The 64,216-nt window shown below is 43.6% G+C and overlaps 2 protein-coding genes across 2 annotated transcripts; one reads left to right on the forward strand and one right to left on the reverse strand.

Annotated features, from left to right (window-relative positions):
- Positions 1-7,639: 7,639 nt before the first annotated feature.
- LOC134395518 (E3 ubiquitin-protein ligase TRIM7-like) lies at positions 7,640-23,556 on the reverse strand. Its single transcript, XM_063121684.1, has 7 exons — positions 23,161-23,556; positions 19,301-19,396; positions 17,860-18,090; positions 17,161-17,183; positions 12,860-12,975; positions 9,321-9,347; positions 7,640-8,175 (listed from the first exon to the last, which is right to left on the reverse strand). Exons 1-7 carry the CDS (start codon positions 23,554-23,556, stop codon positions 7,640-7,642), a joined length of 1,425 nt encoding a protein of 474 aa, XP_062977754.1.
- A 9,621-nt stretch (positions 23,557-33,177) lies between these two features.
- LOC134395519 (zinc finger protein RFP-like) lies at positions 33,178-49,740 on the forward strand. The gene is made up of 8 exons (XM_063121685.1): positions 33,178-33,591; positions 35,948-36,043; positions 39,946-40,176; positions 40,355-40,377; positions 41,915-42,030; positions 43,623-43,676; positions 47,160-47,186; positions 49,124-49,740. The coding sequence occupies exons 1-8, from the start codon at positions 33,178-33,180 to the stop codon at positions 49,669-49,671; spliced, it is 1,509 nt and encodes a 502-aa protein (XP_062977755.1). The 3' UTR covers positions 49,672-49,740.
- The last annotated feature ends 14,476 nt before the right edge of the window (positions 49,741-64,216 follow it).

Here is a 64,216-nt window from a genome sequence, read left to right on the forward strand (position 1 = left end):
AAGAGGGAATTCCACCAGGTGCTGCATGCATACAAATGAGACCTGCTGAAATTCCCTTTTCAACACCACTGTTAATGATACAGGAGCCCAGTCCTCCTTTCCATAGGGTCACCCTACTTTCAATGTACGATGCAGTAAAAAGATGGCTGTTCCACTATAGTGCACACCCACTGTGACCGATGCCCATTTCTTTTGGCCCATCCCCTCCTTCCACCTCTCACCCAGTTCGCTGAGTGGCCCCTCAGTGTGATGAACATGGTGCTGCTGCATCTCAAGGTCTGTCTTGCCCTTGTCCCAGACGTGCTTCATAGTCATTGCCACTTTCTCCAGGCACAGGCTTTGCAGTGAGGTAACGGACCTTCTCTTGGGCATGGTGCTCCTGGAGGCTGGAGCACAATGGGAAATATATGGAAACTGTGCTGGAAAGAGATGGGGCTTTCATTGATAGTGGGCAACATTTAAGAGCTTGGCCAAGGTCTTGGGAGGTTTTATTCTAACTTTAATTGCCACATAGAGGGATTTTTGGGGAGCCACAAAACTTTCCCTCCCTAATTGCTTTTCCCATGAAATTTCCCCCTACACTCCACATTGAAATTAAGCATAAGGGGGGAAAGGCCATTCCCCCCCCCCAATTGGCATAAATGGAAAGATGATTCCTCCTAAATTTAATTCTGCCTAAATTTAATCTCAATTACGATGAGAATACAAATCCTTCCATTGCCACTTAGGTAGCGTGACCCTATGGAAAGGAGGACAGGGCTTCTGTATCTTTAGCAGTTGTATTGAAAAGGGAATTTCAGCAGGTGTCGTTTGTATGCATGCAGCACCTGGTGAAATTCCCTCTTCATCACAACAGTTAAAGCTGCAGGAGCTATACTAGAGTGACTAGATACACAAGTGGGCAGGGCCCCTGCAGCTTTAACTGTTGTGATGAAGAGGGAATTTTATGCATGCATATAAATGACACCTGCTGAAACTCCTACCTGGAGATGCCAGGGGCTGAACCTCCTGCAGGCAAACCATGTGTTCTACCATGGATCCACACCCTGTCCTCCTTTTCATATGGTCACCGTAAGTCTTGGGGTTCCTGGGAATAGATCCAGGCCCTTGAGAAATAGAGCCAGGGCTCTGGTCTAGCAATGCTCCCTTCCTTCCTCCCAAAGCCCTGATGGAGAGGCCTCAAAGGCTGTTTTCTAGATGCATGTTTGACGGACGGAGCCTTTGATGGTGGGTGGCTGATGGAAGTCTGCCTCTGGACCAAGTGGAGACGCTCTCCCTGCTTGACCTGGAAAGCTGGGGAGTGCCCTGTCTGCACCCCAGCAATTTCCTTTCAGTTTTACAATGAAATACTGCAGCTTCCCTCCTCTAAATAACCTAACGGTAAGTGTTCTTTCGATCGGAAGTGAAACTGGAGGATCCTCATCTAAAGAACCTATAAATAACAGTGAGTGGAGAATGGCAAACACGCAAAACATGCCGTGTGTAGAAAATGTCTTCGATCAGGCATTCTCAGCTGAAATAGATAGGATTTACTGCCTGAGTTATAACCATGTTAACTTGGGAAGTAAGCTTAGCCCTTAACCCACCGGTCTAGGTTTTCACATCACAGTTACAATCTCCAAATGGGCCAAGCAGTGGTTGTTTACAGAAAGTGGAAGTGGCTTGCATGCTGTGCACATCTCAGCAAATTATTGCTTAGTTAACCCACAATCTGACATGTGAACTGGTGATCTTTGCACTTGTGTGGCACCGGAAAGCATTGGAAGCAGGCCTGCACCCAAAAGTTCAGGGAGGGGCACCCAAAAAGTAGGAGGGGGCAGTTCATCTGGTTTGCAAACAAAATTGTAAAATGATTTTTTTTTAATTATTTGTTTGTAAAAATAAATAAATAGGGAGATAGAGGGCAAATTGGAGGGGGCAGCCCTCCTCAACCCACCCCTGACTACTGGACCCACAATGCTGCAATATGATTTTCTTGTTGTTGATGATCTGCTTACAAGTTCAATTGATACAAGTTCAGAAGGAACAGTATAGATAGATTGTATTAGGCTGGGCGTTTACCCAGTCCCACAAATTACCAATGCATTATGAAAACAAAAGGAGTGAGGGTTCTGTACAAACCCCCAGAGTCTTTCTGATAAACTGTTTTGGCTTTTTATTTATTTATTTATTTTATTACATTTATATACCGCCCCACAGCTGAAGCGCTCTGGGCGGTTTACAAGAATTAAAAATAGTAAACATTAAAAGTATACAAAAATTAAAAAACATAAAAACAGTATAAAAACAACAGTATCCATTTAAGAACAACAATTCTGGGATCCATTAAAAACAAACTTAATGTTGTTAAATGCTGTTAAAATGCCTGGGAGAAGAGAAAAGTCTTGACCTGGCGCCGAAAAGATAACAACGTTGGCGCCAGGCGAGCCTCATCGGGAAGATCATTCCACAGTCAGGGGGCAACCACTGAGAAGGCCCTCTCCCTTGTTGCCCTTTTGCACACTTCCTTAAATTTACTTGGCAAGAATCTGTCCCCATCATGAGACAGTTCTAGAAAAGGAAATGCCAAATCAGCACTTCAAACCAAAACCAGAAAAACAGCACCAAGACTGTTGTTATGTCTGGGGGAGGGACAGCCACGGCATCTGAAGATCCCACCAAAAAGCTCTTGTGATGAAACAACTTGCTCTGTCTGTCAGGAAAATTTCTATGATCGTGTGATTCTGGACTGTGGGTACAATTTCTGCCCAGCCTGCCTCACCCAACACTGGAGAGAGTCAAATACAAATGCTTCATGCCCTCGAAATAATAATAATAATAATAATAATAATAATAATAATAATAATAATAATAATAATAATAATAATAATTCTTACCCGCCTCTCCACTTGAATCGAGGCGGGGAAATTCTTCAGCAAACAACAACAGAGCTGGGCCAAACCATCAACTGGCAAATGCAGTACTTGCAAAGAAGTGTCAGGAGACAAATGGAGCAGGAGAGAAGTTGTGGATAAGTGAGAGGCACCAGGAGCCCTTGGAATTCTCCTGCAAGGATGAAGGATGCAGCTTTTTTGGTGACAGCTCCAAGGAGCAAACAGATCATAATGGCCCCGTTCAGAAGGCACCTTAAATCATGGCTTTAACCACAGTGGTTAAGCCAGAAAGCCGGGTTGTGTTCAGAAGACACCTTAAACCACGGCTTTAACCACAGTGAATAAGGCTTTTTGCTTTATTCACCATAGTTAAAGCCGTGGTTTAAGGTGTCTTCTGAATGGGGCCAATATGGTTCCTGTGAAAGATGGTGTTCAAGAATGAAAAGTAGGAAATCTTCACAGTAGAAAGTGGATAGGAAATTGATTTGGTTTTCTTTCTGGAGGATTCTGCGTAGATCATCCTTCCCCAAACCAATGCCCTCCAGATGTGTTGGACTATAACTCCCAGCATCCCCAAGCCACCCATGCTGGGTAGGAGATGCTGGCAGCTTAGTCCAACACATGTGGAGGGTGTAAAGATGAGGTATGCAGTGTTCCCTGACCAGCTCTCGCCGGATTTAGCACGAGCCCAGGACAAAGACGCCAGAGGCTCACCAAAGTGAGGTATAAGACTTTTATTTAGACTAAGGGTAGGGTTGATATATGGGAATATAGCTAATAAAACGTCATAAAAGCATGCATAGCATAAGAACCCAGTAACAGGCTAAAATAATAAAAAATTAACGTGCTTAACTTACGCCGGGCCAAGCGCACCTCTCTTGATCTTACATTCGTCCTGCCAGCCAGCAACAACCTGGGACAGGGGAAGGCACCCCCTCCCATACCACTCTCTGGCTCTTCCCCCCCCCACCCCACTTCTCAGCTTTGTTCTTCTCTCTAGTTTCACGCCTCCCTTGGCCTGCCCGATCGCTCAAGGCCGCTTGACAGACAACGTCCGGTGTTTAGCGCCTGCCTCCGCCAGGCTTCCCTCCCTTCGCCAGGTGCTGCCCTCAGCCCTTTGTCCCTGACATTTACGGTGCCATAAAAGTTAATTAAAAGAACTCTTTCCACACTACATCACCCATGTGCCTCTACCCAGCATAGTCTACCTACTTTCCCTTACAGAGGGCACTAACATGGGGATGCTGGTGTAGATCATTCTGAAAGGGTTTTGTGCCTTGTGTCTCACCACAGCCCTTCTGCTTCCAGCTGTTGTGCGTCATTGTCACAAAATGTTTCCCTTCTCCCCAGCTTTTAAAAAGAAGTGATTTCAGAAGCTTCATGTTACTACTCTCCAGCACCGGAGCACCCTCATCACTTTCCTATGTTTCCCCTGTAGCAACTGTTCTTAAGTGACCATCTTGGGAATACTGGCTTGCTTGCACATAGTTAGTAAAGAACATGTGATGTTTCTCCTGTCAGAAGGACCCCCTGCCATCAGCCCAGTGTATATAAGAACATAAGAAGAGCCCTGCTGGATCAGAATGAGGGTCCATCTAGTCCAGTACACACACACACCCTTAGCCTTCTTTTTCCCCAGGCTAAACTATCCCAGCTGTTGTAACCTTCCCTCATAGGGGAGATGCTCCAGCCCCTTGATCATTTCAGTTGCCCTTTTCTGCACTTTTCCCACCTCTATAAGTGTGTGTGTGTGTGTGTGTGTGTGTGCATGCGTGTGTGTGCGTGCGTGTGTGAAAAGCAGTTCAGGAAAAGAGCTAGGGTGGCCACTTCTATGTAGGGTTGTAGAGATTTTGTAAAATCTGTTCCATCTGCATTTAATGGATTGTCAGGTGCCTTTCATTCCATCGCCCACTCATTTGTGGAATCGGATTTTTTCCAATTTCCCAGATTCAGAAAATTGGGGAGGGAGCAGGAGAAATCCCCCCAAATGTGCAATTTTGGCTATATATAGAGAGCTAAATTTGTGTCAAATTATGGAAATTTTATGAAATTTTACAGAATCTGTGCAATTCGGAAAAAGTTCATAGAAATCCAAACTCATTTGATTCTGTTGAGGATTTCTCCAACTTCTCTACTTGTACGTAGGCCAAAATGGGGTCACCAAAACAAGGACACCAATTTGTATGCAATTTGCAACTGCTAATTTATATGTATTGATGCAAAGTTAGAAATAAGAACTAAAATTTATATAGAACTACAGTACATCTCACTGTAGTGGGGGTAGACTCTGACTAGGATCAGATCTACACCTTGTGTCAAATCATTACAAAAACAGGAAATAACACTATGGACCTGTTCAGACAACACTCTAAGCCTTGGTTAAGCTGCTAACCTTTTTGTTTAAACTGTGGTTATGTAGCCACCATGGTTAGTAATGGTTCACATGGCATGCTAAGTCATGGTTCACATGACACACTACTAAGCCATAATGCTTAGCTGAAAATGCTTAACCACCATGCCTTAGTGTGTTGTCTGAACAGGGTCACTGTGAATGACCTTAAGGTCGCCATTCATGAACAAGGGAATCCCAGATACCAACAGGAAATTGCATACATTGTGATACTGATATATCAGCTAGCAATGCTGCATCCCCATGGAAGTAAGGCGATAAAACAGGAGACAATATGAAAAGAAGGGCATTTCAGAACCAGATTTATTATTCCATTAGAGAATATGGTATTGTTAACAGCAAGCAAATAATATTCATGATATCCAAGCATGAACAAAAGAAACTCAACATAATCTGCAAAGACAAAGGCTTAATGTGTATATTTTCTTATTAGAGAACACTTCAAAGATAAAGCAAGAACTGTTCTGATTTTACACATGGCAATTTCTCCCCCCTTTAATGCTATGGCTCCACTTGGATGGGTTCACCTCCTGTCCTGTCTAAGCCCCACTTCACTCTAGCCTTCCTATGCACAGCCTTGGTTGTTCAGATCTCCCCACTCCCTTATTCCACTTGCCCAGGAAGCTCCAGCCTCAGTTGCAATCAAGGCCTCCTGGAGCAAAGAAATACTTGGTCTGGAACAACACTTGCCTCTAAACAGATTTTAAGACAGAGAGAGTTCCACACAGCTTTTATCCAGTAGCTAAGAGTGCCGCGTCTCCTGCAATATCGCAAAGCCTGAGATTCATGAGTGAGGGCCTAGTGATGTCCTAAGTGGATGGAACTGAACTGCCAAGATTTAAAAGACAAAAATAAAAGCATCTGGGCAGGATCCAGGGTGGAGCCCTTTGGTGAAAGGGCAGAACCCATCAGTAAAGTCTCTCTTCGTCCAAATTTTCCAGCTATATAGCACATGTACTTCTCAACTCCCCTGCCACAAAGTGATTAAGAACATGCAATTATAGAAGTACCCTGCTGGATCAGACCGAAACTCCACCATCTTGCTTCCCACATTGGCCAATCAAATGCTAATCTCGGTGTTGTGCTTAGCTAACATAGCTAATTGCTTTTGAGAAAATTAAAAGCGCAACCCAATGCATGTTTAGATAGGAAAAAGCCTTCAACTCCCAACATCCCCCAGCAAATCATGGTGGGTGGGGCATGCTGGGAGTTGTAGACCTTTTGTCTGTCTAAACGTGCATAGGGTTGCGCCTTTATCCTTTTGCTCTGAGAAAGCTGTAGAAAAATTGCTAGAAAGTCACCTCTGCCCCAAAATCTAGGAATTGTTTTTTCTTGCCACCTCCCTGCCCCCACAGGACTCCTGTGCATCTAAAAAGCCCACATCAAGGTCATCAAATGAGATAACAGTGATGGGAAAGCCTTTACCTGTTAAATGACCACCAGGGATGAAGCTTTTAAAACAGCCTTCCTCAACCTGGGGCGCTCCAGATGTGTTGGACTGCATCTCCCAGCTGGCTGGGGCATTCTGGGAGTTGTAGTCCAACACATCTGGAGCGCCCCAGGTTGAGGAAGGCTGTTTTAAAATATTAAAATGTTTGAAAAAGCACCATCTCCCTTACCAGCGTGCCTGGTTGCTGAGCTCACTGGGGGGCCTCCTGGTGGTTCCTCATGGACCTGATGTCCGTTTGGAGCTGAGAGTAGAGCTATTAGTGTCCTGGCTCCCTCTCTGTGGAACCCCCTGCCAGTGGATGTCAGTCAGGCACAAATGATGCTTTGTCCATCTTTTTAGATCTACTGCAGTTTATAAATGTCATAAAAATGCCCAAATAAATAGGCACAACAGCCTTTAAAAATGTTCACACCTGTGTACATTATTTACCCCCCGCATCTAACCTTTTTGGGATGGCAGAAGATATAACTATTTCCAAGAACTGAATTTAAAAGGAAACTTGAACCTTGCCTATTTTTAGCTTTTTACGCTGCATCATTGATTTTCCACCATCGTTTCCCACAGGTTGGAGATTCAATCAGAAATTCCTGCCTGAAGGTTATTTGGTTTGAAGCGTCCTGTTTTTCTGGGGGCTCTATTTCAGTGAGGCACTGAATCCACTCTGGGCTTCGGTCAGAACCAAGCCAGAACTCTAAAGGACCTATTCAAGGTGCTCAACCCTATCTTCAAAATAGGTGCAGCACTTTGCGTAGCTCCTTTAGAGTTCTGACTGAAACTTGGAATGGATTCATAGCCCCACAGAAATTCAGTTTGAAGCCTCTTGTTTTGCTCTGAGAAAGCTAAGAGGCAATATGTTAGTCAGTGTCGTGCCTGTTCAGGTGACACAGATTGAGTTCTCCTCAAGATTCAGCAGCTTATTCTGACACCTGACACTACCCAGAAAAAGGGCTGGATCTTCTCTCCAGAGAAAGAGGCTGAAGAAAAAGTGAAGATCATTTCATCTGTATCAGCATCAAAAAATTCCACACATCCCCCGTCATTGTCTAGTGACACCCGGATCTTCCTGGGGTTATTTCTCAAGGTCAAAGGGGTCCACTCAGGGGAAGTTAAAGCAGAGAGTCGGCAAGGGGTGTGTGAGTCATGTGGTCTCTTCCCCACAGCCCAGACCCCCTCTTGAGGAGTGAGCTTGAAAATCCCCTTCCTCCTGACAGACTCTCGTGCAACCCCCACGGCCCACATTGCTCCGTCCTCCTCGTCCACCTCCACCTCCCACCAGTGTCTTCCTGAAGTGAATCTCTCACAGCCCAACACACAGAATTCCCTGTCGAATCTCCCAGGTTTGTAGGGCAGGTCCTGGTATCTTTCTTCCCACCTCACGCGTGTCAGGTCCTCACCCAGGATGAGGAAAGGATGGGCCGTGTCAGGATCCAGAATCACATTCACTGCAGGACACAAAAAGGAAAAGTAGGGTTTGGATGATGTCAGGGAAAGGATCATCATCAGGTTCTTGAGAGGGTCTCACAAAGCCACCTCCTTTCTCCAAGCTTCACCTGAATCTGGTCAGGAGGTCCAGCAAAGAGCTTGGAAAGTCATTTCCTCAAGCAGAGGCAGGGGAAGCATTGGATGATGGAGGCTGTTGGGGCACTGTTTGGGGGTGTCTTTAACATCCCACATCCCTAATAAAGCAGGCATGAAATTTAATCCTAGAACTGAATGTGGTGAAAGCCAACCATAGTTACATTCCTCACCTAAAGACAGGAACAGTCAGAATAAAATAAAAATCAAAGCTAGCCATTTTGGCCAAAAGAAACATTGCAAAAGGAAAATGCCAAATATTATTATTATTATTATTATTATTATTATTATTAATTTATTAATTTATTTATTTATTTATATAGCACCATCAATGTACATGGTGTTGTACAGAGTAAAACAGTAAATAGCAAGACCCTGCCGCATAGGCTTACAATCTAATAAAATCATAGTAAAACAATAAGGAGGGGAAGAGAATGCAAACAGGTAAGGGTAGGGTAAGCAGGCACAGGGTAGGGAAAAACTAACAGTAGAAAGTAACAGTAGAAGTCTGCGTTATACCTTTTATTAGACCAACTCTTAGGTCACAAAATACTGTGCAGGTTTTTAATTTCTATATAAGAACCTAAGAACTGCCCTGCTGGATCAGAGCAAGGTGCATCTAGTCCAGCATTCTGTTCGCACAGTGGCCAACCAGCTGTTGACGGGAAAACCACAGGCAGGACATGGTGCAACAGCACCCTCCCAACTGGAGCGTGTTCAGAGGAGGGGAACGAGGATGACCCATCTCCCAGCCCCTATTTATTTATTTATCTATTACATTTCTATACCGCCCAATAACCGGAGGTCTCTGAGCGGTTCACAAAAATTAAAAACATTCAAAGTATAAAATAACAGTATAAAACCATAATATAAAATACAATATAAAAGCTCAACCAGAAAAAAACAGCAAACTTCTCTGAATCTCCCAGATACAGCCTGGCTAGACACTTGAACCTCCATCACCCCCTGTTAAGGGCATTCCTATCTCTTTTAGTTTCTTTCAAATCGTTACCTTCACTCTGCTTTTCCTTCAGCGACCCTGTTCATGGGGAAGAACGTGTGAGAAATTTAGAGTCAGACCATCACAAGTACAGAAAATAAGTCATTTGATGTTAACAAAGATTACAATATTAGGTTGTTTGAGATGAGCCTTTTAAGTAGCAGTATTACTGAATGAATTAATTTTGAATTAATTAATTTTTGCTGGATGTGATCTCTGCAAGGGTTAGCAAAGAGCCCTCTTCTTGACCCTGATTCAGCTCCCACAGCACCATCTCCCATCAAAGTTTCTCTTCCCATCTGGAGACACAGAATTACCTTTCTTCAATGCTTCATCCAGTGATTCTGTTGTGGGGAGGAAAGAGTGATAAATTTACTCAGAGTATTTCTACACCAAGACAAAATCCTGCAACTTTACTGCAGTGTTCTTGCTTCAGTTTTCGTCCCACAATCATAACGTTCTTCCTTTACACACACTTCCCTCCCTCCTCCCTCCCAACCAGAAGTTCTATATGTTTCATTTATACAGCCACAAGATGGTGCTGGTCCGCCTCGTTCTTATCCTTCTTATGACAGATTTCCTCTTTACAAATCCCGGGAAAGGGGATCTGTTTGTTATCACATTTTTCTGTTATCAATTATTGCCCAGAAATCATGAGAAAGGCACAGGAGGATTGCTGCGTCATGAAACTGACTGGGAAACTTCTGTGAGTGGCCAGTCATGAACCTGCTTGAGATTGCTAGTTTAGAGGAGCTCTCAGACTGTACACTTAGCAATGTGGCCTTCAGAACACAAAGTAATTGCTAGAACACAAAGTAATTGTTAGAACACAAGATGACCTGTGCTGGATCTGACCAGCATTCTGTTCACACAATGGCCACCCAGCTGCCTCTAGGAAGCCCACAAGTAGGACAGTACCATCCTGCCCTGGTTCATGGTGGGTCTACGATGGCACCCATCTCACAGGGCCATGGCTTGATGTTTCACTCACTGTGCCATGACTTTCCATTCCTCCATTCGCTCTCGGAAGGAGTTGTTGTATTCTGTGCAGATCAAGCAGTTTCGGTTAAAAAGCTGCCCTGAATGCTTTACATCAGGGACGGGCAATTTTGGGTGCTCAAAATGGGGCGGGGGTGAGAGCAATTAAAAAAATAAAAAGGAAATGATCCTTTGGCCCTTACACAGTATGTGAGGGGCTTTGGGATACGTCAGATTCCCAGATCCGAGATCCCCCAGAGACAGCACTCTAGCTTCAGAGCTAGAAATTGAAGCTCTGACACACACACACACACACACACACACACACACACACACACACACGGTAGCTGAAGGGAAAAGAACCGTGCCGGCTGCCTCCCGGAGGTCAGGAACACAACCTCAGACAGGGGGGAAAGGGGGCATTTTAGTGGGTGGGGAGGGGAGGGGAGTGGACAGGCCAGGAAATGAACTATCCCAAGGCCTCTCCAGCCTCCTTCCCTCTCCCTCTGAGACATCCCTGCCAGGGCTGGGAATTTCTTCCACATATTTGTTCTAGCCCTGGGTGAGAGCGGGACTTAATATTTTGTCAATGCTAGGTGCAAATGACTCATAGAACTGAAAGGTCAAAACGATAAGGAAGATTTCCTCATCAACCGTTAATTGAAGAAAGTATGAGTCATCCAGTTCTGGACAACAATGTGTGTGTGTGTGTGTGTGTGTGTGTATGTCATTACAAAATGGACTTGTTGTGATACTGTATGTCTCTGGACTGCACTATTGCTGTAAATAAGGAAGATGTTATGTACCTATGAATAGACCTCAGTAAAGCGTTACTGAAGAGAACTCTGTGAGTATTAATTCTTCAAAGGAAGCTACTTTGAATGCTGGGTGATTAAACTCTGCTTCAGTTGGTACCCAACAATCCCAGCTAGATGGACAAAAAAGACCACCTAGCACAAATGCTAGCATCTTGTTGCCCTTTACTCCTCAGGCAGGTTCTAGATTTCAGAAAGGAGCCTTAATTCACTGAATATTGTCTTGGAATATTCCATTGGGATGGTTATGAGCCTCCAAATTAAGAGGCTTACAGTCAGTCTATGCAGGGTGGGAGGAGGACCGGTAGGCAAAGATCACCTGTCGCTCCTCCCACCCTGCATAGACTGACTGTAAGCCTCCTAATTTGGAGGCTCATAACCATCCCAATAGAATTATATCCTAAAACAATATTCAGTGAATTAAGGCTCCTTTCTGAAATCTAGAACCTGCCTGAGGATTATTTATTTATTTATTTATTTATTTATTTATTTATTTATTTATATAGCACCATCAATGTACATGGTGCTGTACAGAGTAAAACAGTAAAAAGCAAGACCCTGCCGCATAGGCTTACATTCTATTAAAATCATAGTAAAGCAATATGGAGGGGAAGAGAATGTAAAGGGCAACAAGATGACAGGGAGGAAGAGTTGACGAAGGACTTGGGAGCAGAAAGAGGAAGCACCTCCCAACTGGGCTGTTGCATTTCAAGTGCTGCTACTTATCAGGGATGCATTAATTGCCAAGACAATGGATATTGGCTAAAGACTGTTCCTCATTTCCACGTTCACCAAGAGAAACAATCCAGGCAAGTATACATAAAGTGGTGCATTGGATGGGGACACTCTCCTCCCTACCCCATTAAGGGAGGGAAGGAAGTGGAAGACTTTCTGACCCTGGAGCTCTATCCATAATCCTTAAAACAAAGGTAGACAACTCTGGCCCAATTTCATATCAGAAGTCTTGAACACAATCAGAAATCTGGCAAGAGCAGTGCGTTCCTCGCCTGGCAGTCGGCTGGCCAGGATGGAAGAAGGGCAGTGGGGAGAAAAGGCGGCGGCAGAAAGAGAAGGAGAAAAGCTATGATCCACCACTTTGGCTCAGGTCCTGCCCACCACTGGCTTCAGTCAAACCCAGTGCTGAAATGCGGCTAACAGATGATCCATAAGAGAATACAAGGATTGCTTAGCCCGTCCTAAAACAAAATCTAACGTCACAACATTACAAACCAGTGAAATCCATCCCCCTCCCTTCCCAAATAAAATTAAATTCCTTGGCAGCCCAAAACGTTGGAAAAATTGTGCAATGCAAACTTCTTTGAGAGGGAACTCCAACGCTTTGGGGACAAAGTGCCTGTCTCCAGCTATGACCCACCTAACCTCTGGTGGTTGTGAGTAGCATAAGGGGACACTTTTAGTCATCAAACGAAAAGTGACAGGTTAGTTGGGTACACTAGTGGCCCCTATTTGGGGGCCACAGGGGGGGTCCCCATTTTAGGGCCCTGACGAAAAAAGTGGGGACTACCGGGTCCCTGGGTTGTGGGGAGAACTCAAAGAAGGGCCCCGGGGGGTCCAAACCCCAAAAAACCATTTTGTGTTTGGAATATGGATGAAGGCCTCCATAAATGTCTGTTGCTTACAGGGAGGTTAAAATGGGAGAAGGCAATCCTGATAGCCTGGTTCCAGGGAATTTATCAAGGAACTTATTTTCCATGCAACCAACCTAGAAGTGGTTGTTCCTCTCCTACCCCACAATACCTTCAAAGTTTTCCATGGCCTTTTTAAGAACTGGGATTTTCTCAGAGTAACTTCTGAGACTCTCTTCAGGCCCTGGAGAAAGTTCCACCACCTGCCTCAATTGCCCATCCTGACACCTGGAAGGAAGATGGATCGGGTTAAAGAGTGGTTAAAGAACATTGTCCCCCTGCAAGCTTGTAGCATGAATGGGCAGTTTGGCCACTTTCTTGAGAGTAGGTTTACTCGTGGGAAGTTTCCTCAAACAACCATTTCATAACTGAAGCTCTTTCATGTAATATGGTTTGCTTTCAAGTCAAATTTTATTCATACAGGGATTAAAACAACAACAATGATAAAAACCACCCCTTGTCTATATTTTCACCCTTGGAATGGAATTAAATTAACTACGATGAGGCAGAACCCTGGCATTCTATGTCAAGCACCAGAGCAACTTTCCCACAAGAGGAGATCGCTTGTGGAAAGGAGAAATCCTATGCATGTTTAGACAGAAATAAGTCGTACAACTTATTTTGGGGAAAGGGTTCAGCATTTTGGATGCTCCTTTAGAATTCTGACTAGTTCTGACTGATACACAGGGCAGATTCACTGCCCCTTTGACAGCCTCCACTGCCATAGTGAAAACTGCAGATTAAATCCACAACATCTTTAGTTCAAGGAAACTTGGGCAACTGCACTGGGAAACCATGGAAACAAAGCCCTATGAGGAGAGACTGAAAGAATTGGGCATGTTTAGTCGGGAGAAGAGAAGATTGAAGGGAGACATGATAGCACTCTTCAAGTACTTGAAAGGTTGTCACACAGAGGAGGGCCAGGATTTCTTCTGGATCATCCCAGAGTGCAAGACATGAAATAATGGGCTCAAGTTACAGGCAGCCGGATTCCGGCTGGACATCAGGAAAAACTTCCTGACTGTTAGAGCAGTATGACAATGGAACCAATTGCCTAGGGAGGTCGTGGGCTCTCTCACACTAGAGACATCCAAGAGGCAGCTGGACAGCCATCTGTCAGGGATGCTTTAAGGTAGATTCCTGCACTGAGCAGGGGGTTGGACTCGATGGCCTTGTGGGTCCCTTCCAACTCTGCTATTCTATGCTTCTGTAGCTGTCAGCTGGAGGGAGTAGCACAAGGCTAGATAGACCAACGGTCTTACACTATGGTAGGGAGCTTCCTCTGTTCCCAGCCTTCATAAAAGCAACCATTTAACCTCTGAAGACACAACTTTGTCAAGGTTCTGGGGGTAAAAGGCCTCTAACTCTCCCCAAGAAGCTGAAGGATATCAGCGCTTAAGGAGATAGGCAATTGGAAATATGATTTCAGGCTTCATCAGGCTGTCTACAGAGTATAAAACAGTTTCTAATGGATGATGGTACTAAAATTTATGATGCCCACATGAAGGCTTCTCCTCCATCAGTTGTCACCAGCAGCAGTCATTCCAGCAGGCTGTACTGAGGGAGATGAGAAGGGCCATTTAAATGAATGGGACTGAAGCAGGTTCTGGCCCTACCGTTTGGCAGTGTGGAGCACTTGCCTCAGGCTGCAGGTGCTGGGGATGTGCAGCAATAAGGTGCTGCCTACCCTGTGTCCCCTAAAGTAGCTGCATAGGTGTGTGCAAGGGGAGTGCTGGTTGTGCCCAGGCACACCCTAGTGTCTCAAGCAATAAGCACCAGATTGAGGGGGCATTTTGTAGGGATCCAGAGGAGGATCCAGATGCAGTGGGAATGGTCCTCCAGCTGCCCTCCGGCTGCTCCACTGCTGCCGCCCCCTACAGCGCACCATTGCTCCAGGCAGCAGGAGCGAAAAGGAATCCCTCTGCTGGGAGCCTCTCTGCCATGAGCTACACTTCAAAGGGGCCAGGAGGAGGGGCCCCAAAGGCTAATATTTATTTATTTATTTATTTATTTATTTATTTATTTATTACATTTCTATACCGCCCAATAGCCGAAGCTCTCTGGGCGGTTCACAAAAATTAAAACCACAAAAAACACCCAACAGTTTAAAACACAATTTCGAAATACAGTATAAAAAGCGCAACCAGGATAAAACCACACAGCAAAGTTGATTATAAGATTAAAATACAGAGTTAAAACAGTAAAATTTAAATTTAAGTTAAAATTAAGTGTTAAAATACTGAGTAAATAAAAAGGTCTTCAGCTGGCGACGAAAGCAGTACAGTGTAGGCACCAGGCGGACCTCTCTGGGGAGCTCGTTCCACAACCGGGGTGCCACAGCGGAGAAAGCCCTCCTCCTAGTAGCCACCTCGTAAGCTCCTCCCCCAGCCATTGTCACCACAAAGGCCCACCAGTGCTGGGGCTTGTGGAGTGGTCTCCTCATTCCCCCCTTCCCCCAGCTGCAATGGCCCTTCCATGGTCAGGCAAGCCGAACGCAGAGCAGGGCAAAGGTGTCTACAGTGTTTATTATTATTATTATTATTATTATTATTTATTTATATAGCACCATCAATGTACATGGTGCTGTACAGATAACACAGTAAATAACAAGACCCTGCCGCATAGGCTTACAATCTAATAAGTTGTAGTAAACAATAAAGAGGGAAGGAGAATGCAAACAGGCACAGGGAAGTGTAAACAGGCACAGGGTAGGGCAAAACCAACAGTGTAAAGTCAGAACAAACTCAATATTTGAAGGCTATAGGGAAAAGAAAAGTTTTGAGCTGAGTCTTAAAAGCAGTGATTGAGTTTGTAGTTCTCAAGTGTTCTGGAAGAGCGTTCCAGGCGTAAGGGGCAGCAGAAGAAAAAGGACGAAGCCGAGTAAGGGAAGTGGAGGTCCTTGGGCAGGCGAGAAGCATGGCATCAGAGGAGCGGAGAGCCCGAGCGGGGCGATAGTGTGAGATGAGAGAGGAGAGATAGGCAGGAGCTAGGCAGTGAAGAGCTTTGAAGGTCAGTAGGAGAAGTTTATATTGGATTCTGAAGTGAATTGGAAGCCAATGAAGAGATTTCAGAAGTGGAGTGACATGGTCAGAGCGGCGGGCCAAGAAGATGATCTTAGCGGCAGAGTGGTGGACAGAGACCAGCGGACTGATGTGAGACGAAGGAAGGCCAGAGAGAAGAAGGTTGCAGTAGTCCAACCGAGAGATAACCAGTGCGTGAACGAGAGTCTTGGCAGAAGAGACAGACAAAAATGGTCGAATCCTGGCAATATTATACAGGAAGAAACGACAGGATTTAGCTACTGCCTCGATGTGAGGAGTAAAGGAGAGCGAGGAGTCAAATATAAAGCCAAGACTACGAGCTTCCTTGACCGGAGTAAGCGTGACATCGTTGACAGTAAGGGAGAATGAGAGGTGAGGAGAAGGTTTAGGAGGAAAAACTAGCAGTTCAGTCTTTGCCATGTTAAGTTTCAAACGACGATGAAGCAGCCAGGCTGAGATATCTGAAAGACATGCCGAGATACGATCGTGAACATCTGGAGAAAGTTCCGGAGATGAAAGATATAATTGTGTATCATCGGCATACAGGTGATATTGGAGGCCGTGAGATTGAATGAGCTTGCCCAAGGGCAGCATGTATAGAGAGAACAACAACGGGCCAAGCACCGAGCCTTGCGGAACCCCAACTGAAAGGGGAAAAGAGGAGGACGAGCTGCCGTTAGCCGACACGCTGAAAGAGCGACCCTCTAGATAGGAGGCGAACCAGTTATAGACAGAGCCACAGAGTCCAAGGTCGTGGAGGGAATCTAAGAGAAGATCGTGATCAACCGTGTCAAAGGCTGCGGTTAGATCAAGGAGAATAAGAACAGAATAATGGCCTTTAGACTTGGCAGTAAGAAGATCATTGGTGATCTTGGTAAGGGCTGTTTCAGTGGAATGCAAAGGACGGAAGCCAGATTGAAAGGGATCCAGAGCAGAGTTATTAGAGAGAAAGTCAAGACAACGAGAGTAGACCAGACGTTCCAGGATCTTTGAGACAAAGGGCAAGAGGGAGACAGGTCGGTAGTTAGACAGGGATAGTCGATCAAGAGTGGGTTTTTTGAGAATGGGAGAGACTGTAGCATGTTTAAAAGCAGAGTATTCAATAAATGATCACCTTTGGAAAAAATATCCCTGGGTGCACCCCCTAATGAAATGTGCTGGGCAGGCCTATGAGTGCTCGCTGCCTTCATATGTGCTGTCCAGTTGCCAGCTGTTGAAATAAGATTCAACTTCCAATCTGGTCAACTTTTGTACTTGGAATGGTGGGGGGGGTGACATCTTGTCATTTGCCTCAGGCAGCAAAATGTCTTGGACTGGCCTTGGACTGAAGCACTTCCATAGGAAGAGCAGAAGAACTAGACAGGAAACATACCTGCTCAGGGTACTTCTGATGTCCTGAAAGAAAGAGAGAAATTGGTTTCAGCTGACCCTGTTTAGATGACACTGTGGTTAAGCATTTTGAGCTAAACTAGGGTGACCATATGAAAAGGAGGACAGGGCTCCTGTATCTTTAACAGTTGCGTAGAAAAGGAAATTTCAGCAGGTGTCATTTGTATATATGGAGAACCTGATGAAACTCCCTCTTCATCACAACAGTTAAAGCTGCAGGAGCTATACTAGGGTGACCAGATTTAAAAGAGGGCAGGGCACCTGCAGCTTTAACTGTTGTGATGAAGATGAAATTTCACCAGGTTCCCCATATATACAAATGACACCTGCTGAAATTCCCTTTCTAATACAACTGTTAAAGATACAGGAGCCTTGTCCTCCTTTTCATATGGTCACCCTAGTTTTAAACATTATGGCTTAGTGTGTCGTGTGAATCTTTCCTAACCATGGTGACAACATAACCACGGTTTTAAACCCACTCCCTAACCATTTGCTGCAAAAGGATTAGCAGTCTAATCATGGCTTAGCATGTTGTCTGAACAGGCCCACACTGGGCTACTTCTTGTTCAAATGAGGGATTATTTCTTCCTTCATTGTCTGGGGAAACAGATTGCTGTTCCCAAGCTCATGTAATCTTTATCCCCCAGGTAGTTGGAGGTGTCCTTGTGTTAAGTCGTCTCACCTTCAGGAATTCACTTGCTGGCTGCTGGCACTTTTTCTCCATTTCTGAGATCAGCTGACTGAGACGGGAAATCTCCTCTGAGAAGCTGGTGGTGTTTTCTTTCCACCTCTTCTCCGCCTCTTTCTCCAGATCTCCCAGCTGGGCCATCCAATGGGACTCTTTTACCTGAAGAAGTGACTGCATTTTCTGAAATGCAAACTTGATCTTCTGCTTCTCCTTTCCAATCTGAATCTGTAGTGGGGGGAACATAAAAAATGTGGGGAAGGGCATTCTGCATCCATTAGTTAGAGTGTATTTGTGTGTCTTTTTAACAGTATGCTAGGGTGACCCTATGAAAATGAGGACAGGGTTCTTGTATCTTTAACAGTTGTACTGAAAAGGAAATTTCAGCAGGTGTCATTTGTATATATGGGGAACCTGGTGAAATTTCGTCTTCATCACAACAGTTAAAACTGCAGGTGCCCTGCCCTCTTTTAAATCTGGTCACTCTGGTATAGCTCCTGCAGCTTTAACTGTGGTAATGAAGAGGGAATTTCACCAGGTTCTCCATATATACAAATGACACCTGCTGAAATTCCCTTTTCTATGCAACAGTTAAAGATACAGGAGCCCTGTCCTCCTTTTCATATGGTCACCCTACAGTATGCATTTTTTTTTCCATGCACATTTTTCAAAGGAATGCATACTGTTGATCACGATTGATTGGGTCCGTGAATCATTTTTTAGGCTTCAAAATGAGCAGACTACCATCACAGATTGCATCGGAACTGGGTAAATCCTGATCAATACCCAGCTGAAACCAGTATCAGAGGCAGTAAGCCTTTGCACACCTGTTGCTGGGGAACATGGGCGGGAGGGTGCTGTTGCACTCGTGCCCTGCTTGCGGGTTCCTGGTTGACAGCTGGATGGCTACTCTGAACAGAATGCTGGACTAGATGGGCCCTTGGTCCGATCCAGCATGGCCCTTCTTATGTTCTTATGGAACAGAGAATTGGAATGTCCTATTTTGTCTAATCAATGGACCACTGTTTTGGCATCTGTATCTGATATGTGTATGGACCTCCAGTTACGTTTTATTCAGCAAAAACTCTTGTTTCAAGTCTATTGTATGCCACAACATCTCTTTAACAAAGGTTTGTGTAACATGGATAATTGTTGGAAGTGTCGTAGTTAATGCTTCTCTTATTTATATGTTTTAGATATTCCCAGTATTTCAGGAAATAAATAAAAAATAAATAGATCTGAAAGTCCAAGGATTCTGCAGGTTGAATTCTTAGAAATCCAACCTCATTCCATTCCATCTTGGATTACTCCTTTGTCCCTAAAAACAGGTCATAGTCATGTTAAGCAATGAGGTGTCTGTTCTCTATCACTGAGGCCATGAGGAACCTCCCAATTCATTCTCATTCCCATCATGTGAACTAGAACAACAAATACCTACCAGGCACTTCTGATTCCTCTGGTCTTCAGCAAGTTTCTTCTCTATGATTTTCTCTCTCTTTTTTTTCAGAGACTGCTGTTGTGCCTCAATCGTTTCCTACATAAACAGAAAGAATGTTTTCTTTTGAGGGGAAGCCAGCCCTTCTGATAACTGCCAGGATTTCCTTAGGAAGCTATGCCTGATTTGATTAGTGGACATAGGCGTGCTCAAAGGGTGTGCCAGATGTGCCCAGGCATACCCTAATGTCTCAAACAATAAGTACTGAATTGAAGGGGGCATTGAGTAGGGATCCAGACACAGCAAGAATGGTCCTCTGGCTGTTCCACCGTCATGCTGAAGAACCACTGATTCTGAGAGAGTATCGTTGTTCCCAGCAGCATGAGAGAAAAGGAATTGCTCTGCTAGGAGCCTCTCTGCCAAGCTACTAGGCCTCTGTGGGACTGACCTCGGGTCAACAGAGGTGCATGAAAATGATACCGGGTACATGCCATGCCAAAATGTCACCCTCATGGCAGGAGTAGCCCTTCGGCTGCTCCACTGACCTCAACAATGCACTGTTGCTCCTGGCAGCAGTAGCAAAAAGGAATCACTCTGCTGGGAGCCACACTTCAAAGAGGCCAGGAGGCCAATATCACCTCACTGACCTCCGGCCAGTGTCACCACAAAGCCTCACCAATGCTAGGACTTGAGGAGCATCTCCCCATTCTCTCTCACACACACATTTGCAATGGCCCTCCCATGGTCAGGCAAGCTGAACACGGGGTAGGGCATCAGTGTCTATGGCGTTTAATAAAGAAATGAATAAAAATAATGTCCTCATTCCTCGCATTCCTATGATTCCAACAGATATGCCATTTCAATTTAAGAGATTGTAATTCCCAATTCGATTGGCGTTTGCAATCACCATCAACAAAGCTCAGGGCCAATCTTTAGAATTGTGCAGTTTAGATCTAGACACAGATTGCTTCTCACATGGACAATTATATGTTGCGTGTTCTAGAGTCGGCAAACCAGACAATCTCTATATCTACACAGACAATGGAACAACTAAAAATATTGTATATCCACAAGCATTGTGAAATTAAACATATTAGAAACATCCGCTTTGTCTTTTCTTTCTTTTCAATTTAACCAGACTGAGCCACAGCAACGCGGCTCCTCTCCTATTTGCATGTTCTCTCTTATTTGCTCTTATAGGTCATTGTGACATTGCCAACCAGTAGGCCAATCCACTGCCTCTGCCTTCTCTCCTATTTGCATGTTCTCTCCTATTTGCTCTTATAGGTCATTGTGACATCGCCAACCAGTAGGCCAATCCACTGCCTCTGCCTCCTCTCCTATTTGCATGTTCTCTCACAACTGGCTGAGTGAATATAGATGTCACACCTGTGACAGTTACACGTTCTGAAGAAAGGTAACTGCCAGGAGTTTCCACTAACCTCACCGTAAAAACATCCTTTTTTAAAAACCAAACAGTAGGCCAATCCACTGCCTCTGCCTCCTCTCCTATTTGCATGTTCTCTCACAATTGGCTGAGTGAATATAGATGTCACACCTGTGACAGTTACACGTTCTGAAGAAAGGTAACTGCCAGGAGTTTCCACTAACCTCCTCACCGTAAAAACATCCTTTTTAAAAAACCAAACAAAATGCTTTACTTCATCCAAATAATGCCACAGCAACGCGTGGCAGGGTACAGCTAATATATATATATATATATATATATATATATATATATATAGGTGCTGTGCCAAAAATTTCTCCCATGAGTATTTCAACCATTCTCACTCAATCTGATAGAAAAGAAATTGTTTTTGAAAAGAAATTCAAAGGAGAAGAAATTTCAGACAAATTCTCATGGGTTTCGTTCAGTGTTCTTGTGCTTGCCTTACTTATGAGATGGCTGAGGTAGGTGTATGATCATCCTGACTTTCATCATACAATCATCTCTCTGACAGCTTGTAGCCTCCTTGGCTTCCCACACTTCCCACCCAGAGGAAGACATCTTGAATTTACATCACGCTTTTGGATCAAGAAGTGCAGGCAGCCTAGGAGACTGTATTTATTTATTACATTTATATCCCACCTTTTTTCCTCTAAGGAACCCAAGGTGGCATACAGAATCCTCCTCCTCCTCCTCTCCATTTTTATCCTCACAACAACAACCCTGTGAGGTAGATTGGGCTGAGAGGCTGTGACTGGCCCAAAGTCACCCAGTGGGCTTCCATGACCAAGTGAGGACTAGAACCTGGATCTCCCGACTCCCAGTCCAACACTTTAGCCACAATGCAGAGATGAGTAATAGAGAGAAAAATACAGAAAGTCCCCTCTACCAACTTACAGTAATAAGATAAGCTCAAAAACACCATCAACACACATTCAAAATAATTTTAAAATGCCCTGAGAATGAGGCAGAAAAATGGAAGCCTCTTTCATGGGGAAAGAAAACTTTCAAGAAATCCATGACATTTTTTTCTTTTCTTACCTCCTAGAAATTAAAGGACACTTTTCAGAATTTTCTCTACATTTACTTCCGCGTGTGTATGTGTGTGTGTGTGTGGTGGTGGCTGCATTCTCTCCCCTCAATGCTCTGGAGTGATGCTAGGTATATGGGGCATTGTGGAGGATGCAAAATGGGGGCCAGGCTGCCAACACAGTTGATACTGTTGGTACTTGCAGTGGCAGGGCAGAAAAACCAAAAAGGCCTTCAGAAAAAAAGCTATTCTTTAACTCTTGCCAATGGGGGTGCCTACCTGTGAGAAATTGGGTTGTACACTGCTCTGATAGAGAGAGAGCAGCAGAAGCAAAGTCCATTCTATTCCTGTAGCCCTGATGGCGCTATGCTTTAAGTGCTTTTAAAATGGAACAGAGCACATTTATTATTATTATTATTATTATTATTATTATTATTAATTGGTGTTTTCTTGTTGTTCTAATATAGTAGGAATGTAAAAGCAGTTGCAAAGTATGAAATGGCAGTTAGGGGTGGGCAAGCCCACCACCCTGTCAAATCCTCGCCCTATCAAACGCTCGCCCCATTGCTGCCACACCCCACCCCAGCTCATCACCTGCACAAACTTCTTCTGAGGCTTGACCTGGCCTGATGAGCACTTGGCAGCCATCACACACACACACACACTTCACACCTTTACTCTTGTGTCACTGTGGCCTTTACAGCCACCTCCCAAATGCTGTAGAAGCTAGAGTTTGCTTGGTGAATAGCCTTGGAACAAAACGTGACGAAGGTTGTCAATAAATTAAATAAGCAAATTAGCCCTGCCAAGCATCTCAGAAAAACCAACTGTGAGACATGACAACACTCCTCTCCTGTGGGTCTGTATCAGCCTTTCTCTAACTGGGCATACTTCCTGACGTGTTGGATCACAACTCCCATCATCCTCAGCCAGTTGGTACGAGGTTGGAGAAGACCAGTCAATACCCTGATGATTCCTGGCAAGAGCTGCCCTTTCCTTGCTCTCTATACCCTTCCTTCCAGGAAATGGGAACAAGGGAACAATAGAAGTCACTCTTCCTGTACTCTGATCCCCGGGGTGGGGTTTGTCAGTCCCTGTAGCCTCCGCACCATTCCAAATGAAGCTCAATTGATTGTGGCCCCAAACCTTGGTAGCCCAACACAGTCCCATTCTATGTACTCTTTCATCCTTCTTTCACCACCACCCTTCCCTTCTGTGTTTCCCATGCAGAGATAAACAACACGCAGTGGATGTTGTTCTGAGACTCTGGAGAGCTCCTTTAGAGTTCCAACTGGTTCTGACTGAAACCCGGAGTGGATTCACCACTCCACTGACATGGGAGCCGCCAGCCTCCACTGACAACATCGCGCACACGCACACACACACCTTATACTCCTGGGCAGCTTCCTCCATGGGCACCAGATGGTGTCCTCTGTGCTCCTTGGATGTATCACACACCATGCAGATGAGGGCTTGATCATCTTTACAGAAGAGCATCTGACACACACCCCTCTCCCCTTTTCTGCTTTTCTGCTCTTCTATTTTCCTGATGATTGCTGCAAGGTTTCCCAGTTTTCTGTTTGGCCTTATGTTCCCCCATTTAATCATGGCTCTGCACTGTGGGCACGAAGCAGGTCTGTTGGGTCTCCCCCAGCACTGCTTCAAGCAGGCCCGGCAGAAATTGTGCCCGCAGTTCGTAGTCACGGGGTCCCTGAAATATTCCAGGCAGATGGAACAGGTGGCTTCATCGAAGAGCTCCTGATGAGGACTCCCTGCTGCCATGGCTTCTACACAAGAATGACGACCTTAGTTTCATTTTCTGATTTCCAATACTGTCAGGGTGTTTACTCTCGGTCTCAAGGGGAGTATCAGCTGTGGAACAAAGAAATAAACAGAAAAAACCTCTTGAGCTTTTTATGTATAATGGATTGGCTATGAGGAAATAGAAGTTCCACTTTTATTCTTTGTGCTTCTGTTCAGTTCCTTCTGCTCCCTTCCCCTGCTCTCAGGACCACGCCCAAGACATTTTGCAGCCTGAGATGGAACAGCACATCGTACCCCTTCACCAAATCTAGGCGCCCAGTTTCCAGGGCTGGAAAGCCAAGTTATTTTGGGATAGTGTAAAAGCCAAAATGAAATGAGCCAGGACAGCCCCTTTATTTAAAATAAATAAATGCCCAGAACAATGACATATGTACTTCAAAACAATATTTCAGGACTAGGAGCGGATCTACACAGAGTTGTCGGGGCGCCCTGAAGGCGCTTGCGTGCGCCTCCAGGGCGCCCCGAAACTCCTAGTGTAGGTACCTGTAGATACCTGTCCAGAAGAGGAAGAGGAGGAGGAAGAGGAGGAGGTGGCGGCGGCGAAAAGTTCCCAGGGCTCCTGTCAGATGCGAGGGTGCCAAGAGCATCCTTGCCGCTGCCGCTCACCTCCCCGCCGGCCTCCTGCTGCCGGCGAAAGAGCCACCCAGGTTGGAGAGCTCGGCGGAAGAAGCCTCCTCCGCCTCTTCTGGACAGGTATCTACAGGTATCTACACTAGGAGTTTCGGGGCTCCCTGGAGGCGCACGCAAGTGCCTTCAGGGCGCCCCGACGACTCTGTGTAGATCCCCTCTAGTACCCTTGACATTATATTTTTATTAGCTTTGCACATGCAAAGCATCTGCATGCTAGTACTTTATTTCTCAGTATCGTAAAATTCTTTATATACACAGGGGCAGCTGCTGCAGTTTGGGGGCACTCAGGAAAGCCAGGCGCAAGACCAACCGAGAGTCCATCGGACTCCCCCCTCCCAGAAACTCACCTCTACTCTCTCCCAGACGCTACCACCACCACCACCACCCACTCTCACCCCCCGCACTCGCCAACCCCCAGGACATACCTGAGGCCTCTGAATCCATTGGACTCCCCACATATTGCTAAGTGCCTGGGAGAAGAGCAAAGTTGTGACCTGGCGCCGAAAAGATAACAATGTTGGTGCCAGGCAGGCCTCGTCAGGGAGATCGTTCCACAGTTGATGGGCCACCACAGAGAAGGCCCTCTCTCTTGTTGCTGTCCTCTGAGCTTCCCTTGGCACAGGCACCCAGAGGAGGACCTTAGTTGTTGATGGTACTGTAATAGCAACCATCAATGAAGGCCCTATCTTAAACCAAATTCAACAACAATGAAAACCAAATAGGTTTAAGGAAACTTACAGGTAATTAAGGACAAAATACAGCTACAATAAAAGAAACTTTAATAAAATGACTAGTCTAACATACAACGTATAAAACTTTTTGTAGTTTTTTTGATAATACAACATAAAATTATACACAATTTTTGTATAAACTACATTGCCACCTAGTGGCTGAATAATGAAAGATACAGAATTTGCAAAAAAAAAGGAAATTCCTGAAAAGAAAGCACATGTAAATGAGCTGATCTTAATCTCATAAGGAAGTAGAAGACCCAGTAAGGGTGCAAGATAAAAGCCTGGTATAGAGAAGCCCTTAGACACATGACTTAAAGGTAGAAATGCTGTCTTTGGAATTATTGAATAAGTGACATAAATTGTAGTAAGAATTGTTTGAACTAGGGTGACCATATGGAAAGGAGGACAGGGCTCCTGTATCTTAAACAGTAGTACTGAAAGGGGGATTTCAGCAGGTATCATTTGCATGCATGCAGCACCTGGTGAAATTATCTCTTCATCACAAAAGTTAAAACTGTCACTCCAGTATAGCTCCTGCAGCTTTAACTGTTGTGATGGAAGTCACGCACTGTGATTTCTCCTCACCTTGTCAAGTCTCAGCTTTCACTTCCATTGAGCCCACTGTTTTGACCTTGAGGCAGAAGCCCACGAAGCTCCGGGTGGCCCTGGATTATGAAGAGGGTTGGTGGATTTTTCTGATGCGGAGTCTATTCAGGACCATTCTCTGGGGAGAAAGTCTGACCTTTTATCTACACGGTGGGTTTGGAATCGCAGTATGAAGTGCTGAAACTTGAGGGACACCCCTACCACTCTTAAACCCACTACCAGTTCCACTACCGTGAAAGGAGGTGACATTCTAGAACTTTCTCTGTGGCTGCATAAGAGCCAAAACAAGGGTTAGAAGCTTAATAGTTTTTAGGCAGGTCTTCAGGTCCTTGATCGCAGGTCTTAAAATCTCCTGTCTGCAAAAACCCAAATACACCTGGCCAGGTTAAAGGCTCACTTTTGTTACTGTACCATTGCCTCTACCACCACCAAAGGAACACTTAAAAAAAACAGAATCTATGTTAATTTGAAAATTGATTTTTGCCTGTCAAGAGGCTTTTAAAAGCACAGGAGTCACAAGGGGGGGAAATAAGATATGAAGAGGGAAAAGTCACCCTTCGTTTACATAAAACTGTCGGGTGCAGTCATCCAGAGTTTTGGAGTATGTTGTCATCAGTACGCTGATGACACACAACTCTATTTCTCCTTCTCATCTTCATCAGGTGAGGTTGTGGATGTACTGAACAGGTGCCTGGCTGTGACAATGGACTGGATGAGAGCTAATAAACTGAAATTTAATCCAGACAAGACTGAGATGCTGTTAGTGGATGGTTCTTCTGACCGGATGGAGGGTGCTCAACCTGTTCTGGATGGGGTTGCTCTCCATCTGAAGGAGCAGGTTCGTAGTTTGGGGGTTCTCCTAGAACCATCTCTGTACTTGAGGCTCAGGTGGCCTCAGGTGGCCTCGGTGGCATGGAGTGCCTTCTACCAACTTTGGTTGGTGGCCCAGCTACACCCTACCTGGTTTCAGTTGTCTATGCTCTGGTAACCTCCAAATTAGATTACTGCAATGAGCTCTATGTGGGGCTGCCTTTGAAGACAATTCGGAAGCTGCAGCTTGTGCAAAATACAGCAGCTAGATTAATAACCAGAACAAGAAGGTTCAACCACATTTACTGTGGTTTTAATTTTTGTGAACCGCCCAGAGAGCTTCGGCTATTGGGCGGTATAAAAATGTAATAAATAAAATAAATAAATAAATAAGCATCTAAGACCTACTCTGGCCCGCTTGCATTTGCTGCCTGTACATTTCCAAGCCCGATTCAAGGTACTGCTTTTAACCTATAAAGCCTTACACAGCTTGGGACCACAATACCTGATGGAACGCCTCTCCCGACATGAACTTATCCGAACACTACACTCATCATCTAAGATCCTCCTCCGAGTGCCTACTCCTAGGGAAGCTTGGAGGATGGCAACAAGGGAGAGGGCCTTTTCAGTGATGGCCCCCCAATTATGGAACAATCTCCCCAACGAAGCTTGACTGGTGCCAACATTGTTATCTTTTTGGCGCCAGGTCAAGAGATAGCCTAGCTACAGTTATCCATGCTCTGATAACCTCTCGTTTGGATTACTGCAATGCGTTATATGTGGGGCTGCCTTTGAAAACGGTCCGGAAACTTCAACTGGTACAAAACAAGGCAGCACGTTTACTAACAGGGACTGGCCAGTGAGATCACATTACGCCAGTCCTTTTCCAGCTTCATTGGCTGCCAGTCCAGGTCCAGGCCTGATTCAAAGTGCTGGTATTAACATTTAAAGCCCTAAACGGCTTGGGGCCAGGCTATCTGCCCGGACCCTAAGGTCATCCTCAGGGGTCCTTCTCCACGAGCCCCTGCCAAAGGAAGTGAGGCAGGTGGCTACCAGGAGGAGGGCCTTCTCTGCTGTGGCACCCCGGCTGTGGAATGAGCTCCCTAAGGAGGTTTGCTTGGCACCTACATGATATGCTTTTAGACGTCAGGTGAAGACCTTTTTATTCTCCCAGCATTTTAAGTCTATAAATAAATTTTAACTTAGTGTTTTAAATTTGTAATTTTGCATTGCTGCTGTTTTTATCGGGTTGAGCTTTTATATTGTATTTTATAGTATGGTTTTATACTTTTGTTTTATACTTTGAATGGTTTTAATTTTTGTGAACCTCCCAGAGAGCTCCGGCTATTGGGCGGTATAGAAATGTAATAAATAAATAAATAAATAAATAAAATAAGACAAGACTTTTCTTTTCTCCCAGGCATTTAACAGCATATGCTGAGTTGGGTTTTTTAACTGCCCCTAGAACGGTTGTTTTAAATGGATATTGTCTGTTTTTATTCTTTTTATGGTTTTAAATTTTGTATATTTGTTTTTAATGTTCACTGTTTTAAACTGCACAGAGAGCTTTGGCTATGGGTTGGTATATTAATAAATAATAATAATAATAATAATAATAATAATAATAATAATAATAATCTTGCTTCTTTTTAATTTAGGGGGCAGTAGAATGTAAGCTTATTTCAAACACATTGTATTGAACGAAGAAATCTTCTAATCCTGCATGCTTTGATTTGTTTACATGGATTTCTCTATGTTCACCATTGTTCAGGGCTGAATCCAGAAGTACACCCCAGCTGTGAACCTGTGTCTTCAGGGGGAGTGTAACCCCATCCAGCACAAGCTGAATCCCTATTCCCTGATCTGCCTTTCAACTGACCAGGGCTTCGTACACTATTACTAAAACCTTAAACCTGGCCAGATAGCAAATAGGCACTCACTACCTATGGAGAACTCTTTTTTCAGGATATTTTCTTGGAGTCATGTGACATTCTAGGCCAAGTGTTTGAGTAATTAGGTCAGGTGCCTCACGTAAGAATGGAAGATTGAGTAATAGAAGAGAAGAAAAGGACATGGCCAAGAGTTGGAGGCAGGAAGGGCATTGAATGAGGATGTGGTTAGAAAAGCAAAGAGATCAGACCATTTCATAAATAGTGGGGAGAAATTCCCACATTTTGACTTTGATCGCTACTTTTCAAAGTTATTCCTCTTTGCAAACTTGTTGGTTGCTTCTGTTGATGCTCTTTAAGTGCATAGCTTGCACCTAAAAAGTTATGTTTTGAAAATATACAATTTGCTTTAAAATTCTTGTTTTTCTTCCTATTTTATTTGACCCTCCTGGTACAGAGAGACAGGGCACTGCTATCCCAAGGAGCTGAATTCCTTCAGCAGCTTTCTTGTTTGTTATGTTTCCAAATCATATGTAACTTTAAAATCTTACCATCTTCCCCTCAGAATTGACAACCTCTCAGGGAAAAGCTATGATAAATCGACAGGGCTCCCCCAAAACATTTTGGAGAATGAATGGAAAGATCCTATTGGTGGAGCATAGCACCTCGTGGAAATGGATGGGAAAAGGAGAAAAAACAATGTCGCCTCAATATCTTTGTGAATCGTGTCCTCTCGGTCAGATCAGCCTTTTTTTAAAATCATTCTGTGGACTCTACTGGCATCCAAAATCTGTTTCCTGTGTTGACCACTTCATTTGCTACCTGGAAGAGTTACCTCTACACTAAAAAACATTCTTTAGAATTTTTAATTCAAATTTTATTTGATTTTCTTTAATATACAAATGAAAATATATTTCACAATAGATTTGGTTCATGTACAATTAATTATGTACATAATTATGTCTGTACAATCAAGTGTGCTTTTTTCAATAGATAGATTACAATTAAAATAAATATTCTACATCTGTGCAAAAAGGGGGTCTCAAGTATGCCAAAACTGAATAAATGTTTCTCAATTTTGTGTAAATTTGTTAGTCTTCTGTCTACCTTCTCTAACTCTTATATAAACCATAAATTTTCCCATAATGGCATATTCATACAACTCTAATTGTTGTTCAGCTACTGCTGCAATTTTAGAGTTTCTCCAGTATTTGCATAACAAAGTCTGGCAGCAATAATCATATAAATAAAACTGGTGCTTTTTTCCCTGTAGATCAATAAAAATTAGGTTGTTTCTTCTCATTCTATTTGTATCTTCATTATTCTTTCCATTGCATCTCTATTTCTGTCAAAAATGTATTTTCCTTCACACTGCAAGTGAAAAGAAGTAACAAAGTTTGGAGTAGCTGTGGCTAGTGACCTCTGCACTTTGTCCAGCCCCTGGGAACTTAAGGATTGTGCCACAGGTTCTAATCAGACTGCTAGAGTATCTGCTGGCTTCCTAGGTCCCTGTTTTTGCTGAAGTGGTGAACAGCCTGCAGCATTTTCAAGGCTTCTGTAACCTTAGGCGTTTCCCCACACACCAGTGCAAAACCATGGATCTGACGCAGGGATCCTCTTGATTGTAAGACAAATTCACTGAAACACGATCATATCACAGATCTTATCGGCTTCCACAGTCGGAACCACAAAAATCATGGATCTGCTGATCACGGGCATGACTTTGCAGCAGGCAAAACAGTGACACCTGCTAAAATTCCCTTCTCTATACAACTGTTAAAGATACAGGAGCCCTGGCCTCCTTTTCATATGGTCGCCTACTTCTGAATAGAAGTCCAATATGTTAGGGTGACCATATGAAAAGGAGGACAGAGCTCCTGTATCTTTAATAGTTGCATAGAAAAAGGAATTTCAGCAGCTATCATTTGTATACATGGAGAACCTGGTGAAATTCCCTCTTCATCATAGCAGTTAAAGTGCAGGAGCTATACTAGAGTGAGGCAGGGCACCTGCAGCTGTAACTGTTGTAATGAAGAAGAAATTTCACAGGTTCTCCATATATACAAATGACACCTGCTGAAATTTCCTTTTCAGTACAACTGTTAAAGATACAGGAGCCCTGTCCTCCTTTTCATATGGTCACCCTAAATATGTTGATCCTCTACACACATCCAGTCGCTGCGTCTCAACTCCCCCACAGCTGACCAAAGATAGGAAAAAAGAAATCAAGCACACTTTTACTTTAGCTAAGGCACAACCACAACCACCACCACCACCCCCGCCCCGCCCCGCCCCGCCCCGCAAACGCCTACATTCTGGGGCATGCTGGGAGTTGTAGGCATTTTCCTGGCTAAACATGTATAGGACTGCCCCCTTTCCTTTATTGCCCTGCCCACACCTCCCCGCTTCTCTTCCTGATTGGACGCCGGAGCTATTAGAAAGCGGCGGAGCTCACACTGACCCGCCCTGATCAGTCACTTTCGGATTTTCAGCGCGACTCCTGTTTAGATTCCCTTTCGGCTTTTCTTCGTTCCAGGTATTGTGCAGATTTGTTTGTTTGTTTGTTTTTGGCCACGCGCTGCAACATACGGGTTAAAGTGCGGAATTGTCCTGTTGTTCTTTGAGTGTTTCCTTGTTGTAAGCAAAAGGGAAACAAAATAAGTAGTCTTTCTTTTTTTATTTTAACAGCAAGGAATGTGAGTAATTCAGCGTGGCTTGTAAATTTGGCAAAGGGCTGAGGACTGGGGGTCTAATCTGTCTAATCTCTTAAATGGTCCTTCAGTTTGCTGAAGGATTTTTTTTGGCTGAGTAGCCAAAAAAAAAAGCAAACTTGGGCGCCGGCGTGGGGTGAGATCAAAGGCACGGGCATGTTTTTGCTGTAGAATCTCCCAAAATTTGGCATTAAATCTTTCACACATGGTAGCGTCTTGCCCTCCCCCCCCCCCTTCATATTTCGTTTGTACCGGAGAGTACAGCAATACGTGAAACAATAATGAGGGGTGGAGTTCTTGAGCATGTGCAGAGTATCTTCGCGCTTTCTTAAAGAGCAAGACTTACAGGGAAACTTGCAGTTCAGTACCTCTTTGTTTAACAAACAATTAAGTACTGCTTTTTTTTATAGGGAGGAGAGAAAACACTTCAAAGGGAAAGAGACAAAACAATGAATGACTAACTTGTCCCGTTCATTTCAGTGGGTCTACTCAAAGTAGGGCTAACCCTGGATGTTAGCCCTTGTTTCTCCCGAGGGATGCTATCCCTTGTTTCTCCCAGTTGTTCAGGTCAGGAAAAAGACAAAAGGCCACAATCAAGGTGGTGGGAAACCTTTTAATCATCACATCAGGATAACTATAATTTATATACTGTCTTATTTGCTAAAAAGACATTAAGGTAGTGAACAACAATTTAATACAGTACATTTTAATAATTTATAGAGGCAACAAAAGGGCTTCAGTAGAGGCAAGAAAAGCTGCCCTCACTTCCTCATAGCAGTGGATTTTATTTGTTTGTTTTACTACATTTTTATACTGCCCAATTGTTGAGGCTCTCTGGGCAGTTCACAATTAAAAGCATAAAATACAAAAAAAAAACCACCATAAAAAACCCACCATAAAATACAACAAGTCAGAATAAATTTAAAACTTTAAAAGTTAAAAATGCCAGATAAAACCAAAATAAGTTATAATCCAGGGAAAGCCTTTGTGGAAAAGATGCGTTTTCAAGAGGTATTTAAAAGATTTTATGTTTTCCGCCTCCCAAACCACACCAGGGAGGGTTTTCCAGATAGTGGGTGTGGGTACAGAGAAGGCCTGCTGTCTTGAGGTTCTTTATGCATGGAAAGGCAAACTTTCCTTTTTTTCTTGACATGGAAAGCTGGTATTTCCTAAATTCCTTTGGAAAGGGGGAGAAAGTACCACTGAAATTCAAGCAGTGTTCAGGCAGATAGGGACAGATTATCCCAGGGTCCCCATTCTTTTTGGGTTGGTGACTTTACTGGGAGAGTGTTGTGGGCACTCTCACAAAATGCCTGCCATGGAGCAGAAGGACACTCCCATTCATAAAATGGCTTCATGGCTAAACACAACACCCATTGCCCAGAAGGCAAACGGGTGAAGCTAAGGAAATTTAACTGAAGTAAAAGCCAAAGGAGGGGTCTGAATGCCAAAACAGCAACAAACCCCCCACTCTTTTGAACTCAAATAAAGATGGAGGGCTGCTCTTTACTTTGCAGCATGGCAGCCTCCCAGTTATTGTTGTTTAATTAATTAATTAAATCTTTTTAAAAAAAAAAACATAAAAATTAAAAGGGGATAAATTATCTCATTTTTTTTTTAAAAAAAAAACAGTAGTAGAGAGTAAAGAGAAGGATTTTAACAGAAATAAAGAAAAGGAGAGGAAACAGCCCCCCTGGAATTTTCGAAAGGAATTTCTAAAGCAGCCAGCTGCTATAAAGACACAATTGGGGGGGACTGGGGAGGAAGCCATTTGAGGGCCCTCAGCTTTTCCAAATTTATCATTTGGATTCCAGGAAAAGGAACCCTCTTTCCTTACTTGGCTTTAAGAGCCAAATTCATGAAGCATAAGGCAGTTAAAGGCTACAAGCTCTAGTCCAGCCTCCCCACAATCAGGTGGCTTCCAGATGTGTTGGACTCCTCCTCCTATCATCCCCAGTATGCCTGCTGGGAACAATGGAAGCTGTAGTCCACAGCTGGAAGCCTCCCAATTGTGGAGAGGCTGCCATAGTGGCTATATGGTAATCTCTGAAATGCCAGTTGCTTGGAAACAAAAGTGGGAGGGGCCTGTTCAACTCTTGACTTCCTTGTGGACTTCCCAAAAACATCTGGAACTAGCTAGGCCTTTGGTTGGATCTGGCAGGGTTATTCTTAAGTAAGGCTGCTCTTGTGCTTCAAGGGATGGCAGCTAAGGGTCTCGTCGGGGAGTTCTGCAGCGAAACGACTTGTCCCATCTGCCTGGAGTACTTCAAAGACCCTGTGACTGTAGACTGCGGGCACAATTTCTGCCAGATCTGCCTGACGCGGCACTGGACAGAGTCAGACAAAAACTCCTGCTGCCCGCATTGTAGACAGAAGATTCAGCAAAGGAGTTACAGGCCAAACCAACAGCTAGCAAATCTTGTTGAGCTGGTCAAGAAACTCCAAGAAGGAAGCAACAAAGAGTGCAAGAGTGGAGTGTGTGAGAGGCACCAGGAGCCCCTGAAGCTCTTCTGCAATGACGATCAAGTCTCCATCTGTGTGGTCTGTGATAGATCCGAGGAACACCGAAATCACAGTGTGTATCCTATGGAAGAGGCTTCCCGAGAGTACAAGGTAGGACATCACCGTGGTGGATAGGTATAGGAAATAACTTTGTTTTCTTTCTGGAGGGTTCTGTGCAGATTCATTCCTGTAAGGCACAGATGGGTAATCTCTGGTTTGTGGGCTGTACCTCCCCATCTGGCTTGGCTGAGGCCCCTCCCACTCAGTGACACCTGGACTCATGGTCGGGAGCTGCTACCTCAAGACACGGTGGTTCCCCAAGGCTCGGCTAGGCCCTCACCTTTCCTGTTGGGAAAGGCAAGAGCTGAGTAAAGTCACCTGACCGAGCAACCATCATTTCAAGGCATTTGAACCCCCCTCATGTACTGGTTCTCCGCAGCTCTGCTGGGCCCTTAGGAACGTAGGAAGCTGCCTTATACGGAGCCAGACCATTGGTTCATCTAAGGCTAGTATTGTTGGCACTGACTGGCAGCAGCTCATCAGGGTTTCAGGCAGGATGTTTTCCAGGCCTATCTGGACTATTTCCAGGCCTATTGAACCTAGGATATTCTGCGTGCAGAGCAGGTTCTCTGGCCCTCCCCTTTCCTTTCCTGCCTGCGGCCGCTGCCTCAGAACACTCCTAGCACCTTGAAGTGGCAATTATCCAAGGTTTCGCTGCAGACCAGCTCCTTCTGCCTTTCTCTTTGTGCCCCTTTCCGCTTACGGAAGGCGACGTGCTTTTTCTCTTCACATTGTCCACCTCCACCTTCCTGCTGAGCAACGGAGACGATCCCCCACATGATGATCAATATAAACCCACGCTGGCTCCTGCAAATGGGGATAAGATGGCACAACCCCACAGGAGCGAAACTGTGGGGTTTTGAGGGCTCACAGCGCCAATGCACTGCCGTCAAGACACCCCCTTGGTTTGAATTGTGGGTTCTCCCACAATGGAGGCATTCAAGAGGCAGCTGGACAACCATCTGTCAGGGATGCTTTAATATGGATTCCTGCATTTCGGGTGGTGGGGGGTTGGACTCGATGGCCTTATAGGCCCCTTCCAACTCTACTATAGTGCCATCTAGTGGTGGAAGATCCCACTTTTTCAGATATTACCACTTTGAAAGTGGTTCTTTTCATGATGGAATTTTCAATGGATGCTGTGGGAGATGTTCTGGTGGTTCAAAATAAAAACCCCGCAAACTTTCATGAGTGGCCAGTTAACGAGCGTAAAATAAATCACTTGTTGAGAGATGTCCTAAGAGACTGAGCTACCAATCAGGAAATCTCCAGTTAATGTCTCACCGCTGCCTAAAATTCACTAAGTGGCCTTAAGCAAGACACTTACCCGGCTTCCTTCTCCCACCTCACCTACAATCAGGGACGGCTGCAGAGAGGGGCAAAGTCAGGCATTTGCTAGGGTTGTGAGACTTGCAGAGGGCCTCCTGCTCTGACACTGCTACCAGTTGCACTTTGCCAGAATATCAGATACAGCTTGGTCCTCTTTTAGGTTACAGGGACTACTGAGGGTGTTGCGCCCACAAGCCTCCAGAATCCTGTGCCAGACTTAGTCATACTTTGAGTAGACCCCTTGAAATCGATGGAAGTTAAGTTAGCCATGACTAGGTTAAATTCCACTGATTTTAATGAGTCTATTCTGACTAAATCTGGGTCCAATATGGGGGGACTACCTGTGGCTTTGTTTATAGCAGGTGTGTCAAACCTCTCTCAGCCCAAGGGCCAAATTCAATTTTGGACAAGCTCTCAGGAGCTGCATTCCAGTGGTGTGTGGGTCTGAAGGCAAAAGGAGCTAAAAGCAAAAGCAGAGGAGGCATAGACACATGCGTATTTTATCTTAAAGCCTTACTGACGTAACTAAGCATAACAACAGGTATTTCGGCCTTTAAGAAGTTAGGGGGAGTCCATGGGAGAAATACGCAAAAGCCAGGAGATCTCTGAACAATGAGCAGTTAGGAGAAAGAGGCTGGGAACAGGGAAGGAGGCACATCTATCTGAGGAAACCAAAAGTGCTGGATTGGGACCCTAGCTAGAATGGCCTGGGCCTAAGTTTAAACACCCTGAATTAGGCAATGCAGGCAAAGTGTGTTGAGCATTTAAAAGTGTGACACCAAATAGTATTATCAGTCGTTGAGTAAGTGGCACAAAATATGCAGGTTGTAATTCAGATTCTTAATGCCTGTTCCTAAAACCCCTTGGAGCAGGCAAGACAGGGAAGGAGTGAAGGGGCAGGTCTCAGAAGGGTCACCTGATTTTTCAACTGTGAAATAGGAAAATCTGTCAGTAAGTTGCTAGACCTTTACTATCCAATGAAACGCAATTTACTAAAAAATAAACAAATCACTGACTGGCACCATATGGATTGGTTTCATGATGGAAAGAAACCCCTTTTTGTTTTTGGTTGCTGCAGGGGAAAATTGAGGTCTTTCTGGAGACTCTGAAGAAAACACTAGAAAATCTTTTGGCCTGGAAAACTTCTGAAGAGCTTGGAAGGGAGGAAAGACTGGTAGGTATTTGGGTGTTATGGCTCACATGTTATTCTGATGGCTCTGTAGTGATGGGTAAACTCCCCATACCCTCCATTAGCAAAGAAAAATAATTTTGTGTGTATGTATGCATTTATTTATTTATTTATTTATTTATTTATTGTATTTCTATACCGCTCAATAGCTAAAGCTTTCTGGGCAGTTCACAAAAATTAAAACCATCAAGAACAATTCAAAGTATAAAACAAACCACAGTATAAAAACACAACCAGTATAAAACCAAGCACCAATGCAGAGATTAATACAGAATTATATATCTGTATAAATATCTGTAATTTATATTTATTTATTTATTACATTTATATACCGCCCCATAGCTGAAGTTTTCTGGGTGGTTTACAATATCAGGGGTTTATATATCAGGGGTTCCCAACTATTTTTGGATCAGTTGACACATTTTGAGAGAATGTCATGGACCATAGGGTGACCATATGAAAAGGACAGGGATCCTGTATCTTTAACAGTTGCATAGCAAAGGGAATTTCAGCAGGTGTCATTTATATATATGCAGAACCTGGTGAAATTCCCTCTTCATCACAACAGTTAAAGCTGCAGGAGCTATGCTAGAGTGACCAAATTTAAAAGAGGGCAGGGCACCTGCAGCTTTAACTGTTGTGATGAAGAGGAAATTTCATCAGATTCCCCATATATACAAATGACACCTGATGAAATTTCCTTTTCAATACAACTGTTAAAGATACAGGAGCCCTGTCCTCCTTTTCATATGGTCACCCTAGCCATGGATGCCCTTATAAAATGGCTGCCATGGGGGGGGGGGTATGGCCCGTAACAAAACGTTAATTTCCCAGAAGGCAAACTGGTGAGACTAAAAGATAAGTAACACACACAAAAACTAAGTACAACATAAAGGTGGGATCAGAGATCCAAAACATGAAACCACTCTTTAGAACCCAAACAAAATTGGCGCTGAGGGGTAGACTTTCACTTTGCAGCATGACAGCCTTCCAATACTTTTTTTAAAAAATTGTGAAATAAAATCAAAATCACATCAGGAGGGGCAATTAGCCTGCCACGAGAGGTGTCCGTGACCACCACACTGGAGCTCCAAATACATATGTTATTCTGTGGAGACTATAGCCTGGATTGAACATGCAAGTTCAGCATTCATACCTGAAGCATCCAAATGGTGCCTGCCATGCCTGGATGAGTGCTGGGTTCCAGATACCACATGAGAAGCATCCCAGCTCCTCCTCTCCAGAATTCGGCTGGTCCTCTCTGGTTAGGCAAAGAAACCTCTAGCTCAGCCTTGCCCAACCAGGTGCCCTCCAAATGCTGTGGAATTCAACTCCCATCAGCCCCAGCCAGCATCCCCAGTGGTCAAGAATGCTGGGAGTTCTAGTTTAAAACATCTGGAGGGCACCAGTTTAGGGAAGTACCAAGTTCTGACTCCTCTGTTTTCAAGCTAGGAACCTTGGCGACTGCTATATACTGACTTAGACTATTGGTTCATCTAGCCCAGTATGGTTGAGACTGACTGGCAGCAGTTGTCTGGGGTTTCAGGCATGAATTTTGTCAACCTTACCTAGGAAGGTATCTTTATTAACCCCTTAGTGGTTGCGCAATGGCGCTGTGTTGCTTAAATGACGTAGCTGCCAACTCGCAGCCATGTCAGGATTTCCCCCTCGAAACTGCATTTTCGAAGTGCCAATTTACAGCGACTTTTACTTTTGCTCCGGATTATCCAGTGGGCATTGCGAAAAATCTATTGGCTACTGAAGATGGCAGCGGGAGAGGCTGAGTCTTTTGTTGTTGACTGGTGTTGTAAATACAAGTATTTACAAACAGCACAGTAATTGAAGAAACACCCCTAATAGCATGCTGCTAGGACTAATCTTTGAGATGTCTTGAACCCACCCAAAGTCTGTATTACAAAGACAGATCTAAGGCACAGGTATCTCTCCTATATCCTCTGCAGTGAACACCGCTGCAAAGAATTCATTCAGCTTCTCTGCAATCTCCCCATCCTCCTTTAGTACTCCCTTAACTCCATTGTCATCCAACGGTCCAACTGCTTCCCTAGCTGGTTTCCTGCTTTTGATATATTTAAAGAATGTTTTATTGTTGGGCTTGATATTGTTAGTGCTATGCTCTTCAAAATGCTTTTCTGGATCTCTTACTGTCGGTTTGCATTGCCTTTGTGCAAGTTTGTGCTCCCTTTTATTTTCCTCACTTGGGCAAGGCTTCCATTTTTTGAAGGAAGCCCTCTTTTCTACAATAGCTTCTTTGACGCTGCTTGTTAACCATGCTGATGACCTCTTGGACTTGGTGCTACCTTTCCGAAACTGTGGTATACACTTTAGCTGAGCTTCTGTTATTGTGCTTTTGAGTAACTTCCACGCATTTTGAAGGGATTTAAATCTCTTGACTCCCCCTTTCAACTTCCTTTTCACCAGTTCCCTCATTTTAGAGGAGTTTCCTCTCTTGAAGTCAAATGGGAACTGTGTTGGACTTCCTGGGCAGTTCCCCACTTAAATATAAATTTAGTCTGATAGCACTGTGGTCACTGTTACCAATTGGTTCAACAACATTTGCATCTTGTAGTAAGTCCAGGCTTGCCTCCTCTTTGGTTGGTTCCATGACAAACTGTTCTAGGGCACAGTCGATTAAGGTATTGAGAAATTTAGCCTCCTTGTCATGACTGGAATATACATTTATCCAGTCAATGTGGGGGTAATTGAAGTCACTTGGTTCCTCGTTTGGAGGCCTCTCTGATTTTGTTTTCCATCGCAAGGTCACCCTGAGCATTTTGGTCTGGGGGACGATCGCATATTCCTAGCACTAAATTAGTTTGGGGGCCCTGTAGGGGCACAACTGTGGAAGAGTCTGACCCATTTAGGTGTTCTAGGCCTACTCACTCTATGACCTCTTTGACGTACAGAGCAACACCGCCCCCAGTACACCTTTCCCTGCCCTTCCTGTAAAGTTAATCCATTTGATAAGCAAAAGTAAATGTAACAGTGCTACAACTTTGAAAACAATATTAAAATAACAAGAGTGCCAGAACTAGCCAATCAACAATTCACTTTTATGACCCAAGAGGGCTGTTTAGGCCTCTCTCATCCACAACAGTCTTGAGTAATCTTTAATCTCCACCCCCTTCTGTCCCCGCTTTTTTCCCTGTTAGGGAACGATTCCACCAGTGTGGTGGTTGTAGTTTTGAGCTCAGGAGATCCAGGTTCTGGTCCCCACTCAGCTATGAAGCTCATTGGGCCAGTCACTCACTCTCAGCCTAACCTACCTCACAGGGTTGTTGTGAAGATAAAATGGAGAGGAGGAGGAGGACTATGTGAGCCGCTCTGGGTTCCTTGCAAGAGGAAAAAAGGGGGATATGAATGTAAATAATAATAATAATTAATAATATCAATATATATGGCCTTGATGTGGTTTGCCCATATCATCTGTTACTTCAGTTGTGTGGCAGTGAGGAAGCACTAACTCTTCCTCCATGTGAATCACCACTGTCCGAATCAGTCACAATACATCAAATTTCTGACGGTGGCATTGCCATATATGCGTTTGAATTTACATCCACATTCAGCCTATTTGTCTTTTCCAGTAGATTATAATGCTCTGTTTAATATAGGTTGCTTTAGCTGAGACAATTGTACATTTGAAAAAGGCAAGTGGATTGAAATATAACCAGCGCATATATATGTGTCCCTGTGAGATATCACGGCTATGAATTCTGGGGAAAGTGCCCCCATTCTGTTCCCTCCAGTTTTCTGAACAATCACATAATTCGTTGGAGGCACAGGCGTCTATCTAACTTCCCTTGACAGAACCTCATATTCTGTATCTGCCTCTCCTCTAATTTCTATATATTTCTCTCCCCCGCACCAAGAAACAAGTGGAAATAGAGAACGAGAAGGTCAGTTGTGCCTTTGAGGGAATGCAGCAGTTTCTGGAGGAGAAACGGCACTTCTGGCTGGCTCAGCTGAAGGAGATGGAGAAGGAGATAGAGAAAAGGCGGGAAGAAGACATCACCAAATTCTCCGAAAAGCTTTCCCAACTCAGCCAGCTGATCTCAGAGATGGAGGAGAAGTGCCGGCAGCCGGCGAGTGAATTTCTGCAGGTGAGTCTTCACACAATGACGCAACGGTGAATCTTTTGAATACAGAGGGCACAATCCTGGGAGCATCCATTTTGTTTTCTGCCAACAAGGAAGGGGCAAAGGAATCCCCCTCTAGAGCAGGAAGAAGCTCCCGTGTCTTTTTCTTTCTGTGTAGCTGAGACCCATTTCTCTCTTTCAGGACATCAAAAATGCTTTGAGCAGGTATGCCACCCCTTCTCACTCCCTGGTCCCCTCCTCTCTGGGTGGTAGAGATTTGGTCCCACTGGGGGAGCTTTGAAAGCAAGCAATCTATTCAGCACTGTCTGTAGTGTGTGGTTCACATCCTTGCCCTTTTGTGGGGGTAATTTTACTTGGCTTGTTTTTAATCTGGAGTTGGTGCTGTCCTCCTTTCTCACTGCCCTGCTTTTTCTCACTCCCCTTTCATTTATTTATTTACTGCATTTATATACTGCCCCATAGCCGAAGCTCTCTGGGCGGTTTACAAAAGTTAAAAACAGTAAACATTAAAAACAAATATACAAAATTTAAAAACATAAGCATAAAAATGACAGTATCCTTGTGAAAACAGCTATTCTGGGGTTGGTTAGAAACGAGCAAACTCAGCCCATGTTGTTGGGAGAAGAAAAAGGTCTTAACCTGGCGCCGAAAAGATCACAATGTTGGTGCCAGGCGAGCCTCATCTGGGAGATCATTCCATAATTGGGGGGGCCACCACTAAAAAGGCCCTCTCCCTTCTTGCCCTTTCCCTTGCTGTGTAGTAACTTTAGTATTTTAAAACAACAGCGACCAGCCTCAGATCGTTACAAAACAGGGTCATAAAGGTGTTTTTGGTACCATCAATCTTTAGAAATGGTTTTCTTCTGGGAAACTCTATGAAAGATTCCTCTGGAATGTGAGATTTGACTCACGATCCAATAACCCTTTAGATTCTGGAGAGGAGATATGAGCCTTCCACCCTGATATTTTGACAGCCATCATATCCATTATCAGCGAGTTAACAGTTTCCAGTATGAAGAGCGGGAATATCACAAGCTGCCTTATATCAGGTGGGCAACTTGCAGGTTTCCAGGTGTTTTGGCCTACAACTCTCATCTGCCCTAGCCATCATAGCCAATGGTGCAGGATGGTGGGAAATGTAGGCCACAACATATGGAAGGCCACAAGTTGCCCACCCATTATACTAAGGAAAGCCATTGGTCCATCCAGCTAAGTGCTGTTTACTCTCAGTTTATTATGTGGAGAACTTTTCCCAACCACATGATACATGAGATCCTTTTATCTGAAGATTCCTTTGATTGGGTCCCTGCTTGGTATCTCCACCAGCACTCTTCATATCTTTTCTGTTTGCCCCCACTGGCCCTGTTCCCATAAAGAGCAGCAAAGAAATCAACATGAAATTGGAGAACTTGCAGTTGCGTCCCCAGGTGGGAAGGGCAGCCTGATGTTTGATGCAAAAAGTCTGAATTCTCCCACAAAAGTTTCTAATCCAGTCAGTTTCGTCCAAGGGGTAGGGGAGAAACTTTACAAAAGGTCTCCCACCTCTTTCCTCTATTTAGAGTGAAACGGATTGAGGTAGAAGCAATTTGTCCAAAAGATCTCAGGCTTTAAAATGGCAGCTTGGGGCATCTACTCATAACTAAATCTTCAGTAAGAGCCCAGCTTGCTATTTAATGCTACAAGCTTACCGAGAAAAGGTGTTCTATTGCTGTTCTTTAATCTCGAACTAATTTCCTTTCAGATATGGAGAACATTTGGCACAGTATGAACTGGACCTTTGTCCCAATACAGAAGAGAGATGCAGGATTATGTCTCTGAAAAAATCTGTTTTACAAAAGGCTGTGGAGAGCTATAAAGGTACTGAGGGAGAAGTGGATATGGAATTCTGAGTGTGCTTCAATTCTAGGCTGATTGCAAGTAATATCAGGTCGCTTTTAAAGGGGAACTGACTGTGTCAGCAACATTCCTCATAGTATCTGGGGAGCCATCACAGGAATTATTTCCCCACCCCTTCTGTTCCCCATTGGTGGCTCTTTGGAGGTGGAGGTGGAGGAGGAGGAGGAGGAGGAGGAGGAATGTTGCATCATAAGAACATAGGAAGAGCCCTGCTGGATTAGACCAAGGGTCCATCTAGTCCATCACTCTGTTCACACAGTGACCAGACAGCTGTCAACCAGGGAATCACAAGCAAGACATGATGCAACAGCACCCTCCCACCCATGTTGCCCAGCAATTAGTGTATACAAGCTTACTGCTTCTGATACTGTAGGTTGTACTTGTCCATCAGAATTAGTAGCCTCCAGGAATTTATCAAAGGAAAGCTGTTGTCCTTGGCCCTATGGGTGGGGAAGAGAGAGACACAGCTTCTTTCTCTTCCAACCACCATCCTGTCCGTTTCCAAGATGGGTAGCTTCCTTTTGATGAAGCTGCTCTGCTCATCAAAGAATAGATAAAGATCCCCTGATGGTGGGAGCAGATTTCTTCCCTCACCACCACCAGTGAAAACGGACATTTATACTAACTTACAGATGCTTCTTGATGGCCAAAATATGGTATCTAAATGATTTTATAAATGACATCTCTATAGCACCATTCCATGAAAGGTGGTGCATGAAAGATCCTGGCTGGACACTGTTCCCTTCCCTTTCTAGTCAGGCGAAGCAACTGTTTTGGAGCGAGTCCCACCACTTTCTGCAAGATGCTGTATTAGTCATCTGCAACCCACACCCAGGGCTTTCTTGGTGGGGAGACCCAGAAATTCCCAGTTAGCATCCTCAAGAAGACCTCGGCCATATCAAAGCCTGGGCTTAGCATCTTCCTCAGAGGCACCTGAAGAGCCCCACCCACTGCTTGCTACTTCCCTAGGAATGGGCAACCACCGGTGGAGGATAACGGTGAAGGTTTGCTACCTGAAAGGCCAGCACTGCAAAAGTTGGGCATCTTTGGAATTAAAAGCCAGGAAAGGTGGGGAGGCATCATTCCTCATCCTGAGTTGTAGGCCTATATGCTTGCTTGTCCTTAGTGCTTTAACTTTGAGGTGAAGACTTACCCATAAAAGCTGCCGGCATGTATTGGCAGACTCTTGGAATTATGGAGGCTATGGAAGAGGGTGGGTTTGATGTATCCCTGCACACGTCTTCATTGCCCTCAGCCATTCTTGGCCCAACTGCAGAGGGGGACTCTCAAAGTGGGCACATGGAAGGTGCTGCCTCTTCTTGCTTGCGAATTCCTCTTTCACTTTGGTCCCCTATCATCTTTTTGCCCTTGAAACAGACTCCAGACTTAAATAATACAACGTGGTGCAAGGAGTATGATCTCGATGCAGATCTAAATGGGGAGTTTTCTGTACATGAGAATGCTGAGGAGGGGGTAGGAAGGGTGGTCATGAAAATGGTCTATTATATGCTGGTTGGTTTGAGTAATTCTATTCTATTCTCCTGTCTTAACAGAGACTCTGGAGCAAGTTTTGAATCCCTCCAAGTTGGAACAAGCTCTAAAAGCAGGTAATTTTATGGGACTGAGAAAGGAGGTGAATGTTGATGAGAGATGGTGCTTGAATTAAGATCCAGGAGAAACCTCTCGGCTAATCCTGGTGGACCATTTTCATGCATCCCTTACTGTTAATTCTTTTAATGTAATCCAAATTTAAATGCTTAACAATGTGGAATTGAGTATGAACATATTTTCAGTCTGGTTGGATATGCTGCTATAAGTTTTATGGTCTGATGAAATATTTGGTAGTAAAAACACTTAAGGAGGGTTTACAAAACTAATTTAAAAAGGAAGAATAAACAATGCAGAATAAATAAAAGCAGAAAGCAGCAGTCAAAAGCAAGCCATAAAATTCAGCAGGACAAGTAAATGCATCCTATAGCCCTTCTGTGTAAGGACTGTGGACCAATAAGGATGGTCCAGCACAGAGGCTGGTAGATCCCTAAGAATCCTTGAGGATTTTCTGGCTGGTACCATCTGTCAGGGATGCTTTAGGGTGGATTCCTGCATTGAGCAGGGCGCTAGACTCGATGGCCTTGTAGGCCCCTTCCAACTCTATTATTCTATGATACTAGTGTCCAAGGCTCAGTTGTTCTTTGGAATATGGAGATGACCAAGATGTTTGACACAATTGCCCCTAAGTGCCCTCTTGAATACTGTGAATGCAGTTAGTTCGAGTCCCTGTTTTACCAGGGGATTGGAGGCACTGGTGCAGTTAGGGAGATGGTGAGAGTGCAAGCGGTGTAAGACCAGCAGTGATTCCAACTGAACCCAAGTGGGACTTCATTGGCAATTCCAATCCGTGGCAAAGTGCTGGCGTGAACCACCCAGAGAGCTTCAGCGATTGAGCAGCATAGAAATGTAATGAACAAAGAAACAACATTTTGTTGCTACTGTTGCATCCTCAAAGTATTGTCCCACAGAGTTCTTCTGACTGGTTTGATGTTTTCTCCAGCTAAGCCCTCGGGGTGGTGTGAAAGAATCCTCCATTGCTCCCAGTGACTTATTTACCAAACGCTTTGAGAATAAAATGGCTTGCATCCAATGAATCACAGATGCCACGAATTGTGAAGTTAGGAATGCAGGAAGCTGATTTGCACTGGGTCCATTACACTGATACTGCCTTATACCTTGGTCCATACCAAGGTATAAGGTTCTCCCGGGTTTTATTTAGGCAGGTATTTTTTGCAACTAATCTGATATGCTTGGAACCTTCTACATGTAAAACACGTGCTCCACCACTGAGCTGTGGCCCTTTTGGCCTATGTCTGTGATGTGTCCAGAGCTCTGTCATCCCTGTCTTGAGGAATGCATATAAACAAAGTGCTATAGACAAAGTGCACAAAGACTATAGACAAAGTGCACAGTGGATTGTGGTTCAGCTGGACAACCATCTGTCAGGGATGCTTTAGGGTGGATCCCTGCATTGAGCAGGGCCCTGTTGGACTCGATGGCCTTATTATTATTATTATTATTATTATTATTATTATTATTATTATTATTATTTATTTATTTATATAGCACCATCAATGTACATGCCTTGTAACTCGATGGCCTTGTAGGCCCCTCCCAAATCTGCTATTCTATGGTTCTGTGATCACTTGCCTGCTCAACATTTGAGATTCTTGGCTTTTAGCTTCAAGCCCAAGTTGGTGCCTGCCAGATGTGTTGAAACAACATCTTCCAACCCATCCATCCAGGTGTTGGTAATACAAGCCAGGTCACCTACCTCATCCAGAATCAAGGCCTGGATGATGATGATAATTTACTTCTTACCCGCCTCTCCACTTGGATCGAGGCGGGGAACAGCAGTGAATATAAACACATAAAAACTGATTAAAACGTAGTATACATGATTGAAGCATCCTAAAAACATTCTAAAATTTCACTGGATAGGCCTGCCGGAATATGGCCAATCATATTATGGAACACCTTCACTTAGCAGCAGTACCAGAAGTTAACTCCGGTTAGATTAAATAAGATTAATAAACAGCTTTCAGCAGATTGTTGGAGGGGTTGTGGAGAAAAGGGAACGTATTTACATATGTGGTGGGATTGTATACATGTGCAAAAGTTATGGAAGATGGTGTTTTATGAGATTGAACAGATTGTGGGATTTAAAGTAGAAGTTACACCAAGGATTGCATTACTCTCACTGCATGATGATCCTAAATGTAATAAAGAAATGAAAGAATTGATAACGAACCTACTGACAGCTGCGAGGTTGATAGTAACTAGGAATTGGAAAATTACAGGAGATTATTGTATTGAAGAATGGTATAAAGAAGTGTGGGACATTGCTATAAATGATAAATTGACATGTAATATAAAAATGCAAAGAGGCATAGTAAAAACGAATGATTTTGAGAGTATATGGAAAAAGTTCCTGGAGTTTGTATTTTCTTAAGGAAGGGGGGTTCCACCAACAGATGAAACTATGAGTTTTTGGAAACAAGAATGAGATCCCGAGGTGGGGGGAGCACTGTTATGTTTATTATATTATGTTTAATAGGTTAATATTGAATATATGATAGTAAGGTATTATAATATCTTGTATTAAGTGATTTTGATTTGTGTTTGTTGTTTTAAATAAATAAATAAATAAATAATAATAAAAAAAAAAGCAGCAGTACCAGAAGGTTGAAGGGATGGTTGACTGGGTAAATGTAGTGGCTGTGGCTGGCGGGGCGAGGGGGATGGGATGCAACTTTTCCTTTCGCCTGGGATGGATCGCCCCGTTCCTCACCACCACAACTACCTACCTGAAATAATTTGAATCGGAGCCTGCCACCTTTTCCTCAAGCAGGATTTGAATAAAGGTAATGTTCTGGGTCTGAGTGAGAAAGGACAATTTGGAAGGGAGATGGTGTTTGAGACAGGGTCGGCAAGCGCAGGCTTTGTCGAAGAAACTCTTTCAGCCCTTGGAGATCATACATCACAATAATTAAATCAATTTAGGGCACAGTTGATGGGATTGTAATCCTCAATTATCATAAACCCCCAAACTCAGAGGCTTACTATTATCCTATGCAGGGTGGGAGGAGCGGCAGATGTGATCTTCATCTCCCCATCATCCCACTTTGCATTTTTCCCTAGATGGGCTTTTTGCCCATCTAGCAAAGCTGTTTTGGAGCAAGAGGGAAGGAGGCCAGCAGAGGCTCATGATAGCCCGTATCCTGGCCTCTCCGTTCTCTTCCCCTCCCCATCCATCGAAGCCCCTGTTTCCCCCTCTCTGAGCTCAAGTTCCCCATCTTGGAGGCCAGTTGGCACAGTTCTTCCTTCATTCGCTACGAGGGGAAGGGGGTTGGATCAACTCCCCTTTCCAAGGCTCGGGGCTCTATCTCCGAAAATCCTATGCCCCCTTCCCCCAGATGCTCCATATTGGCCATAGGATTGCTCCCTTAATTTCTTAAATCCTCTTGGCATGAGTATTTCTTTTTGTTTCCTTTTAATGACCTGGCTCTCTATTTGTCACCCTTCCATTCCCATAGCAGATTCTCTGATGCAAGTCGTGAACAAAGGTAACTATCTGAAAGAAACTCAGCGATATGGGGAACTTTTGATGGTGGTTGGAGTCTCAACAGGAGCCCTTTGTTCATTTATTGAAGTGGGTGGCATTAGTCAGGCAACTGAACTCCTGCAAAATTTGGTTGTTTTCTCTATTCCCTTCACCCAAAACTTGGGCAGCCACAGGAGAAGATGGTTAGCATGATCTGGGCAGGGTATCTATGGTATGTGGCGACTGACTTATGGATGGGACCTGGTGTGGCTAAGAATGTGATGTATGAAAACAAACCACCAGTTCAATAAGTAACCAGCCGATATGCAAGCCACCCTTTGCCCCCGCCCCACACCCCTCTAATATTGGGTAACAGCAGCCCTCTGTATAGAACTGATGAAAAGGTTACTGACACAAGTTACGCAAAGTGCTTAAAAACACAAAGGCACTATGTTGATTGATGTTATGTCCTTTGTTTTGGAGTTAAACCCTATACGGCAGGCATGGGTAACTTGTGCTCTTCCAGATAATTTTGGCCTACAACTCCCATGATCCCTCACCATTGGCTATGCTGGCTAGGGGTGATGGGAGTTGTAGGACAAAACACATGGAGGGCAGCAAGTTCAGTAATCCAGCTATATGACTTTAGTCCCATCCTGTATGATCATAAGAATTAGTCATCTAGTGATTCTAATAGAAGAGAGGGGAGAATTTTTAAAAATCCCAATTACTGTCTCTTCCCCCCCCTCCCTCCCCACAGTACATTCCAAAGCCAATATCCTTCCCTCTGGCCATGATCTGCCTCTGCTTGAGGGAAATGATGTGAGGCCAAATAAACATGTGCCTCACCAGTTTGACTGGATGTTGGAGGGAGACCTTTTAGTCTAAACGGAGTGCAGAAGGAGAGGATGGGAGTGGAACCTGACCTCTCTGTATTCTGCTGCTTTATGAGAAATTTTTCCATAGCCAGCATAGTTCAGGTATCAAAGATGCTTTAGAGATGAAGCTCTTAAAGCCATTGTGAACCGCCCAGAGAGCTTCAGCTATTTGGCAGTATAGAAATGTAATAAATAAATAAATAATAGAGTGCAGGCAGGAGAGGTGGGGGAGGGATAGATTTTCCACCCATCTGTTGAGCATTATAAGTCAGAAGAAGCATTGGAAGTATTGTTTTTGACACATTTGGAGAAGGTTAAGTGGCCCCTGAGGAAGCAAATTTCTTTCCTAAGCCTGTTGGGCAGGATAAAAGCTTCCTCGGGCACCTGAGAATATTCACTTCTGCTTTGGGGACCGTAAGTTCCTTCCCCTCTTAAGAACATTAGAAGAGCCCTGCTGGATCAGACCAAGGGTCCATCTAGTCCAGCTCTCTGTTCACACAGTGGCCAACCAGCTGTCAACCAGGAAGCTACAAACAGGACACAGGTGCAGGAGCACCCTCCTGCCCATGTTACCCAGTAACATGGGCTTATTCTCTCTGATATTGGAGGTAGCACAAAGCCATCAGAGTTTAATTATGTGCTGTGTGGAGAAGTCCTTTTTTCTGTCCTGAATCTCCCACCAATCAACTTCATGAGATGACCCCGGGTTCTAATATTATGGAAGAGGGAGAAAAATGTCTCCCTATCCACATTCTCCACGCCATGCATAATTTTGTACTCTTCTATCATGTCTCCCCTTATCCGCCTTTTTTTCCAAGCTAAACAGTCCCAGCTGTTTTAACCTCTTCTTATAGGGGAGATGCTTCAGCCCTTCGAACTTTGCTGTTTCTTAAAAGCCGACACCCCTGTTTCATATCCAACGCATGTCTGAAAAATATGTGTATTGGTTTTGGCCTTTTCCTGCTTTCCCCCTCCCCTTGCTAGATTCAGACACAGCTTTCAGCAATGTGCTTTTGTGAGTCACTCTCCAGATCCTGGCTCTGAGGTCATCCACTCCTCTTTCTTCCTTCTTTTCCTGCAGTGAACGTGATTCTGGATGTACACACAGCTCATCCCCACCTCACGGTGTCTGAGGATATGAAGAATGTGAAATTAGGGTCGAAAAAGAAGAGTGAATGGTGGAAGAAGAACATGCTTGATAGCCCAATGAGATTTGAGTGGGACCCCTGTGTGCTGGGCTATGAGAAATTAATAGCAGGGGTCCATTGGTGGTTGGTAGAGGTGTCAGGGGTCGGAAGCTGGGCCGTGGGAGTCACAGTAGATGTGGTGCGGAAGGGCAGTACACGCCTTAATCCTAATGAGGGGATCTGGGCCGTGGGGAAGCCATACTGTGACACCTTCTCGCCCTATGACATCTTGGCATTAACTTTCCCTGAGCCGACCCCTTTGAGGTTGAGTAAAGATCTCAAGAAGATTCTCTTAGTCCTGGATTATGAGGAGGGCCGGGTGGATTTTTTTGATGCGGATTCCAACGGCCTTATCTTCACTTTCCATACAGAAACCTTCTGTGGGGAGAGCATCCGACCCTTTTTTCAGGTGCGGGAGTGCGGGTTGAGTCTGACGTGCTAAATCTTAAGAACTCCCACTTTCATCAGTCCACACACCACCACCGTCAGCCTGTTCTAAAATAGGTGTCCCTCTAGCCCTTTTTCTCTGACTATGTAAGAGCCAATCTAAGGCCTACAGTTTTAAAGGTTCTCAGTCAGGACTACTAGTTCCAAGTTGCAACTCTTCACACCTTCATTCTGCAAAATGCAAATAAAGCAGGCAGAGAGTTTCTCTATACATTCGATTAATTATGCCCTCTACCGAAGATTTTTTTGAAATGGCAATTGGTTGAAAACCATGGAATGTTGATCTAGTGTCTGTCAAAGAAAGTCAACAGGTACAGCTACTGCCATCCCTTCATTTCCATCAATGGTTTTTGCCTGTCATGAGGCTCTTAACAATACAGGAGCACTGACAAGGGAAAAAGATACTCATTCTGATTTTGTGGGGCGGGAAGCATCCTTCTCGCTTCTTTTTCATGGGGCAGGGAAATAGAGGCATGCTTATTTCAAAGCATTGCAGTGAAAGGAAGCTTTCAACCCTGCTTGTTCTGAATTTTTACATCCATTCCTCTTAATTTATTTACAATTCTTCCCCTGCAAATGATGGAATTGCAGCTCGCCACACATTATATGCAAGCAGGGACGCTACAAGTAGAAGGGTAGTGAGGCTGCAACATCATGCCGCCAACTACCCCTGCAAAGGGAGGGGGAGTTCCATGTGAGGAGAGGCTTTTGGGTAAGTGCTGCTTTTGGGTAAGTGCCCCTGGAGAGGGGAGGAGGGTTCTGATCTTTTTGGATGCCGCTGTATAAAGTTGTCCCTTTGTAGAAGTTAACAGTGGCACAACCACACTCCACTATTGATGGAGCACCTGAATGTATGTAATGTGTAAACGAGGCTTATATCTGTAATTCGGAAGTGAAAAGAGTCAGCTGTGAAAAACATTCTTTTGAGGGGGGTATGTGACATTCTAGGCCAGGTGTGCGGGACTTTCTTTTGAGGAGATGTCCTCCTCGTGCATCACATCTTTCTATACACAAGGAATTCTAGGCCAGGAGTCTACGAGAAGAATTGTTAAGACTGGGGCCTTCCAGAGGAGTGGATGGTCCTATGAGAAGCAAGGGGTAAAAGCCATGGCTCACAGTGGGAGAGAGGAAGGATAGAACAAAGCAAGAGATCAGGCATCATTTGAGAACTAATGGAGAGAAATTCCCATGGGTAAAATAAGTTCTTAATCTTTGCAATGATCCTTCATTTAGAAAGATGTAGGCTTGATTTCCCTCTTTGCAAGCATGTTAACTACTTCTGTTGATGTTTGTAGATTTTATTGAATGCCATTTCCTTGTTTTTAAAAATTTATGTAACGATAATAAAGTTTTCTCTGGATTTTATTTTTCTCTTCGGATGGTCTTGTTCTGTTCGTTGTACAACGTCCTTGAATTGGGAACAGAGCATTGGTATTCCAAAGAGCTAGATTGCTTGAGGAGCTTTCTAACTTATGGGTTTTGTTTGTTTTTTCAAATCATATGCATGTGGGTTTTTTTTTTAAAAAAAAAAATCTTCTCCTTGGAATGATCAATCTCTTGGGAAAGATATGATAATTGCACAGTGCTGGCCTACCATATTTTGGTGACTGAGCTGAAAAAATCCTGTTGTGCAGTGGAGCATAATCCACCAGTTCTACCTTCTCAGCCTCACAGAAATGTATGGGAGAGGAGAAAGAATGCTACCATCGCCTTGCATAGATTGGTCCCATTAATTGTAATTGGGCTTGTGGAAGAAAACTTCTTTGTACATCATATGTGTATTTTCCCCTGCCTTTAATGGTATGGAAAGAATTGCCTGAGTCAGCTACCTTATTTTGCCACCTGGAAGGGTTACAGCGGATTGCAAATGAGCAAATTCAGACTCTGATTAGACTACCAAATTAACAGTTTGAACTCTGCAGAGGAGCACTCTACACTGTAACAAACACTTGCAAGTCCCACTTCTATAGTTACAGCTCCTGCTTCCAGGGTAGGACAGCCCATATTGAGGGCCCTCCTGGCCAGATGACACAGTCCCAGCTTCCCCAAATACAAAATTAGGGGAGGGTCAGGGACTCTCCAAGTCTAAAACTTGGCTAGGCTGGAGAGACAGAGCTTCCCAGCCTCTCCAAAATCACTCATCTCCAGGGAAGGGAGAGCTGACTACGCTACATGTCAGTCTATATAAGGCTTCAGATGAATCATAGAAAAGTAGAGTTGGAAGGGGCCAATAAGGCCATCGAGTCCAACCCCCTGCTGAATGCAGGAATCCACCTTGAAGCATACAACTTTTGCTCCCTGCTGAGACAGCATCCTCATGTTGTCCTAAGAGGGAGCTCCAGCCAGCAGAAGCTTCTTAGAGCTACCCAAGATCCTGTTTCATCTGTTTAAAAGGGGTTGTCCCTTGACACTGTCCCTTGGCTGATTGACCTTGACAGGACTCCATCTGTATAACCTGACCTTGCCTACTGTGTCTTGACTCTGCCTGCTAGGTTAGATTTGACTTTCCTGTTTCTGACTCTTATCAGATGCTACCAGCTTCCCTTGTGAGACTCAAGAAAACCGCAGGACAGGACAAAGTAGGGGCAAGTTAACAAGCCCCTCTCCTACCAGGTGTCACCTTCCTTTGCAATTCATAGGGCAATTTCTGAAGCATTTCTCCTAGTCATGGAAGTTCCTGGAGTGATTTAGACTCAAAACTAGTGAGCAAGTGTGGTGTAGTGGCTAAAGTGTTGGGCTGGGAATCGGGAGATCCAGGTTCTAGTCCCCACTCGGCCATGGAAACCCACTAGGTGACTTTGGGCCAGTCACAAACTCCCAGCCCAACCTACCTCACAGGATTGTTGTGAGGATAAAATGGAGAGGATAATGAGGGTGTATACCGCCTTGGGTTCATTGAAGGAAAAAAAGGTGGGATATAAATGCAATAATAAATAAAATAAAACTACATGTTACATTAATTGTGTAGCATGCGGCTGAGTCTTTTTTTTTTAACTTTAGTGTAAATGTGAATGATCCTGATTCAGGTAGGAAGTGGCGTCCAACAGGAGTTGTGGATTAAACCTCCACCCCCACCATCCATTTGCTTCTGAAAATTCCAGCCCTACCCACCGTGAAGTTTTTTAAAAAGCAAGAGCCTCCATTAAGAACTTAAGTGCCCTACTGGATCAGACCAAGGGTCCATCTAGTCCAGCGGTTCTGTTCACACAGCAGCCAACCAGCCATTGGCCAGGGACCAACAAAGCAGGCCATGGTGCAATAGCACCTTCCCACCCATGTTCCCCAGCAACTGGTGCACACAGACATACTGCCCGCAGCTCTTTGCCCGATCTGCCAGGAGTATTTCAAAAACCCAGTGACCCTAGACTGTGGCCACAGCTTCTGCCGGGCCTGCCTCACACGGCTCTGGGCTGGGTCTGAGGGGAGATGTCACCACTGAGTTTGGCTTACCCAGAGTTTCAGAGGCTCCCAAATGTGACTGCAGATCAGGGATGGGGACTATGTGACCCTTCAATTGTTGTTGGATTGCAAGTTATCCTGAAAGAAATAAATCCTGGGGTTACCAGGAGTGGATTTTTGTGTGTGGAAGGACTGTGGTTCAGTTCCAGCACAAATCCCTGGGTTTGGAGGTGTTTTTTTTTAAGTTGTAGTAAAACCAAACCAAACCTACCAACCTCAAAGCAGATCCCACAAGCCTGAAGCCTCTTTTAAGGTCGTTCGTTGACTTTTCAAGAATGTGGGTACTGAGAAGCGCAACAGGTGACTTGAAATGCCAGTTCGGGAGCAGGACAGCACTGTTTCAGACAGTTTCCAGTATACGGTTATGTATTAAATAACTTGCAGATGGTAAAATCAAATTATTAATAATAATAATAATAATAATAATAATAATAATAATAATAATAATAAATTTCTTGCCCGCCTCTCTACTTGGATCGAGGCGGGGAACAGCACATAAAAACTGATTAACAACAGTGTACACGATTAAAGCATTCTAAAATTCCACTGGATAGGCCTGCCGGAATAGATCAGTCTTTATTGCTTTTTTAAATGCTAAAAGACTGTCATGTTGACGAGACCATTCCACAGTCTGGGAGCAGCAGAAGAGAAGATCCTCTTAAAGGAGACCCATTGAAATGAATGGGATTTAAGTTAGTCATGACTAAATTTCCCAGCACTGTACAGCTGACGCATTTCAATCGGTCTACTGTAAAGTAGGGTTTATGTTGGATTTTGCCCAAAGAGACGTCAACGTTAAAATAGTCTCTCTCTCTCTCTCTCTCTCTCTCTCTCTCTCTGCTCCGCAAGCCCAGCCGCTGACCCACAGCTCTTCCTCCCCGAAGCGGCGGAACTCCTCCCCATGCCTGGTCGGGAGAGCCCTGGGAAGGATGCTGACGGTCGCCCTGACCAATCACGGACGAGACACGCTTGATTTTATTCCGACGGGAATCGTGCGCCTTTTTTCCTACGCGCAGTTTGCTTTCGGTTTGCGGCGGCACGGAGGCGTTTCCCAGCGGGAAAGGTTTGCTTTATTATCATAATCCTTTGAATGGCCGCACTCGGCCAGGTAGGGCTGAAGGGCCTGAGCCTACGCGACGCGCGGGGAGTGGCTTTGTAGCTGTTTGCACGCTCCCTTCTTGTGAGCCAAGAGGTTGAGGGAGCAATCCGCTGTGCATGTCTACTCAGAAGTAAGTGCCACTGAGTTCAGTGGGGCTTTCTCCTAGGAAGGACGCAATCCTATCGAGACAGAAAAAAGTCTATAACTTCCAGCATGTCTGGCTGGGGCATACTGGGAGTTGTAGGAATTTGTTTTCTGCCTCAACATGCCTAGGGTTGCACCTTTGCTTACCTGAATTTAACACTCTTCCTTGGAAAGGAGTTGCGAAGGAGAGGCGTGAGCTTGTAGTCCTGTGTTTGCCAAGTTTGAATCCTCAGGTGCTGCTGAGACTACAACCCCCACCATCCCTGACTGTTGACCCCGTTGTGTGAGAAACCTGGGAGTTGTAGTCCAGGAATGGTGCTTAATTTGAAAAGGGAGACGCTGCTGGTTTTGACCGTATCCCCACGACTGGCATGCAGAACCCAACATTTAACATGCGTATTTCTACTCACAAAGTTGGGCCTCTCAATGGCCCTTCCTTATTTTCTACCCTGGAAGGGCCTGCTCCTTGGTCCTAAGTGTGTGTGTCTGGGGCTTTGGTGACTCAGTGGGGAGGGAAAGGCACTCCGTACATGTTCACTTCTTCACTTACTGCAAGACTTGTCTCTGGCGTTAAAAACAAATTCTAGGGCTGAAGCTTGGCACAAGCTGCAAGGGTGTGTGTGTGTCAGTCATACAGCTGTCTTCCACTTGAGCAGCATTTAATGTCACAGGATGTGAAATTACTATGAATGATATCTTATCCCCCCCCCAATCTTGGTTGTCATTCAGAAAATATGGGTGGCTTGGTTGTCATTCAGGAAATATGATTGCTATGCACAGCAATCTATTGAATTGTATGGGACTTGCTTCTGAGTAGACAGACGAATTGCAGCATGTTGTCTGAACCCAACCATAGATAAGTGTTACCACGGGTATATGAGGGAGATACAATTGCCCTTTACAACTGCCCTGTTAGTGAGTACAAATTAAAGTCAAAGGAATCCCCCTATAAAGTGAGTTCTGAGGACAGGATTATTCTTCACTATTCAGTACTAACCAATATATTTGGGGGTGGAGAGGAATTTCAGCCCCCCAGATCACCATCCATTGACCCATGCTTTCTTACCAGCCTTTACTTCCTCTAAGCATCCTGGTTTGCTTCTGACATAGTTGCTCTGTTTTGTCTGGGTTTATCTATGGTGGTTGGTTTATTTATTTATTTATTTATTTAAGGATTTTTATGCCGCCATTCAGCCAAAAAAGGCTCTCATGGCGGCTTACAAAAGTATTATTACAAAAGTTGGTGTTGAGTTAGCCTTTGAGGTTTTGAGAGAGAGGTTCTGATATAGATTACTTAAACCGACTTTTGAAACATGAATTTTTAAAATTAAAAATGGATTGAAGAAGATAGTATCCCTGGAAATGCAATGCAATTTCCATGTGGCAATGTTAATTCTATTCAACAAGATTTCAGTGGGATGCTGGCAAAATTTTACCTCACCTAGCCCAGTACCCATTGAACATATAAAAAATATTCTCTCGTTTAATAATAATAATAATAAAAATAAATTTATTTCTTACCCGCCTCTCCATTCTGATCAAGGCGGGGAACAACAGTAAATATAAAATACATAAAACTGAATTAAAACATAATATACATTGTTAAAACATCCTAAAATCATTTTTAAAACATCCTAAAATTACACTGGATAGGCCTGCCGGAAGAGATCAGTCTTTACAGCTTTCTTGAATGCTAATAAAATGTTAAGTTGACAAGTCTCCTCCAGCAGGCCATTCCACAGTCTGGGAGCAGCAGAAGAGAAGGTCCTCTGGGTAACAGTTGTCAATCTAGTTTTTGCTGACTGAAGTAGATTCTTCCCATTCATTGATTGCAACCGCAATTTTTTGCTTGCTTATTTATTTGTTAAAGTAAGGATCTGTTTCTGCCCGTTTAGTTTGTCATTCTGTTGATTCCAGTTCATAAAACTTTTTCCCCATCCTTAGATTTTTCAGTTAAGGGAATTCTTCAGTCACTAACCCGGTTTGCTGGTTTATTTTTGCTGGCTACAGAGCTGTGCCCTAGGAGCAGTCAAAACAGCAGCCACCCTGCTGTTCACTGTCGTACTGATTAGGAGCATATTAAAGGGACCAAGCCAGCAGTGTAGAGGAGGCAGGCTATGAGGTTTGGTCCTGATCCAGCAACCTCCCAAAGTGTTATAGGCATTTCCCCCCTTTGGGGCACTTGGGATTTTTGCTCCTTTGGAGTAAATGCCCAGGGGGTTGATAGTGGATCAGTTGCCTCCCATCTAGGAGAAGCTGTGTGTGGAACTTGATCCTGGTCCTGAAACCTCCCAAGTTTTCCTAGCTATTCCCTCTTTTTCCTCCTTGGTGAGTTATTCCACAGGGGGTTGATGGTGGATTGGGTGCCTCCTGACTGGGGGAGGCTGTGTATGAAGTTTTGTCCCAATCCTGCAAATCTCCAGTGCTTCAGAGGTGAAACCTTGCCACTGCTCGGGCGGGAGGATTGCAGCAGGACAGGGGGCAGGGAGGTGAGTCAAATTACACACAGCTTAATAAGCTATTCACAGTAGCTTATTTGTTTGATCGTGTGGTGGATAACAATAGCTTGTTTTCAAAATAAGCTACTGTGAGTAGCTTACTAACCCGTTATGATTTAAAGTGATGTCCGAATACAACCAACAACTATTTATAGGTTGTTTTAACCATAGGTAGTTGGGACAGTGTAGAAACAAGTGAGTAGCTTCCTGACTACTTGCTGCTTCTACTTTGTTTCCATTTTGGGAAACAACTGTACTCTGTGATGGCCAAACTCAAGACTTTGGTTTGCTGACAGAGGAACAGCCCAGAGGTTTGACTCAAGGTTTGGTGATGGGTTTACAACAACAGAAATGATTCAGTATCACAGCAAAAATCAAATGGCAGGTGGTCAGAGGGCAGCATCTTGCATGTTCCTACGCAGTTCCTACTACCCATGATTTAAACAATCCAGAGGTCATTGTTACATGCAAACTGGGTCACTGTGTGAAATCGGAAACAAAAGTAAGTCCCTTCGTTGCCTTTTCAGGGAAAGACAAGCAGCTATGGCAACGGGGGATCTCATCCAGGAGTTCTGTGAAGAAGTGACTTGTTCCATCTGTCTGGAATATTTCAAAGATCCAGTGATCATAGACTGTGGGCACAATTTCTGCCAAGCCTGTATCACCCAGTGCCGGGGAGAGTCGGACCAACCTGTGTCTTGCCCTCAGTGTAGAGCAGCTTTTGAACACAAGAACTTCAGGCCCAACAGACAACTAGCTAATCTTTTAGGTATCGTCAAGAAACATCAGGCAGAAAAGAGAACAGAAGGAAAGCTGAGAGTGTGTGAGAAGCACCAGGAGCCCCTGAAACACTTCTGCAAGGATGATCAAGCCTGCATCTGTGTGGTGTGTGACAGATCCAAGGAGCACCAAAACCATAGTGTCCTCCCTATGGAGGAGGCTTCCCAATTTTTACCCAAATCTCCAATTTAGACCAGAACCAAAGCACACCCCTCTGATAAATCAGCGGCCAGATTAGTAAAAGACGAAGAAAGCATACAAGACGATCTAGAAACAGATCCACAAACTGCTGAAGGCGAGAAAATGGCGGAGGAGCCAGGAAGTAAGCATTCAGGCAAGAAGAATGGCACAGTGCCAAAATCAGCACAAGATGATAACTTCTCTGAGCTAATGGAAATTATTCAAAGCAGCTATGAAGTTTTGCTTCAAGAAATGAAGAAAATCAAAGAAGATGTTATCAAAAAAATGCAGGAGTTAAAGCTTGAGAGAGATATGGATCAAACGAAAGCACAGGTCCAACAATTATCAAAGCAGGTGGATGTGAACCAACAGCACTTGAACCAACTTAATATAAATTTTGATCATGAATTGAGGCTGATTCACCTGGAAGATCACTCTAGACGTCCAAATCTACGCATAAAAAAATTCCCAGAAATGCAAGGTGAGAACTTGAGAATAAGCATTTTGGGATGGTTTAAGGAGCTGGCTGCTGACATGGATCTAACACAGCAAGATTTCGAGAGAATACATCGAGTGGCTGGAAACAGAGCTAGAGCTATGCCTAGAGATATTTTGGTCAGATTTGCTAATTATTATAAAAAGGAGCAGTTTATGAAGAAATTAAGGCTGATAACTACACTGAAGTTTCAAGAAACACCAGTTCAAATCTACAATGATCTGTGCCCACAAACCATTGAATGGAGGAGAAGTGTTAGACCAATAATAGCAAAGCTTAAGAGGGAGGGGATTGCTTACTCATGGGGATATCCGGTGCTCCTGAGATTTATGCGTGAAGGAAGACAACATAGAATAACATCCCTGGAACAGGGAATGTCACTGCTGAGAGAACTAGGGTTGGATGATGAAACATCAACTCAGCCGGAAGGAGAAGATGAAGAGCGTCCTGGCCCAAGTGGGATTTAAAGGATTTAAATAAAAAAGGGGGGGGGAGAAGGAGATAAGAAGAATAAATAATGAGTTGGGGGCTTACTGCATCGGGACTGTGGGCTCTATCTCCCCCTCTTAAGGTTGTAATAGCCATGACCGGGGTGTCTCACCAATGGAGATATAAAGGGGGGAGCAGAAGAGGGGGGAGGGGAGGGAGGGGAATTAGGGGGGAGAAGGAGGGGTGGGAACAAAAATTGTGACTGTTAGTGGGTGTAAGTTTAATTTTGTAGTGTTGGTGATAATGTGGGTGTGCACAAGGGATCTACAAAGAGTAAAACAAATACATTATGGATAAGAAAATACGAATCTCAACACTCAATGTCAAAGAGCTCGGGGCAGTTGTTAGGAGGAAGAGAATTGAACAATTGTTAAACAAAGATGGGGCCGATTTTATTTTCCTACAAGAAACTCATCAAGCTAAAGAAGGTATAAATGAGTTATGCTTAAAGTGGTCAGTGTTGTATGAGAAGTCAATGGGGACGTAAAAAAAATGGTGTGGCTATAATTATCTTGAAGAAAAGTGGATTTAGCGTATTAAAGACTAAAAGAGATGGGGAAGGGAGCTATGTTATGATACAGAGGCAAATGGCAGGGGATTATTATACTTTAGTTAATATTTATGCCCCAAATGAGAGACAGAGAGAGTTCTATAGAGAAGTGTTTAGAGAAATGGAGGAAATAAAAAAAAGGATATGTAATATTGGCTGGAGATTTTAATATGGTAATGGACAACAATTTAGATAAGTCAGACCCCACCGCCCGTGAAAGAAGGAATAACATTACAATTTAAAACAAAATAATAAAAGAAAAGGATTTTATTGATGTATGGCGAATGACAAGGGCGGCGGAACCTGGCCACACTTTCTGCTCACCAGTCTATAGAACTTTCTCTAGGATAGACTACAACTTCGTTTCAAAAGATTTAGCAACAAAGGTTTGTAGCACACAATTAGGAGTAATTAAAGTAACTGACCACGCAATGGTAAGCATGGATTTCAAAGTGAAAAGAGATTATAGAGAAACTAATAGATGGAAGTTAAATACCAGAATATTAAAATATGGAAAGGTGGTGGAGAAAATGCAGAAGGAACTGCAAGAAATATGGGAAATTAATGAGAATGGGGAATGTCCCCCATCAATCTTGTGGGATACAATGAAGGCAGTAGCTAGGGGGATTTGTATTAGAGAAACGTGTAAATTAAGGAGACAACAAGAGGAGGCACAGAGAAAATTAGAAGATGAAGTTAAGCTAGAAAGTGAGTATTTGCAAAGCAGAAAAAAACAAGTTTTGACAGAATTACAAGCAAAAAAGGAATTAGAGAATAGAAATTTAGAAGAAGTACAGAAGAACTTGATTTATTTAAAAAGAGTATTTTGAGAATAGCAACAAGAACTCTAAGATGCTGGCTAGGGCCATACAAATGGGAAAGTCAAAGAACTCGATAGGGATAGTTAAAGATAAATTAGGAAAACCATGTAATATTATGAAAGGGAAACTAAAGATTTTTCAAGAATTTTATCAAGAATTATATAAGGAAAGAGACACACTGAAGATAAAGATGGGAAATTATATAGATAAACATATAAAGATTGGTCTGGCAAAGGAATTTAATGGAAAGAGTTATTTCTCAAAGTGAAATAGAAGAAGCTATAGATAAATTAGGGGGGGGGGAATCCCCCGGTATAGATGGGATCACAGTATTCTAAAACATTTTAAAAAATAATAGTACCGAAATTAATGAAATTGTATAATGGGATAATAGTAGGAGATAGGATACCACCATTGTGGGAACAATCACTAATTATATTAATTCCAAAACCGGATATGGACTTAACAGTCCCAGATTCCTACAGACCTATTTCATTAATAAATCAGGATGCAAAAATTTTATCAGCTATAATGGCGAGGCAAATGAACACATTTATAGGTAATTATATTGGGAAGGATCAGTGTGGTTTTGTAGCAGGAAGACAAATGCATAATTTGGTTGGAAGAGTTCTAAACTTAACACAAGAGATAAAAAAGAGAAAGCTTTAGATATATTTAAAGCGTTTGATTGTGTGAGTTGGCCAGCACTAAAGAAGATAGTAGAAAAGATGGGATTTGGAAAAAGATTTAAAGGTTAATAGAACAATTATACTCACAAAATTCAGCTTCAGTAGTAGTACAGAAAAAATACAACTTGCCCGAGGAACAAGACAAGGATGCCTGCTCTCACTGGTCTTATTTGTATTGGTCATAGAACTATTGGTGAACGTGATAAGAGATGATGATGCTATTGAGGGAGTAGGATGCAATGAAAAAACCAAAATAAATATGTTTGCAGATGACACACTATTGACAATCAAGAATCCACTAGAGAAAATGGATAGAATAAAACATCATCTGAGGGAGTTTGAGGAAGTGACGGGATTAAAAATAAATTGGACAAAATCAGAGATGATGTTTAATTATAGTAAAAAGAAGGAGAGAGATTGGGAGAGTAAAGAGAAGAATATGAAAGTTAAAGAAATAATAAAATACTTGGGAATTAAACTTACTAAGAATTTAGAAGATCTAGAAAAGGAAAATTTAGATAGTTTGAAAAAAGAAGTTATGAGCAAACTAGAAAAATATAAATGGATAAACTTATCTTGGTTTGGAAGAATAGCCCTAATAAAAATGAGGATTTTACCAAAAAGAGGGCTAGGGCTCCCAAACTTAAAATTATATTACGTAGCTAATAGGTTGAGACATGTGGTTGAAAGTATGATAGGATTAGGAGATTTAAGTTGGCTGGAGAATAGGAAAAGAAGATACAGATTGGAAACTAGAAAATATATTTTTTAGAGATTCTACAAAGAAATGGGGGGAAGAAATAGAGAACCCTGTTTTAAAAAATCACTGGGAAATATGGCGAGTATATAAAAAGGATTTACTTCCGAGTATTTCCCCAATATCACCAGTGATAATGATGTGGAATTTTCCAGGGAATTTAAAAGATAAGTTGGGGAACATTTTAAAAGAGAGAAAAGTAATGAAGTTAAAAGATTGGCTAGAAAAGATGAGAACTCGAAAGGAATTAATGGAGAGATTAAAAGAGAGGAATTTAACGTGCTTAAATTATTTCCAATTAGAACAATGGATGAAGAAATGTTTAAAGGATAATGGAGAGTGTAGAGCAATTACGAAATTTGAGGAGCTGATCTTAAAAAAAGAAATTGAGAAAAGGGAAAATAAATTAATAAAAGGGTTAACGAGTGAAATATATAGAATACTAGTGGAAAAGGGGGAGATGGAAAGTGTTGGCAAGGTGGTTTGGGAAACCGACTTGAAGGAACAAATAGGACAACAGAGCTGGGAAGGAATATGGAAACAAAGAGTGTTGAGAAATATGTCTGTGAGGATAAAAGAAAACTATAAGATTATATGGAGGTGGTACCTAACCCCGGTGAGGTTAAATAAAATAAATAAGTTGAATTCAGCAAATTGCTGGAGAGGCTGTAAAAAAAAAAGGAACATTTTTACATATGTGGTGGGAATGTGAATTTGTACAAAAATTATGGAAAATGATGTTTAATGAGATAAAATAAATTTTAGGAATGGAGATTGAAGAGACACCTATAGTGACACTGTTACCATTATATGGAGAATTAAATTGTAGTAAAGAGACAAAAGAATTGATAACGAATTTGTTAACAGCAGCAAGGTTAATGATATCTAGGAACTGGAAGGTTCAAGGGAGATTGGTATAAAGAAATATGGGATATTGCTATTAATGATAAATTAACATGTAATATAAAAGTTAGATGAGGAATGATAAAAACGAATGATTTTGAGGGAATATGGAAACAGTTCCTAGAATTTGTATTATCTAAGGGGAGTGGGAAAGCACCTCCAGAAGAAGCAATGAGATTTTGGAAACAGGAATAAGATCCCGTGGTGGGGGGTGATTATGTTAATAGAATAAGCTAGAATGTATGTTATCAAATATTATCTAACAATTTGTATTATGTAGCATTGTGTTTTTTTCTGTTTTTGTATTGATGTATGTTGAAGTATTAAAAAAAAATTAAAAAAAAAGAACCATATCATCTGCATAAAGCCCCAAAAGATGTTCCTCCTTTTCTTTTTTAACTCCCTTGATATCTGGGTTATCACGAAGGTTTTGTGATAGAGGTTCCAATGCTAGGATAAATAATAGTGGTGAGAGAGGACAACCTTGCTTTGTGCCTCTCCTTAGATCTATTATGTGAGAATTTACATTATTTACCGGAATCATTGCTGTTGAATCATTGTATATTTTACCTACTATGTTCAAAAAAAATTGTCCAAATTTCATCTTACTTACGACTCCTAACAAAAAAGGCCATTCCACGCAATCAAAGGCCTTGAATATATCCAAGGACATAATCGCTAAGGGTGATTTTATTGATTTGGAATGATTTATTAATTAATTTATTAATTACATTTCTATACCACCCAATAGCCGGAGCTCTCTGGGTAGTTCACAAAAATTAATGTATTATGATGTATTATATTTAATAATTTCCAATTGGGATCTGAGATTTGCCATCTGGGGACAAAACCAGTCTGATCTGGGTGAATATATTTCTTAATGATCCTCTTCAAGCGGTTAGCTAAGACAGTGGTGAAGATTTTATAATACAAATTTAGCAGGGTTATTGGTCTATAAGATTCAACTGTCTTTGGAGGGTTTAGGTATCGCTAGTATTTGTGAGTGGATCCAGGTCCCTGGAAGAGGCATTCCATTCCTTTCATTACCATATTTCTTCGATTCTAAGACGCACTTTTTTCCCTAAATAAACAGCTCTAAAAATAGAGTGCATCTTAGAATCGATGGCGTCTTCGAATCGAAGCAATATGGTAGATGCAAAAAGACTATCCTATTAAAAAAGGGTCTGAAACATCCATTCTCTCTAGCTTTATTGCTTTTAGAAAGCTGAGCAAGCAGGGCTTTTTAAGATTGCTTTGCAGGCTGATTGGGGCCTACAGCGCGCCCCGTGCAGCTCCGGCCCTCGTCAGCTGCGCCGGGAAGACACGCAGCTCCAAGAGTCAGGAGGCTCACCCCCCCCCAAGCACCGGGTCCCCCCCCCAGCCGCCGCGCTGGGAAGCGCGCGTCCCGCCTGGAACTCCTCACGCCCGTGGAAAAACCTGTGCCCAGAGGCTAAAGTAGTGCTGCTCCACCGAAGCTGCTCTCACGTGGCAGCTCCAGCTCCAGTCATCTCTCTCCTCCTCGTGCAGGCAGGCCTCTAAAAGAGGAAGTTCCCGCAGCAGCCACGAGCCATGCGAGCAAAGAGGAGCTGGGAGGGTAAGCGCCTGGTTTTTTGCTTACCCCTAAGCCCCTCCCAGCCCAGTGGCACCAAAACCCAGCTCTTTCTAAGAAATTCTA

The sequence above is a fragment of the Elgaria multicarinata genome, chromosome 3 (genome assembly GCF_023053635.1).
Source record: "Elgaria multicarinata webbii isolate HBS135686 ecotype San Diego chromosome 3, rElgMul1.1.pri, whole genome shotgun sequence".
Taxonomy (NCBI): domain Eukaryota; kingdom Metazoa; phylum Chordata; class Lepidosauria; order Squamata; family Anguidae; genus Elgaria; species Elgaria multicarinata.

Bases quoted from the DNA above. Each gene is read 5' to 3' on its own strand.
- LOC134395518 (XM_063121684.1), bottom strand. From the start codon at position 23,556: ATGGCAGCAGGGAGTCCTCATCAGGAGCTCTTCGATGAAGCCACCTGT. The intron at 18,091-19,300 runs GTAGGTATTTGT...CCCCCACTACAG, and splicing joins AGAGGAATCAGAAGTGCCTG to ATTCAGATTGGAAAGGAGAA. The intron at 8,176-9,320 runs GTAACGATTTGA...TGTGTCCTGCAG, and splicing joins GAAGGAAAAGCAGAGTGAAG to TGAATGTGATTCTGGATCCT.
- LOC134395519 (XM_063121685.1), top strand. From the start codon at position 33,178: ATGGCAGCTAAGGGTCTCGTCGGGGAGTTCTGCAGCGAAACGACTTGT. The intron at 42,031-43,622 runs GTACTGAGGGAG...CTGTCTTAACAG, and splicing joins GGCTGTGGAGAGCTATAAAG to AGACTCTGGAGCAAGTTTTG. The intron at 47,187-49,123 runs GTAACTATCTGA...CTTTTCCTGCAG, and splicing joins GATGCAAGTCGTGAACAAAG to TGAACGTGATTCTGGATGTA.